Here is a 72,089-nt window from a genome sequence, read left to right as displayed (position 1 = left end):
CCATTTCCAGGGAGATTTAAGAAGCAACTAGTGGAAAAGGCAAGAGCTGTATTTGAGAAGGCACTCAAAGAGACACCACTCACAATGCCTCTCATTGATGCATTCTTAATGATGCCAAAGATGGGGAAGTTTTTGAAGGATGCTATTCTGAACAAGACAAAAGAGCTTCAAGGCATGGTAGTACTAAGTCATGAATGCAGTGCTATCATTCAGAGGAAGTCCATTCCAAGGAAGTTAACTGATCCAGGGAGCTTCACACTCCCTTGTGCCATTGGACCTCTTCTATTCTCTGGATGTCTTTGTGATTTAGGAGCATCAGTCAGCTTGATGCCATTCTCCATAGCACAGAAGCTGGGCTTTAGAGTTTTCAAACCTTCAAAGATTTCTCTTATCCTTGCAGATAGATCAGTTAGATTGCCTGTTGGTATGTTGGAAGATCTACCTGTCAAGATAGGTGGTTTTGAGGTTCCAACAGATTTTGTTGTGCTGGAGATGGATGAAGAGCCAGTAGATCCCCTTATCTTGGGCAGGCCATTCTTAGCCACTGCAGGAGCTATTATTGATGTGAGAGGTGGGATAATAGAGCTTCAACTTGGGTCTGAAAAGCTCAAGTTTGATGTGAATGAGATGATGAAGAAGCCCACCATTGAAGGTCAATGTTTCTATGTAGAGACAATGGATCAGTTGGCTGATGAGTTGCTTGAGGAGCTGAACACAGAGGATCCTCTTCAAGCTACTCTGACTCAAGAACAAGGAGACAATGGGCTCTTGGCTGAAGCAAGTGAAGGGTATAAGCTGTATCTGGACAATGCAAGAGAGCTGGGTCCTGAAACAAGGTTTGTGGAGCTGGAACAGAATGGCACTGAGGTTTTGGCAATCCAAGAATCAGTCACCAGCCAAAGCAGCTTGGACCAGGACTGGAATGAGGCTGATGCACCCTCTGTTGAGCTCAAACCTCTACCAACAGGGCTCAGGTATGCTTTCTTAGGACTAAACTCCACATATCCTGTCATCATCAATGATAGCCTATTAGAGGACCAAGAGAGTGCATTGCTGAATGAAATAAGAAAGTTCAGGAGAGCCATAGGGTATTCTTTGGCTGATATTAGAGGGATCTCTCCTGACATCTGCACCCATAGGATCCACCTAGAGGACCAATCTATGTCCTCTATTGAGCACCAACGTAGACTTAACCCCAACCTTAGGGAAGTGGTTAAGAAGGAGATACTAAAGCTTCTTGAGGCAGGGATAATTTACCCAATCTCTGACTCAAGATGGGTGTCTCCTGTTCATGTTGTACCCAAGAAAGGTGGGATCACAGTGGTGAAAAACGATAAGGATGAACTCATAGCTCAAAGAACAATAACTGGCCATCGCATGTGCATTGACTATAGGAAATTGAATTCTGCTTCTAGAAAAGATCATTTTCCTTTACCATTCATTGATCAAATGCTTGAAAGGTTAGCTAATCATCCTTATTTTTGTTTTCTCGATGGGTACTCTGGATTTTTTCAAATTCCCATAGATCCAAGAGATCAAGAGAAAACAACATTCACATGCCCTTATGGCACTTATGCTTATAGGAGAATGCCTTTCGGTTTATGTAATGCACCGGCAACTTTTCAAAGGTGTATGATGCACATTTTCTCTGACATTATTGAAGAGAAAGTTGAGGTGTTCATGGATGACTTTAGTGTCTACGGCTCCTCCTTCTCGGATTGTCTCTCTAATTTGACACAGGTGTTGGAGAGATGTGAGCAACACAGCTTGGTGCTGAACTGGGAGAAGTGTCATTTCATGGTGCAAGAAGGGATAGTTCTTGGGCACAAGATCTCTGAAAAGGGCATTGAGGTTGATAAGGCAAAGGTGGAGGTTATGGTGAATCTGCAAACCCCTACTTCAGTTAAAGGGATAAGGAGCTTCCTGGGTCATGCAGGGTTTTATAGAAGATTCATAAAGGACTTCTCAAGGATTGCCAGGCCCTTAACAAGACTGTTGTGCAAGGAGGTGGATTTCATCTTTGATGCTGAATGTGAAGAAGCCTTTAAGTTGATCAAGGAGGCATTGGTTAGTGCACCAATAGTTCAGGCACCAGACTGGTCCCTACCTTTTGAGGTCATGACAGATGCTTCTGACTTTGCTGTTGGAGCAGTACTTGGACAAAAGAAAGACAAGAAGCTGCATGTGATCTACTATGCCAGTAGAACACTTGACTCTGCCCAAGAGAAGTATGCTACAACAGAAAAGGAAATGCTGGCAATAGTTTTTGCCTTTGATAAGTTCAGAAGCTACCTGGTGGGATCAAAGGTCATTGTGTATACTGATCATGCAGCCCTCAGGTACTTGATGACCAAGAAAGATGCCAAGCCAAGGCTGTTGAGATGGGTTCTATTGCTCCAAGAGTTTGATATGGAGGTGCTTGATAAAAAGGGGATTGAGAATGGTGCTGCAGACCATCTCTCAAGGCTGAGGATTGAAGAAAAAGTCCCCATAGATGATGCTTTGCCTGAAGAGTCTCTGATGGTGCTCCATTCCTACTTGGAGTTTGAGGAAGTAGAAAGCATTCAAGAAAGGAGGATGCCTTGGTTTGCAGATATAGTGAACTATCTTGCATGTGGGGTGGAGCCTCCTGAATTGGATGCTTACAAGAGGAAAAAGTTTTTCAGAGATGTCCAGAGATACTATTGGGATGAGCCCTACCTCTATGTTCTGAACAAGGATCAGTTATACAGGAGATGTCTTGCTGAAGAGGAGATGCAACCTGTGTTGCAGGAATGTCATGGTTCTGCTTTTGGAGGTCACATGGGGGCATTCAAAACTGTAGCAAAGGTTCTTCAAAGTGGGTTCTGGTGGCCTACAATGTTCAAAGATGCCCAGTTGGTGGTTGCAGCTTGTGATGCCTGTCAGAGGCATGGGAATATATCTAAAAGAAGTGAGATGCCTCAGAACCCCATTCTAGAAGTGGAGATCTTTGATTGTTGGGGGATTGACTTTATGGGACCTTTCATTTCATCCTTTGGAAATCAAGCTGTTGACTATGTGTCCAAATGGGTTGAGGCCATTGCTTCCCCTACCAATGACTCCAAGGTTGTAGTCAAGCTGTTTAAGAGCATCATATTTCCAAGGTTTGGAGTTCCAAGGGTTGTCATTTCTGATGGAGGATCCCACTTTTTGAACAAGATTCTGGAAGGTTTATTGAGAAAGCATGGAGTTAAACACAAGATAGCTACTCCATATCATCCCCAAACTAGTGGCCAAGTGGAGGTATCTAATAGACAAATCAAGGCCATTCTGGAAAGGACTGTCAGCTCAACCAGAACAGATTGGAGCAAAAGGCTGGATGATGCATTATGGGCTTACAGGACTGCCTTTAAAACTCCAATTGGAACATCACCATTCAGTCTGCTATATGGGAAGAGCTGCCACCTTCCTGTGGAGTTGGAGTACAAAGCTATGTGGGCTGTGAAGTTTCTAAACTTTGATATCAAGACAGCTCAGGAGAAAAGAATCATGCAACTCCATGAGCTTGAGGAGATTAGGCTTGAGGCTTTTGAAAGCTCAAAGATCTATAAGGAGAAGACCAAAGTCCTGCATGACCAAAAGATTTTAAAGAGAGAGTTCAAGTGTGGTGATTTGGTCTTGCTTTTCAACTCCAGACTTAAGTTGTTTCCAGGAAAGCTTAAGTCTAGGTGGTCTGGACCTTTCAAAGTTCTTGAAGTGAGGCCTTATGGTGCCATTGTCTTGGAAGGAAAAAATGGTCAGGAATTTGTGGTGAATGGACAGAGAGTCAAGCATTACTTAGTTTCACAAGGGAAAGAGGAAGCTACATCAGTTCCTCTTCTTGATCCACCAGCCTGTTAACCAGGTTCTCAAAGTCAAACTTAGAGACTTTAAACAAAGTGCTCTTGGGAGACACCCCAAGCTTATCTTTGTACATAGTTCTTCTGATTTCTTCTCTTTTCTTTTATGTTTTAGAATTTTTTGATGGGTTTTGTGAGTTGGTCTCAGGTACTAAGTGATCTTTGGAGGACATAGCTCAGTGATGAATGGAAAGAAGCATGTGAGAGAGCTGAGAGAAGTGTTTAAGGCCAGAAAAACGTTTAAGTCCCAAAAGCTGCGGCCTAGGAGTGCGGGTCAGAAGAGAAGAGCCCAGGCCGCAGCAAGGTTCGGAATTTACTCCGGCCTGGGCGTGCGACCTGGAAAGAGGAAGGCCGAGCCGCACAGAAAGAAGAAGGCCCGAAACGTTTAAGTCCCATCTACTGCGGGATGGGTGCGCGGGTCAGAAGAGGGGGAGCTGGGCCGCACGACTATTCGGAATTTACTCCGGCCTGGGCGTGCGACCTAGGAGCGTAGACGCTGAGCCGCACCAAAAAGAAGAAGGCCGAGGGTTCTAAGTGTTAAACCGTGCGACCTGGTGCTGCGGCCTGAAACCCAAGGAGTCTAAGTCGCACGATCGTTCGGAATTTACTGCGGGATGGTTATGCGGCTCAGAAGAACGATGGCCAGGCCGCACAGAAAGAAGGGAAACCCAAAATGCCCAAGTCCCAGAAGCTGCGGGATAGGAGTGCGGGTCAGAAGAAAGATGGCCAGGCCGCAGAAAGACTCGGAATTTACTCCAAGATGGTTGTGCGGGTCAGAAGAACGATGGCCAGGCCGCACAGAAAGGAAGGAAACCCAAAGAGTTTAAGTCCCAAAACCTGCGGGATGGTTGTGCGGGTCAGAAGAAGGATGGCCAGGCCGCAGCAAGACTCGGAATTCACTCCGAGATGGTTGTGCGGGTCAGAAGAAAGGATGGCCAGGCCGCAGCAAAATTATTTCCGGTTCTACACCGAGACGGTCACACGGCTCGATCCCGACAGTTCCCAGGCGCATAAAAGAGAGAAAGGAAGCCGGTCAATGAGAAAAGGATGGCTCAAAGCCTTGACTGGTCAAAATAGATCTATTGACCACCAGTACAAAGGCTTGACCCTACCCCACACTCTCTCTTCCTCACTACAAACACGAGTTTGCAACTCTCTCTCTCATTTCTCTCCATTGTTTTCACCATATCTCTCTCATTTCTCCACCAAAATTGTTGATTCAAAGTGCTCTGAGCTCGTTTTTGAGTTGTTAACATCATCCTGATTGCATTTCGAACTTGTTGCATCTTAATCCCAAGGTATTTCGCCCTGTTGAAACTCATCTCTTTCCATGTTCTTCAATGGTGATTTTTGAACTTTAAGGTGTGGAATCGATTTTGATAGGTTGTTTTAGACCTTGGGATTATTTTTATAAATGCTAGGGTGATAGATAATCTTGGAAAACAGAGCACTTTGTTGGAAACTACTTGTTCTTGAGTTTTGAAAATTGTTGCAAGTAATTCATGAAGAAATCGATTTTTTTTTTTTTTTTAAAAAAATTGTTGCAAGAGCTTTGCACTCTTGTTTCTGCATTGCTATGAATTTATTTGATTGATTCTTGGCTTCAGAAACTTGTTCATGTGCTGTTGATATCGGTTTCTTGCAACAATTGTTTTCAAAATTTTGAAGACTTTTGTGAGACTTAACCTTGTACTAACAATATTTTTGAGAATCTCTTGGCAGATGACTGAAAGAACCAACTCTTTGGCCAAGAAGAAGGGCCCTGCATCAAAGGGCAAAGGTTTGGCCTCAGGAACTTCAAAGCCAAGAGACAAGGGTCAAGGTGCAAAGAATACCACAAAGCAAGGAAAGTGTGATCCAGCGCCAAAAAGGACAAGGCCTGAAGGAAGAGCTTTGGTGGTTGCTTCTGGCTCCAAGAAAAAGGGGAAACAGTTGGCTGTGGTATCTGAGAGTGAACAGACTGAAAGTGACTCCGGCAGCTCAGCTGGTGGTTCCCAAGGCACCAATGAAGAGGGATCAAAGAAGTTCAAGAAAACTGAACCAGAAACACCTGATTATCTGGCTAAGTTTCAGCAGATAGAGATCCAGCAAGGGAGATTCCCTGATTTGGACTTTCTGAAGAAGATTGGCCTCTATGAAGATGTCAAGACTTTGCTTGGGAACATGGGTGTTGAGTCACTTTTGGAGATGAGAGAAATCGCTTATGAGCAAGAGTCCCAAGAGTTCTTGGCCTCCTTTGAAGCTTTCATTTACTACCCAAGGGATTCAAGAATCATTCAAGGAGATGGGCTTGGACATGTGGAGTTTACTGTGAAAGGGAAGGAATATTCAGTGTCATTCAGAGAATTGAGTAAGATCTTTGAGTTTTCAACACCTAGAAATGAATTTCTCTCCAACTCGGTCAATCTCAGAAAAGATGAGATCCAACTTCTATGGAGATCAATTGCTTCTGGGAAGTACACAGCTGGAACAGCTAAGGCCTCTTGGATAAGGAATCCAGTTCTGAGATATGTACACAAGATTCTCTCTCACAGCTTCTACTTCAAGATTGATGTTGGAAGAGTTCACAAAGGAGATCTGCTGCTTCTGGGTGTAGGGCTGAGGCCGCTGATGCCAACACATGAAGATGGGGAACCCTATGTAGGGTATGAATACCCACTTTGCCTTGCATCTCAATTAGCAAGGTCTTTGATGTTCTACAAAAAGTGCATGTGGGATTCTACAAACAAAGATGCAAAGCTGACCCATGGATGGGTGGTAACAAAGATCTTGAAAGCCATGGGGTATAGATTCAAGGAGAACAAGGCAAAGTTTGATCTGATTAATGAAGCACATTTGTGTAGGATTGGCTTTCTCCAAGGAAGAGTGGGTACCAAGGCAGTCTACAACTTCAAGACACTCATCAGTGAGCCAGCCCAAGTTCTCCTACCCAATCCCTCCATCACCACAGTCCAAGTTAAAAGGAACATTCACTTCTTCTTGCTGAAGGAAGAGCTGTACAATGTCCAAACTGATCCACCAATCCTCACATACAGGCAAGCTTGCAGAGAAGAAGCCTCCAAGGGAAAGAAAGCAACCGCTGAAGATGCTACCACAAGTGCAGCTGGTGCTCACGATGCTGATCTGCCTCCACCTCAAAAACGTTTTGGTGGAAACAGATATCACTTTGATGATTACAACTGGGAGGAACCAGGCACTTCAGGGTTCAGAGCTCAACAGAAGATTGGTATTCTCCAACAATGGTGCAAGTACCAAGATAAAACCATCCACAAGATGGCCAAGTGCATCAAGGAGATGAAGAAGAGGATCAAGAAGCTTGAAAACCCTTGCAAAGGTGGGGCTCCAGCACCAGTTTCACCAAGGAACAGAGAGGAAGTTGGGGAGAGTTCCATGAACTGCACAGCCTTGGTCGCATATGGAACCACTTGGGTAGATCTTGACGACGGAAGTGATGAAGCCAGCCACCATTCTTGGGAAACACCGTCAGGCCACACATCGAACCCCTCCTACTCATTGGGGTCTGATTTCAACAGCCACTAGGTAACACTCAAAACCTTGTAAATAGCATGTAGACTTTCTTTTCCTTTTGCATTTTGCTTGTTTGCTTTGGTTTCACTTCTTTCTCATACTTTTATAACACAAGGGACTGTGTTATTTAAGTGTGGGGGAGGAGTTTCATCCTTTACTAACCATGTTTTCTATTTTCTCATTTTACACTTTGAGTCTTGAGTCACATTCTAGTTGCATAGTCATCTAAGTGCATATAAAAACCAAAAAAAAAAAAAATGGAAAAATCTGAAAAATTTTCACAAAAAAATGATCATGTAGTTGCATTCTCATTTTTAGGATTGAGTCTAGATTGCATTTGCATATAGGTTGCATCTTGCAAGGAGTAATGATAGGTTTTCTAGAGAGTACATCACTTTGAGAACTTGAATTGAATATGCTTGTGAATCTTTTTCTATGCTTGCAAAGTCTGAAATGATTTGAATCTGAGAAGCAAGTTTGAATTAAACTCAACTCTAATTAAGTGGAAACCTTGAACTTGACCTGAAAATATCTTGTGATGCATTGTTTGAAAAAGCTTGTGGATACCAATATACATACTTGAGCTAGAACCACTGTTTTTACCACTCTTTTCCTTAGCTCAAGTAGCTGAATCCACATCATGGATCAGTTCCCACACCTTGAACCCATCCTTCTTTTAAGCCAATGTTTGTGTGTGAATTGAAAGGCCACCTTGGATCAAACTTAGCAGAAAGTGTTAGGTTTAGAGCGACAAGGGCAGGTCTCATTGAGTGCTGTGTTCCAACATCAAGGAACTGAGAGTTTTGGCGAGGAATAAGTGTGGGGGAAAAGACTTTTTGGTGAGTGGAAAAAGGTGAGATGAGTGGAAAGATAGAGTGAAAATAACTAGGGGAATGAAAGAAAAAGAAGTCAGTCTTGGTGTTTTGAGAAAGTGAGCTCTGGTTTGTTGAAAAGAAAAATCTAGCCTCTAAGTGAAAAAGAAAGAAAAGAAGCCAAAAGCTCAAATGTTTTGATAAGAAAGAAAGAAGAGGCTAGAAGTTGTAAAAGAAAAAGAGCTGTGTAAAGTTTGAGTTCCAAGACTTGAGAGTGAAAGTGAAGAACAAATCCCCTAGTGAGAGAAAAATGAGTGTGAAAAGTGAGGTCTTTGAGCAAGAGAGGAAGCTTTGAGTAGAGGGTGGGGAGTGATGAGTCTTTGCCCTTGTATGCATAGGTTGCTTTTTACCTTTAGCATTCTGCCAAAGTTTGATCATTCATAGAGAGATCCCTTTGCTGCATTTAACCCACTTGAACACTGATGAGATCATTTTAATCTCATAGCCTCTCCCTAGCCAAGCCAGCTTGTTTAAACCTTGCATCATGAGATCCACCTGATAAAAGCTTAATGAATGTGAAAGAGTTGAGAGAGAGAAGAACTTGTGGAGATTCCTTGCTGAGTTGACATATATCTGAGTATGGCTTTGCATTGCATAATTGAGCATGAACTTGAATTCTCATTGTGATCACTTCTCTCAAAAAGAAAATGTGAACTCCCATTGCATACAACCTCTTTCTCTCATTTGCTCTTTTTGCTTGAGGACAAGCAAAGGACAAGTGTGGGGGAGTTGATATGTTCATAATTTGCATCATTTAGGTTGCATAAATCATTCCAAATCATGTTTTATTTCATGTATTTTAGGTCCTTAGGGTTTGTTTTAGAACTTAGGAGATGCATTAGGTCCCAATGAGTCTTTGCATGTTTTGAGTGTCTATCAGGTGATTATGGAGCTGAAAAGATGAATCCAGGAGGTGGAATGGTGAGCAGAGCTTGAAAAAGTGGAAAACTTGAGTCTATGGAGGTTATCGGCCATTCTCGCTGGCCAGGAAAGTTTTACCGGCCATTTTCATGTACCGCGGGAAGCTTTACCGGCCATTTTCACGTACCGCGAATTAAGTATATCGGCCAAAATCTCCGGGTGCGAACGAGTCTCAGAAATCACCTGTCCGGGGAGCCTTCCGGTCCGATTCAGATGGCGGGTCCTTCATAGAAGTTGGAGAGCATTGAAGCACGGTCTCATAGCAATTGGAATCGTAGAATTCGGACGCGTGAGCAGAGAGATAAGCTCGTCGGAAGAAACCCCTGTCTCGCAGGTATTCCGGACCGAGCAGATCAGTTCTGAAGGATGCGAAGGACGGTGCACTTCCAGGCCGATTCAGCTTCCGGGTCCTTCATGAGAATCAGAGACATTTGAGTCTTCTTTCCAGAACGTCCAAGAGCATTCAATTCGGATCTATGAGCAGGAAGATACGGCCTCCGGAATGGACACATGTCTAGACGCCTCTCTCTGGTCGTATACATGCACTGCAAAGATGTGCCCTCCAGGAAGCCTTCCACCTCCCAAGCACTGAAACTTCCTTCACAAAAGTTGGAGATAAATGAGTCCTATGTCTTCTGCAACCGAAATCATTCAATTCGGACAAGTATCACAGGAGTTACACTCTCCGGAATGCGAAGTGATCTAAGCTGCTCTGGATGCTGCGAGATGGTCTTGCGACTTGGTTAACCCGCAGGCCTGAAGATGAACGCCTGAATGCTGATGCTGCGAGTTGAAATGTGCGGGTAAACTATCACTGGAAGAGGTCTGGAGCTCCCGAGCAAGAGAAATGCTAAGTCCACAATCGTGCGACTTAGGCATGCGAGTCATCCGCGCCTGGATCTATGCCGCACGATCACTCGGAATTCACTCCGACTTGAGCCTGCGACCTAAGTGCAATAGAGACCAACCTGCACAGTTTCTACATCCCCCAGAAACCGGCTCAGCCCTGCGAGTTGGAGAGGAAGGAGACCATGCCGCAGAAACACTCGCAATTTACTCCTAGATAGGCGTGCGGCTCCGACAAGGCGATTCAAGCCTCACAAGACAAGTCTTCATCTACTGCGACTTAGGTGTGCGGCCTGGGACATACTGAACCGACCCGCAGCTTTTCCCACTTTATCCATTAAGGCCGGGTCAGGACCCGGTTTGTTCCGGGCTGACCCGGTTCGTTTTTAAGAAGGTATAAATACTTTTTAGGGTTTTTTTGGGGGAGAACTAAGTTTTATTCCCTTTGTCTCTTGCCTCTTTTGTGAAAAGACTCCATTAAGAAGAGAAATATCTATTTTTTTGAGTGTTTAATCAAGAGAGTTTTAAGAGATCTGGGTGTTTAAAGCTGTTTTCTTTTGAATCTATCATCTCCATCTCCATTTCTCATCATTAATCATGCTAATCTTCTCAATTTTCAAAGGTTTAAGAGAGATTAGTATGATTAGTGAGTAATCCCATATTAAGGTCTTAGATATGTAGATTAGGGTGCTTAAGTGGTAGATTAGTGAGCTTAGGGGTTAGATCATGCATATTCCATTCTCTACAACTTGTTCTCTATGCTAGATCCATACAAATCATATGTGGTCTAGATTCTGGGCATTTCATGCACCAAAAGTGTTTGATGAAATGTCTGAACCAAAGTTGTTAGAGGTTTAAGTGTTATTCATCATGGGAATGATTGTTTATATGCTTAAATGACAGATTAAACTGATTCTTAATGCTTGTTAACTCATGTTTCACTGATGATGATTGGGTTTGAAACTGATTTAGCATAGGAGTTATTGCCTTCATGAGAGGATTAGCTTAGTTAGAGATGTTTATGTTAAATGGCTTGCTTGATCATATGATTCATTAGCTCATTAGTTTATCACTGAAGGCACCCTAATCCACTATCATGTCTAAGACCTTTCTTATCATCATTCATACATTCTCATCATTTGTCATTGTTTAGTTCTTGTTTAAGCATTTCATTAATCCTTAATCCTGTTTAAGTTTGTAGTTGTCTCTAGATTAATCAAAACCCACTCTTGTTTGCTTGAATTAAGAACTTGATCATATAGCTTAGTGTCTAACACCACATCTGGATTGATAAACCTCTTTGTGCTACATTGACAAGGGGATTGATAGCCCTGAGACCATAAAAAGTCTTATCTATCACATACTTTATTGGATAATATCTATTTGTAATATTCTTAGGACTATGGGCGCAGAGACAGATAATTTCAAGTATACTGTCTTGGAAATATTGAAGAAGATGCTTGACAAAGTCAATCCATACATCAAGGTATTTAGACAAGCTAGAGATAGATATGAGGCTGATGGAGGGGTGACGTTCAAATTGAGGTTGATAGAAGGAAGATCTGCTGATGGAAGAATTAATAATATTCCTACTTTGGATGAAGTTGCAGCTTTGATACCAAGTGACTTTGTTTTGAATATGGAAACTAGACACATCATTATTGTGTCCAGTACGGACGGAGGATTCCAAAGGATTAGTGAATTAAATCCTGCATATCTTCATCTCCAATATCCTTTATTGTTCCCATATGGCGAGGATGGTTTCCATCTACAGATTCCAATTGCGTATGACGAATCCGAGGCTAGGAAACGTAAATCAGTAACAATGCGAGAGTTTTTTGCATTTCGGATTTGTGAGAGACGTGGTGAGGCTCCTACAATCAATCGATCAGGTAGACTTTTTCAGCAGTTTCTTGTGGATGTGTATACCATGATAGAGTCTAGTAGACTACGTTATCTGTGGTTCAACCAGAAAAAGATTCGTTGTAATAACTATACAACTATAAAGAACGCATCTGTGGTTCAACTGAAGCGGGTACCGAAAATCTTAGTTCAGAAGGTCCAAGAATTTATATGCCGGCGAGTTTTACCAATGGACCACGGTATATGAATCAGCACTATCTGGACGCTATGGCCATATGCAAATATTTTGGTTTTCCGGATTTGTTCATTACATTTATGTGCAATCCAAAATGGCCCGAAATTACACGGTATCTCGAGAAATATAACCTGATAACAGAGGATAGGCCAGACATTATGTGCCGTGTTTTTAAGATGAAGTTGGATAATCTGATGACTGATCTAACGAAGAAAAAAGGCGCTATCTTTGGTCCAACAGCTGCCAGTATGTTTTATTGCTATAGTAATCCATTGGTGAAATTATATCATTTAATTTATTCATCATAGTCATACCATGTTTTAACTTTACTATAATGTCTTTCAGCTATGTACATGATAGAGTTCCAGAAGATGGGTTTGCCACACGCCCATATTTTGTTATTCTTGAAAGATAAGAATAAATTTACGAACTACCGATGATATTGATAAGTACATCAGCGCTGAGATTCCCGACAAGACAACAGATCTAGACAACAGAGTGCAAAGTTAGTAAGATTTACTTTGCTGAATTAACATCAATGATACCTAATGTTTTAATGATCCTCATATGGAAAAATGATTAATATATAGGATTATATTTTGTTATAGGCGGCTTCTTCATCAGAAATGCTGGTGACCAATCTGAAGTAATTTTTAATCCACATATTAAAGAAGTTTCCGATTTTCTAGATTGGTATAACACTATTCTAAGTAAACCTCTATTCAGTTTACATTGTATTTCTGGTTTAGGTAACTGTATTCCTTCAATTTTTCAGGTTACCATTTACTGATATCCATGGAGATCCAAACTGGCCGTGAAATCCTACATCAACTCCGATTTTATTTCATCTTAAACTCTACTATATCTGTTTGAATTTCCATATATTTGGGGATAATGTTGAACCTTTTTTATTTTTTTTTGCTGAATCTTTAGAGATTTCGTCTGTTTATGGTTTTTATCTTATTTTTATGAACCTTGCTTATAATTATGCTTTTTGAACCTCTCATAATATTTATTAACATACGCTAACTATTTGCTATTAATTGTGTTATATCAATTTCTAAAGTTTGTGTAAACATGTACTTTTAATTTAGGTTCTTAATTTTTGGTTTATAAAGATAATAATAGTATAAATTATAATGTGTGTTAAATGGAAGATTACAATATCTTCCATTTAACAAACCTATTGTTACCATAAACAGAAATGCAATTATAGAAGTTGATATATTTTATATATTATGTCCATTGTAATTTACCGAACCCGATATTTTATGATATAATGACCCAATATACGTTTTATTTATAATTCATGGTTGGAAATATTTGGAACCCTAAATTATTGCCCTCTTGATAAGTTTCCAATATATATACAAACACTAACAACTTATTTAGTCTTCACATCTTATCGGAAAATGGAACCACTTGATTACATTGAAGACTTGAACAATAGGTCAACTGAATGGTGCATCCGTTTGAAACTCGTGAGAAAGTGGTTTGAATATATACCACATCAGGGCGTAACATTAGAATTGGTTTTTGCTGATGCGAAGGTAAAATTTATCTTTTATGGTATCACTAATAACTACATTAATTCACATATATTCCTTTCTCTACCAAAATATTCAAATTCTTTCATTTGTAAAGGACCATACAATACGCGCTCGGGTTAGACGACAATTTCATGATTTATTCGAACCTCTGCTAACGGAAGGTTCATGGTTTGATATTGAAGATTTTGTTGTCAAGAGGTAATGCAGAAATGAAAGCAGAGATTCAAACTGTTTTTTAATCCAATTTATAATATCCACCTCCGTCAAGAAAATTCCATTTGTTCAAGGTTTGTTGTTTGTATTATTTATATCGATTATAGAGAATTACATATTTGATATTAAATTTTACTCTACATTTTTTTTGCAGTTATCAGAACAGCAGTTAATGGATTACGATGCTCCTACAAATAATTCATGTTTCTGTGTTTTTAATTTATTTGCATCTTTGATTTTTCCCTTATAAACCAATAATAAATTTCCTTTTTAATGTCATTTCTCGATTCTCAGTTAATTGACCTAATGATTACAAGAACTATGACATGTTCTTTATACCGAATTATCACAATTTTTCAAACAAGATACATCGTCACAATTATGGGTTCTTTCGGTACTATATGTGATCTTCATAATTTTTTATTTTTCATAAAACAGAAATAGGATATATACAACACTGAGCTTAAAATATAGGTACATCATACCACCCACTATAAACTATCAATATTGTACAATTCGACCAAATACAATTAACACTATATCCAATAACATTACTAATTTATAAAACTGTTCGATCTTCTAGCAATTAACACTATCTGCGATTTTTGGTTATTTTAGATAATTGCTGCGATGAGAAATAATAAATCTAACAATCCTACAAAATTGGAAAATCGTTGTAGTTCAAATTAAAAAATTCCAATTAAAATGTTTTTATTTCTTACACAATATTCGTTCTCATTCGAGTTAAATAACAATTTTCAACATAATTAGAGTTTTCCTAAAAATTCCAAAACATATTAAAAAATCAGCAATAGTAAAAACTTATGGAAAACGATATACATTTCTTATTACCCTCCCAAGCAAATTACTTGTATCTCACTCTACAATAAGTATACTGTCAATACTCTATCCATATTTTGTTATAAAGTACTAACAGTATACTTCTTGTCGAAAGTGAGCATTCACAAGTAATATAATTATAATAAATCTCTGGCGACACAATGAATATAACAACGTTTATGTGATTCTCGATAGATGCACAAAAAATATTATGTAGGAAAAAGTGTATATTTCTTTCATATAAACATATTTTTTGTACGTCTATCTGAGGATCACATGAGAAGAATAATTGTAGTATGGGTTGTGTTTGAGTGACTAATTGTTTGCTTGGTTAGTTGATCAAAATTCGCTTATGGTGTGTATATATAGAATTCTTAGAGAGTGTCTCCTCATTTTTTTTGCTCTGTTTCATATTCCCCTAAAGTCGTTTATAATTACAACATATTAAATAGCATTTGACTGATTTATCACCATTTCCAATGAATCAACATTTCAAAATAAATGAATACGTCTTTGAATATAATCAATAAAATATGTTCATATATGTCACATTTCAATGAATAACTTATGATTTACGAACATAAAATTAATGTATGTATTCATAATTACATATATTCTTCATCTACATACCTATTCATTATACATACCTAATTATAATTACTTAATCAGTTATACATCACTGATTGTTTATATTTACATCAAAAAAGTATAGCCAATTGTAAGACACAATCCAATTCTTATACTAATAACATACCATTCGGCCCAAACGTAGTAACATTGTACCCACACAAACTGTCAATTATCAATATAACAAAATTTGACCTAATAAACTTAAAAATATACCCAATACAATTAAATTTTTTAAAAACATTCAAGCCCACACATGCGTGCGGGCCAATATCCTTAGTAGAATTAAAATTTAATGGCATATAACTTCAATTTTTTCCATATATATATATATATATATATATATAATGTTAACAATACAATTTGAAGATTTGGAAACTTTTTTAATTTGAAATATTAGTAATAGATTAAGAATTTACAATTGTATTGTAAAAGATTAGTAGCCCTAGGAATTTTATCGTGTATCCTTTTTACAATGGTACCTTACGGATGTGTACATTATTTCATTCCCCCCTTTTCTGGCGGGTCTACACCGTTTCCTTTATGAATTTGTGAAATTTTTAAATTAAAAATTTTCTCTATATTTATTTTGATATTAACACTACAATTTTACAGTTTGGAAACTTTCTTAATTTTAAACATTGATGTGGACCAATAGAATTGAAAATTTTAATACAACTTCAATTTTTTTGATATAGACCAATAAAATTAAATGTTAAATGCTGATTTGGATGCCTTGAAAAGCATATAGCTTTAACTATTATTAGTAATTTAAGATATTAAATTAATAATTTCTTTTTGTTTTTGTTTTAACAATACAATTTGAAAATTTGAAAAAAATTCTATATTTTAAACATTGACGTGGACCGTTAGAATTGATTTTTTAAATCCTATGTGGACACGCTTAAAAGCATATAAATTCAATTTTTATTACTATAGACTAGATTTTTCACCCACGCTACGCGTAATTTAAAATATTATTTTGATAAAAATATATACAATTTATTATATTTACTATTCTTGCTTTTAGATTCATGTCAATTTTTGTCTTGTATCATAATATTTATGGTATCTTTTGAATGATATTAAATGATTATACCTTATTTCTTCCAACCAAAGTGAATTAGATTTTTATTTTATTTAATTTCATTCTCATTATATATGTTTTCTGTTTAGGAGATTTTTAGCCCTCTTGTGGGGGCAAGTCTCCTGCAAAACCGAGAAACATGTGAAGGCCCGGAAAATACGATGGGATATGTTTTCTGAAAGCTCTCCAACGCTCAAGTCATAAACCAACCAGAAAGACCATTAAGTGACTAATCAGAGCAGAAAGAGATCAGAAACTAAAGAAAGAAAGTATACCAAGAGATTTTGAAAAGGGTGGAGTCAACTTAGGCCTTTAGCGGTGATGGACTTTTTGAGGTGAAAGGAGAAGAAAATAAGAGTTTGTTGGTGGAAAAGCTCCACGGCTTAGGGACCACCATGGAAAGGAAGTGAAGAGATGATCGGAATAGTGACCAGAGAGTACGAGATGGTAGCTTCTAAGACCAACAAGTATCTAGAGAGATATTATAAATTTTAGGGTAACTAGGATAGTGTACGTGTCCCCCTTTCTTGTTCGAAAGGATAAAGTATTTATAGGTTTTACCTGATCCGAGTTAGTATACCGGGTAGGTCCACGAATAATGAATCGGGTGTGTCAGTCCATGACCCAACTTGACTGGATTCGAATCTTGTGCTTGTGTCATGCTTCTGACAGTCTCACCAACTTTCCTTAGCATGTTCTGTCTACATCTAGACCATTCTCGGGCGCGACCCATTCCTCCTTAGTATACGGGTTAGTTCGGCGGTTCAGGCGCGGTATGAACCTCTGCTTTTCCCTCTGACTCGTGCGCAAGGTCACTATCGCCTGACACGTGTAAGAAAGGTGCATTAAATGGCAACCTCGTGGGTTTGTAAGGGTATGGGTAATCAAATATGATTAAGGCATATTCCTATTGTCGTATGGAAGGAAATTTGAATAGTGTTTACCGATGGATTTACTCATATATGGCTCGGACCCCTCGATACTGGGACCGGGCTGCCGAGGTTACTCGAATGAACGGCTCCACTCTCCGGTTACCTCTGTGGGCTACCCTTCCTTATATCACGATCTTTTCGGATCACCGACCTTAGGTCTAGGACATTGGGAAGGTGACATCTCCTCCTCCTGACCCCTCAGTTTCCGACCTCCTTGTCCCTGACAGCATGAACAACGCTGTAAGATACGAGGAACCTGAGAACAGGTGGCGTATCGTGCGGGTGCTATATGCTTAGGTCATATTAGGCCGTAAATCCAATATGAGTCCTAATTTGGCCCAGAGGGCTGTACCTGCAAAAAAGCCATGGACGCCACGTGCAAGCACATAATTCGTCCACATAGGAATGATAAAATTTATCCCCAACATTTTCTATGGAATATGAAAGAGCAAGATAGTTAAAATCTATTCTTCTTCCTTAACTACTTTAATCGATACAAATTTTCATTTTAATTTACAAATGAAAAAGCAAACTAATAAGCACAAATCTTTCTTATCTAAGAAAAAAATAGTTTTGAAAGAAATGAATTTTTTTTAAAAAAAAAAGCTGATAAAGTAAATATGTTTTTTGTTTACTTGAAATATATAGAAGCCGAAATTTTGTATGGTGACATATATTGGTTGTGGTAAATTTTTAAAAGTTCTTCGATGAGGTCATACACCTAAGTGATGATGATTCAATCATCATACTTAGGGATTTGCAAAGAATATTGGAAGTAACAAAAATTATTTTATATATGAGAAAACTTGTTTTTACAAATTATTTTTTGCCTTCATTGTAATAATCTTTTTTAATCTATGAATAAATTCATTCTGTTCTTTTTTTTTTAATTTAGCATTGTTTTGATAAAAAAAGACAAATAAGTAGTCAAAATTAATCCGACATACAAAAAAAATTCAGTAAATGAATCACATGAAACAACTCAAAAAAAATATTATATTAATCTATGACAATCATAAGCTGAATATAAACTGTAATTTGTTTTATCTTTCTCGCATTATTAATTCATGCGATCATGTGAAAAGTTTTTATGGACATGGCAAAAAAAAATTTTATTTTCTTGACTGATTTGGCCAATATAAATATCTGATTTAATATAATACATTGAAAGACAAACTAATAATCACAATTCTTATTTTCAGATTCATGAAAACTTTTGTCTTGTATCATATTATTTATGATAATTTTTAAATAATTTTTAATGATTATACCTCATTCTTTCTAACCAAAGTAAATAAAGTTTTTTATTTTATTTAATTTGATTCTCATTATATTTTTTTCTACGAAATACAAAAAATCAAGATAGGTAAAATCTGCTCTCCTTCCTTAGCTACTTTAATCAAGAATAAACTTTGAAACATATTAATAATAACAAAAATCGACAAAGTAGATATGCTTTTCGTTTACCTCAAACATATAGAAACCATAATTTTCCGGTGACATATATTAAACGCACTTACGATCTTATGTAACATCAATTAAGTGATTTCAACTTTTCTATAACTTTCAGGCCTGTATATGGTAGAAATCAAAGCTGGAAGATCCTACACAGGCCCCTTTGCGGTAAGTGATCGCGTACTCTTCTCCTTATTTTGAGACTTACTGAATGTATTCGAATGCTGCTTGGTCAGCTAATTGTTACCTTTGTGGTTTAGGTTGGATTGTTAAACTTCCGTCAGATGCCATGTTATTCCATGGATCTTCCTCAGATATTTTGATCTCCTTCGCCTTAATGACATAACCTCTATCTCTATTCATAGCGCTTCGTTTATCAAAAGTGTTAGGCATCAATCAGTTGACATGTTTCTCAAAATTGACTGGAATTTATTATTCTTCTCAAATTCGGTGGCCAAGCTTTGGAGATTTACTGTCTCCTTTTCGACATTAAAGCGGCTTGTAGTGGTTTTGTCTATATCTCCTTCATCATATTCTATGTTTAGCTAATAGTTGAACAGGTAGTTTAGCCAAGTTAGTTCTTTTACATTGTAATGATTCTTTCTTTAATAAAAACTAACTTTATTCTTTTATTTTTTTTAATTGAAATGGTTGCACACACATAAAAAAAAATTATCATAGTTATTGAATGCTAATATTAGAATTTGAAAGCTTTCTTAATTTTGAATGTTGATGTGGACCAATAAAATTGCTCTTTTAAATCCTAAGTGGACACTCTGAAAAGCATTTAGCTTCAACTTTTATTAGTAATAGATTTTCAGTAACTTGGATCGAAGAGTTCATTGTGGAGAAAAAGTAAGTTTTTGGATAAACTTGGACCATCAGGAAGTCTTACAATGAAAATAAGATTTTTCTCACCGTCTGATCATCCCCAAATTTGGACACATGTAGATGAGACTATCAGCTTTCAAATGCATTTGGTTTGGAGATATTTCAACGGTTTAATTTCCGGATATTCAAACATTGAAGACATATGATAAGCCTTGGAGCAAACATAGGCCAGACCAAAGAGGCCTGACTCGCGGCGGAAGAAGTCGCACCCGCGGCCAAGAGAGGTGCACCAGCAGCCAAGTTTGTGAGGGCCTAATAGACCCATTTTGATCCCAAACCGTTACACCAGCCATTTTCTCCAAACCCTAAATGCCTACAAGAGAATAAAGATTATAAATGCATGTTCTTGGGTATTTTTTAGGTGTCTCTTTTCACATCTTAGAACAGAGAACATTTTCTGCTTTACTCTTTAGATTTATTTGTCTTTGTAGAGAAGCATTCTTGCCACCCTTGTTCTTCAATAAAAGAAGATTTTCTTTATCCTTATTCTTTTACTTTACTGCTTTCTTTTAAACCAATAATGATGTTAAGCTCAGCTATGTCTGGGTAGTTTCTTTGTTGGGTATAGGGGATTTCGAAAAGAGGCTCTCATGGATCGATTAACATCTAAATTTTTATACTAAGGATTTCGATATTAGATGGTTCTTCATTCATTTTTATTATTAATACATGTTTTTTTGATTGATTACCTTGCATATGTTTTTAGGTTTAAATAGAGCCACGAGAGTGTTGTATCAACTTACTAGATCTAAAATTGAATGGGCGAAATCATTATATGAGACAAAAGCTACCTATAAAGTATCATGAACATATATGAATCTCGATTTGGAACTACATTATCTTCTGCGCGGCCAGAGAAAGATACTGGTCGAATTGACATGCAATAATTGATTAGGGACAATAGACTAAACGGTTAAATATATTGGTTAAATATTTTTGACTAATTTTTTACCGATTCAATAATACTCCCTCCGTTTCACAAAGAGTGTCGTTCTGACACTTTTTTTTTGTTTCAAAAAGAATGTCGTTTTAGAATTCTAATGTAATTTTTAACATAAAATACCATTTTTAACCTCAATAAATTCAGAAAATTAATTATAAATATAATTACAAGAGTCATTTTCTGCAAATAAATAAGGGTATAAGAGACCTTTTATTTTATTTCTTAATTTGTGTGAAGAATGTCAAAACGACATTCTTTGTGAAACGGAGGGAGTAGTTATTTATTGGTCAAAATTTGGACATGTTTTGTTTTTTTTGTAGTGATACTATTTTTCCAATTTGTTGGTTACTTTATATTATTCTGGAAGATTTTCTCTCTAAATATTTTATATATTATCTGCATAACACGTAGAACCTAATCTAATGAGTTATACATTAATTTCTCCTAGATGAATGTAAATGAATAAAGGTTCGACGTAGTAAGGTAAGGTAATTGACAATTCCAATTAAATGTCGTTTTTATTGAATTTTTTTTTTTTGTTATTTCCAATGACATTTACACTTATATTTCAAGAATCTCGGGTATACCGTGGGAGATAAGATATCATTCTGAACCTATCCATTATCTTAGTAATAGTATTATAATCTATAGGCTATATCTGAAACTTTGATTTCTCCGAGATGAATCCACGTGCTTATAAATGAATAAATGTTGAACTTGGTAGGTAATTGAAAATTCCATTGACATTTCAGTTTGTTAATGATAGTCTTTTCTACGCTCGTATATTAAAATCTCGCGTATGTCATTCTGAACTAATCCACTAATTTACTAAAAAATATTATAATATATAGGCCATAAAATCGGTAGTCATGGATGGAAAAGCATAAGATGTACAACAGACTTTTCTCAAACCAAACAGAAACAAAATATTTTCCTCTGCGAAGATCAACGAGCGAATCCATGTCGATGTCTCACGTCCAGCCTCTTCTTCTTCTACTCGCATCACTCTTATTTTTACCTGTATTGTGCGCTGTCGATTTTGAATATTGCAACAGTAAGTATGATAAGATTCTAATAGGCACAAAGACTTTTCTGTTTGCTATTCAAAGATATCGATCTAACATTTCATACTACTAGAAAACAATCTAACTTCCTAATCTTAAAGATCACAAGAGATATACATGTAATTGCCCACTGATTTTGTGACGCATTTATAATAATTTCTTAGATTGGTATCTTTAGTATCCTCCCTCAAGTTGAAGCATGCAAGTTTTGTATACCCTACTTAGGCTTAGAGTCATTAGAAGTCATCGTATGGAGAGAGTGTTCATCGGACTTTCACCATTATCGTTGTCGTGTTCTTATTTGTCATCGTCGTTGTTTCTTGATTGAGATTCATCGGAGTGGTAGTCAGGTTCATCGGCTTGTGACCTCAAATCTCCCTTTGCCTTTATCTGGACTTCGTCAACTTTGCTGGGTTTTCACCAGAAATTATTTGGATTCTATATTACTGGTTCACTTTTTCTCCCAACATAAACGTATATATCTATTTGTTCGTCTTAATTTTGAGATGTTTTTATTTATAACTATAAAATACCTATACATACAACACCTAGTCGTCTTAGTTGATAAATGATAAGTCAAATTAATAATACTAAGAGGCTCTAATTGCGACCAATAAGGTTTTTGTTCTGACTCATATGACTCATATCTCGTTTTCGTCTTGTTGCTTTGTTCAAGTGGTTTTTGTTTTGGCCATCATATATGTAAAACACCGTTTCCTAATTTTTTGAAATATCAATTCTCCTAAGAAAGATTTGTACATCCACGTTTTTGACCTGTGCGAGTGTTGTAGAAATTGGATACAAAAGCGGTAATGTCACTCTTGTCAAGGCCTATCCCCGCACCGGGGTAGCCGTTGAGATATTCAGCATCGCAAGCAGGAAAAGTACGTAATAGTTTTAACGTAACTCTTTTCATTTTTTCATTTTCTTTTCTCTTTTAGTTTCCTTTTTTTTCTTAATAAAATCGCTTGTGTTTACAGGCGGAGATCTACTCAACCGACTGGGATTTGTAGCGGTCGGTGTTATATTGCCTAACAATAGGACTAAAACTCTAAAAACGTTTAACAAACGTTACGTGGCGAGTCCATTCCCTATTATACCTGGCGCCAACTTTAAGTTAACAATTCTCGATCTTACTGGGGTAATTATTCTTACACTCCATGCGTAGGGAAAAAAATAAACCAGTATGATATTTATCTGTAGAGCCAGAATTTTTTTTTTCAGAAATAGATATGATTTTATAAGTAGGAGCATTAATATTGGGCTTTACTAAGTTACACTAATTTTTATAAATTTGTTGGGGCGAATGACCCTATCTTATTACATGTGGCTCCCCCACTTCCCTAGGACATATTAGTTTCATTTAACACATGTTTTTAATTAGTTACATTCTCCATCCAGTTTAAGATTGCTAAACCCAACTGGACAATATCAGACCCAATAGATCTTACTTTGAAATTTTTCTTTAACCTGACACCATAGCAAACCTACACCCAAACGAGCAGTTTCTGTTTCAGCTCTACTTTGTTTTGCCTCTCTGACTGTCATTATTTTTTCTTTCTTGTGAAAGGGACGCAAGTATTACGTAGCTATTACTGGTATATTTATGGAACCAGTGGATAATCAGGTGCGGACAACACTGTGTGTCAAATTCCGATTGCCACATCAGTATTCAGCTCCCACATTGGTCTCTGTTTAGTCATGTTGGCTGGTCCATAAGAGTATCTTTCGCTACTTGCATCTTTTCCCCCTTTTTCTGTGTGTTTCGTCCTAGAAAAATAAAAGATAACTCTTGAACGGGTTTCGATGTTTCTTTATTGTAATGTTTGTTTGGTTTTTATGAACTGGGATGTCATTTGTTTTTCATATCCAACCAGCTGCATGCTTTAATATCAAATGTACATTTCTCTCAGGATAAGTGACTGGAAAGATAAATTCACATGTAACATCACATTTTTTATAAACTTTTCCGCATACGTTGCCTCTTTTGGCCTACAACCAGGTTCTTTTCCAGTTAGATATCTTGGGGTTCCTATGACATCTCAGAAGATGAGACAACAAGATTACCAACCATTCTTGGAGAAGATCTCCAAGGCTTCACCTCATGGACAGTAACACACTTATCATTCGGAGGTCGTCTTCAGTTATACCAATCCGTTATATACTCTACCATCAGCTTTTGGGCATGATTATTTGTGTTGCCAAACAATGTATAGAAGCTCAGGAGAGGATGTGTTATGGTTTCTTATGGAAGGGAGTTCCTAACTGAGCAAGATGCACAAAGTTTAGTTAGGATTTAGTATGTTCTCCTAAGCCGAGTGGCGGGCTTGGGCTTCGGAGACTTTCAGCCTGGAACAAAGTGTTGGGGCTGAAACTGATCTGACTTATCTTTACTGCCGGTGGTTCACTGTGGGTGTCTCAGGTCAGGCACAATTTCCTTGGATCGGAAAAATTTGGTTTCTGGATCCTGGTAACTCGGCTAGCTGGATTTGGAAAAACCTTTGCAAACTATGGCTGATAACACTGTATTTTGACAATTTTTATGGATAATTTTAAGATTTTATTCAGGTTTTTAATTTAGTTTTCAATTTTGTAAGCGATTTCTATATTTTAAAGTTTGAAAAAAGTTTTCAGGATATTTGGACAAAATGAATGCATTTTGTTACAAAAGTTCAATTTTGGATAAATTCAGGCCGTCAGAAATTTGAAAACAAATGGAGACCTTGCCACCGTCTGATAGTCCCAAAATTTGGACACAAGAGTCAACCCGATTTCCAGTGAACTTGAAGTCAAAGCAATCCAACAGTTAGATCTCCAGATATGTTCGTTGTACTTAAGGCGAATCAACACAGTCCAAAAACCAAAATTGAAGCCAAAATTGTTCCCACCTGCGGCCGGAAGAGCTTCCACCATGGCCACAACTTTATCAACCGCAGGGAGCTTATTTCCAAACCTCAGAAGCCCATTTTAAGGTCCAAGTCATTCCCGTCATTATTCCTGCAAACTCTAGACATGTCTGAAGACTCCAGACACTATATATACCTCTTTTAGGTCATTCAGATAGGGTGTGCCCAATAGAGTCCGAGTTTCACCTAGAGTCTTATACAGTAGCCGCCTTCGAAGAGGAGCCACCGAGAGGGGCACCATCGAATCTCCTTCCTCACCTCGTTTTTCATTTGTTTACTTTTCCCCATTTAAATTTACAGCAACTTAAATACTTTTGTGATGTTGAACTCAGCTATGTCTGAGTATTTTCCTAGTTGGGTTAGAGATATTTTTCAAAGAGAATTTCATGTCTTGATTTGATGAATTTTAAGATTTAGGATTTATAATCTTCTAGGAGTCCTTCGTTCACTCTTATTCTTTATGCATGTTTTCTTTGCTGGCCACTTAGAAACTGATCTTAGGTTTAATTGGAGCCACGAGAGTGTCGTATCGGATTACCTGACCTAGAAGTGATACGAGCGAAATCACTATAGGAGTGGAAAGCTAGCTATAGAGAATTGTGAGCATATATGAATTCTGTTAGTAATGAATGATCACATTCGCGGCAAGCGACGAAAGCTACTTTTCGAGTTTGAGTAATTAGTTAATTAGGGTGACGAGAGTTGGCTAATAATATATGTGTCTATTCGATTCCGGGAACCTCTCTAGTTCATTACCTTTATCGATTTATTTGTCTATCATTGAATCGATTCATGAACCCTTCGAATACCCTTAAGCCCAACATTTAGTTTTTATTGGTTAACAACCTTTTAATTTTGTCTTGCATCTTAGATTTAGTGACACCAAAACCCCAGACCCTCATTTCGTTTGTTCTATTAGTTGTTCTTGATTGATTCGGACTGAAAACTCAAAATCTCTGTGGTTCGACCCCTAAGTACTACAATGCACATCTATGCACTTGCATCCTAACAAATTAAGAACTGCCTTGCCAGGGGCCGTTGATGCTACAGGATGCAAGGGTTACTTCTAACTTGATGTTTAAAATTTATAACCCCTAAATGTCTGCAAGTGCACAGATGTTTGCTGTAGTACTTAAAGTATCGATCCACATAGAATTAGTTGTTTCAGTACAAATTCACGCTAATGCTTAAATCAGACTAGAACAAAATAATTTGAGTTTTGGTTTTAGGTGTCACTAATTCTAAACTAGAAGCAAAGCAAGTATAAAAAGCAAATAAAATCGAGGTTGTAAGATATTAAAAACAAACGTTGGGCTTAAGGATATTTGCAGGGATTCATGGACTAAACCAATGACAAAAATTAATGATAAAGATAATCAAATACGGATGTTCTAGAACTCGAGCACAGATGTATGACTACGTCACTCTCGTGATCATAATCAACTGTCACTGACCAGTAGCTTCCGACTCTGGCCCCAACCACAAGTGTACGCAATCTTTCACTATACTTATCTACATTCACAACTCACCCATAGGTAGCTTTCATCTCCTATGGCAGAATTGCTATTTTCACCCTAGATCCGACAGATAATGAAATTTTTTGCAACACTAAGTATCTAGATCGAATTCTAAGTGGCTAACAGAGAATCATGCAATAAGAATAAGAGTAAACGAAGAAAACCTGGAAGATTATGAATCCTTGATAACACTGTAATTTGACCACTTTTATGGATCAATTTGAGATAGTTTTTCTATGTTTTTTACTACTTTCAAATTTTTTTTATTATGTTTTTCTAGTACTTGTAGTTTCAAAACTCTTTTCAGGAAACTTAGGAAAAAACTTAACAAAATGGATAGAAGACAAGATTTCAGCTCAAAGTCAAACCATCATAAGTTCACCCTCAAATGAAGACCTTCTTACTGTCTGATCCAGCTCAAAGTTGGAGACCTTAAAGATAGAACTACCAGCTTTCAAGCACACATTACAGCATGGCAATCCAACAGTTCAATCAAAAGTTACATGAAGAGCAAGATGTCCCATAAACCAGCCGGCAAGCATTCCTACCCGTGGCCAACACCCAATTTGCACTGGTCCCGTCCTTCCTGACCCCGAATATTGGTCTGTCCGGCCTAGAAGCCTATTTTTAAGCCCAAACTGATTTCCTCATTTGGAGAAATTTTAAGTGACGCCCAAAAATGACTTGAACACTATAAATACATGCTTTGGGAACCCTATACAAAGGGAGACTGATGAGGACATCTACCTAGAAGATGAAGAGCACAAAGAGGACACAGAGCACGACATCACAATACCGGCCATGAGAGAGGCTCCTCAGACACGTTCAAGAACAAGGGCAGCTCGAGAAGCATTTGACAAGGCAGTCCGGAGCTTGTTCCAAGAAATGGAGTCCTACGGCCATGCATCAATAGATTCAAGGATCTATGCTGAGAGTGATCATAGCTTCGTGTTTCATCCACCAATCTTGTCCCTCAAGAAGATAGAATCGGAGCAAACACGAAAAGACCTAGAAGTTAACATAGCCGAGCCTCAAGAATCAACTAGCACAAGCCCAACAACAAGCCAATCCTTAGTAAGCGTGGGATTCAACAAAGACAACTCCAAGGACCCATCAAGAGCCCAAGACAGCCTCAAGATTCCACACCCTCCGCATTGGCCCTACGTCACACCAAATAAGGAAACTTGTGTCTTCATAATATCTCCAGCTTAAGGGATGCACCGAGACACTTTTAAAAGCAAGGTGAGTATTTCAATTTTAATTTCTAACGAGTTTCCTTGTCTGTTTTTCAGGTTTTTCCCTTTAGTCCTTTTACTTAGTCTTTTCTAAACATTTGTCTTAGAGTAAGGAAATTGTCTTTTGTTTGTTTTCTTTTAGAGTCTATTGTTTTGTTTCTTTTCCTTTGTGTTTTGAGTCCAACCCTAGAAGGTTCACACATGACGCACTATTAATAAAGTCCCACATGCAGCTTTGTAAAACCAACCTTTTTCATATCAATAAAGATCGAACTTTTTTCAAGAACTTGTCTCTTGAGCTTTACCGAGATAGTTAAGCTTGTGTGGTTTCCCCTTGCTTAGTGTTTCACCAGACTTATCACGGTATTACCATCCCCGTGTGGCGTGTACTCACTCCATCTCTTGTTACAAACACCATATTATCACTTTGTAAAGATAAGGAGAGCCCTTCGACCAATTATCTTTACCCCATCTTGATCCATCATCATCTCTTAGTGCTCACAAGCAAGCCCTTCGGCCGATTGTTGCACACCATCTCACTACCCTTGTAGCATCATCCCTTGGTGCCTACATCAGAGACACATATGCGACTTCTCTTTTAGCAGCTTTTAAGTATTTATCTTTCATTTTCTTAGTTTTAGGTTTAGGGAGATAGAGATCTATCTCTTGAACCCTTTTTGTTCCTTTACAATATCGATTTCAATACAGCTTTTTAATACAATGTTTTTGCTATCTCTAATCATGTCTGAGTAGTTTTATTATTGGGTTTAAGAATTTTCGATGGGGGCTATACATGTTCGATGAGGATTCCATTAGCTATTGATGCCTAATCCTATAACTTTTTCTTCTAAACTTATTTTTAATGCATAGGAGTAGCGTCATGAACTACAATCTGATCTAGGTCCTTGGTGTTGCGAAACTATTCATCCGGGGCTAGATCTAGTTTGAGAAGAGCAGATCAACCGTAGGAGTGGAAACCTACGTTTGGGCAAACTGTGAATGTTGATGAGTCTTAAGCAAGCTTGCATCTTTTCCCTTCCAGGGCCAGAGTGGAAACCTACTGGTCAGGGTTGCGAGAGATAATTGGTTATGATCAGGACAGTGGTGTATTCATACGTTCGTGACTTGAATTTTAAAAGTTTTAGCTAGGATCTTTTAATTTACTTGTTAGCAATGTTTTGAATCGTTCATCCCCAGAGATAATTTCCCTGAAAATCCAGTGTCTCTTCTTTATAAGTTTTTCACCGATTTTCATACAAGCTTTAGTCATTAGGTTATTTTCTTTATTCCAGCCGATTTTATTCAAGTAATTTAGGTCTAGTCGTTTTCGTCGTTTTTAGTCGATTTTATTAGATTTAGTATTATGTCATTTTGATTTCCATATTTTCCCGTTTAGACTAGTTTTTACATTTTAAAGAAACCACCAAAACCCCTTAAAATATCGCTTAAATCTAGACTTCTTTACTTTATACTTCTGTCAAAGGCTTTTGCAGAAAAAAAGCCTCATTCCCTGTGGATTCGACCCCTAAGTACTACAATCGATCAGCTGTGCACTTGCGGCTGATAACACCTGATTTTGACCATTTTTATGGATCACTTTCAGTATCTTATGCAGGTGTTTTCAATAAGTTTTGAAGTTTTTATAAGTGTTTTCCATGTTTTGGAGTTTTAAAAAAAATTTCAGGTTAGTTAGGCAAAAGCAATGACAATTGGAGAAAAATCTACTTTTGGCCAATTTCGGACCGTCAGAAGTTTCACATATAATGAAGACCTTCTCACCGTCTGATCAAGCTCAAAGTTGGATACCATGTTGAAAATATTTGAGTTTTTATTATAAAAAAATAAGAATTTAAAATGTTGAATATACTAAATACTTTTAACATAAAGTAACAAACCAAAACTACAAATAATTTTAACCTAACAAATAATTAGTACCCACAAACTACTAAATATTTTTAACATAAAGTAACAAACCAAAAGCACAAGTAATTTTAACATAACAAATAATTAGTAACCACAAACTACAAAGTATTTTTAACATAACAAATTATTAGTGCTCACAAACTACAAATTTATTTGAGAAAATCCATCACATCATGCTTCTTCTTCTTCCTCGTCAACAAACTCGATCTCATCACCTACAAAATTGAAAAATAATTAAGTAAGAACTCATCACCTAAAATATGAAAAAAAAATGTGAAATTCTTACCAATTTTTTCAAAGCCACGAAACCAGTTCCTTGCACATATCAACACTTGAACATTTCTAGGTAGAAGGCAACTTCCTATGCTACACGTTGATTCAGACGCCATTGTTGTGATCGGAATGCTTAGCACATCACAAGTCATACTTGACAACTCTATAAAGCGACTTGCATTGTCTTTCCAATAGTCCAAGACATTCATACTCCTAAAAGAAACTAGATCTAACACTAGCTCATCCAAGTATGTGTCTAATGGTGACTTTCCACTACCACCAGTTTTTTGAGAAAAGTATGAATAAAAACCCTGAAATATAATCAATACAAAAACTAGATATGATCACCTCATATTTCCAAGAACCAGAGCTACTATACAGAGATTAAGAATTAAAATGAGACTAAAAACACTTATAGAAAACTCTTACATCGTATCCTGATGGAATATCTCGTGAAGTATGTGAAGTGGTGGTAGTAATGCTGCTTGTGTTTCTCTTGTAAGCTCCAAAAAGCTTAACCATTTTTCTGCGCACATGAGCCAACTTCAACTGAGTAGTGGCTGGATCCAAAGTGTTGTAGCAATATTCTAGAAATGCAAACTTCAGCTTCGGATCAAGTACAGCAGCTATTGCAAGTATATCGCTTAATTCTTCCCAATATTTATCAAATTTCTCCTTCATAGGAATCACCATTTCATGAATATCAAAGTCATCATAGTCTTCATGATCTATCAACCACTTTTTATACTCCAAACTTGCAGAAAATAAAAGTTTGCTGTGGGATATGATGAACCCGAAATCAACTTTGTTATTTCAGCAAACGGTTTCAAGAGCTTACATATCATATCTCCTCTTTCCCACTCCACATCTGATGGAAAACACTGATAACTCTTCTCTACTTCTGCCAGATTACGCAAGACATCTTTATACTTCAATGCTCTCTCTAGCATCTGATATGTAGAATTCCAACGAGTTGAAACATCTAAAGCTAGACCCGCAGACTCATGACATCCAACTGTTTCCATACAGTTTTGGAATATGTTTTCCCTAGACTCTTATCCCTTCACAAACTTATCGCTCTCTCTGATATTCTCCAATGCTCCACTTATCACATCTAATCCATCTTGTACAATTAAGTTCAAGATATCTGGTGAGCATCTAACATGAAAGAATTCACCATTGCACGCAAGATCTTTTTGTAGCTTTCTCTTAAGAATACCTTGCATCCTATCATTAGCTGAAGCATTGTCTACGGTTAGGGAAAACACCTTCTTCTCTAATCCCCAATCTTTCAACAATTCAATAAGCTTCATTGCTATGGCAATACCAGTGTGAGGAGGGAAAAAAATGAAAGACAGTATCTTCGTTTTCAAAACCCAATTAACATCGATGTAGTGTGCTGTGAGACAGATATAACCTTCAAAAGTGATAGCTCTCCAGAAATCAGTTGTCAAACAAACCCTTCCTGAAATGTTAGTCAAAATTTCCTTGAGCTTCCTTTTTTCCTTCTCAAAAATCTTGAATACATCTGCTGCTGCTATATTTCTACTCCAGAACTCAATATCAGGATTAGCATAAGCAAAAGCTTCCCTAATCTTTTCATACTCAACAAAAGAGTACGAGAGATTATGCTGAATCAAAGCCACTGCAATCATCTCTCTAAACACCATCATATCCAGCTTTCTTACACTAGGTCTAGGAGTGCTTCCAGGAGTTTAGAACAACTTCTCATATGACGAGTCAAAGTATTAGTTCCATTTCTATGCAGATCCAAGAAATAGGTTTTATTACAGTGCTTGCACGTAATATCATTTTTATCATCATCATATCTATCTCCTATTGTGAAGTTTTTCCAGCACTTAGAGCGTCGTCGACTAGAACTACTCTGTACTTTTTTGTTTCTCAGCCATCTCTGAAGAAGCAGTCTCTTGATGTACCCTCTCATCCTTAGGATCCATATCTTCAAGACTAAAGTTGTCTTCATCCATCAAATTTGTAATACCAAAGTCCATTTTTCTGCAACAATTAGAAAAGAACTACGTAAGTGTTATAACAATTAGACTTTCTATTATGTACACACTTTAACAAGAAGCTATCAGATTTCCTCTACGAAAAAAAGTATCTACTAAGGATTTTACAATACAAGGGTCTGCCAAGTTTCTTTCCACTTTCACGTAACAATACAAGGATCTTCATATAAAAATTGTAAAAGGCAAGGTTTCTAAGAACTTAAAAAGTCAAAGGTCTGCCAAGTTTCTTTCCACTTTAACGTAACTAAGCTGAGTTGAAGAAGAGTTGCTATAATTATAACTAATCATTGACTTGTTGATTCCACTATCTTGCCATGGAAACCACCGAAGTTACTTAGTCAAATCCAAGACAAAACAAAACATAAAAGCCTTTAACACTATATCTCAACCTTAACACCACAAGAATAACCTCAAAACCACACTAGTAGACCTAAGAGAATGAGAATCAAGCTACAGAACCTGAAAGAAATTAGGACTAATCTACGGTTATGAAGTGAAACAATGGGTCAAAGTGAATACCTGAGTAGCTAATGAATCTGATGAAAAAAGAACTTGATGCTTCAGAAAAACGAATTCTCTAATTCTCTCTGTATCGAAACTAGGAGAATGAAGTAAACCTGCAGAAAACCAAACAGTAATCAGAATGGATGTTGTAAACCTTCACAAACCGCAACAATGGAGTTCTTGTGTGCAACGGTGTAGACAATGTAGCTAAATCCAGTTTGATATCTTAGAATGACGAAACAGAAGAACAATCTTTTGCTCAGATCCAGAGAAAACGATGAGAGCTCTTCCTTTGTTAGCTGAATCAATGGAAAAGGGAAGGGATAAGAGGGATGAAAGTGACCAACGAAATGAGCAATAAAGTGACCAACAAAACCATATGAAGCAGACCCAGAAAGAGAAACAATCTCTAAAGTAAACCCAATCTCCCGATTTTTAAAATTGAGCACATCGGAACTGAGAGAAAGAGCAGATCGCAGTTACCAGGATGAGCGAAGCAGTGGAGTCGAGAGATATAGAAGAAATGAAGATTGGGTTCTTAAAGAATCAATGCGAAGAAGAAGAGATCCGAAAAAGAGCAATGAAACACCATCGCAAGTTGGCGAGATTCGGAGTGACTGAGTGTAGTTTCCAAAAAAATCTTAATTCTACCCTAAATCAATTTTGACCTAGAATTTTAAGTGTTTGGACATGTCCACTGTCCGTATGGGCTTACCCGTATTTGTTGCGGACAAAGTTGGTTGTAGCCTATTTCATCCATTTAAATTATGGGCGTCATCATCGCCCGTCCGTACTAATATGGACCGGAGCTTGTCCACGGACAGACCGCCCAATTGACAGCTCTACTTACTCACCCCGGACGCAGTCGAAACCTTCATCAAAGTTGAAGCTGCGTGAGTTACCAGTCTCATGGAGTTGGAGAATCAGGTATTGGACCATTGAGAAAGAAGTAATGCAAGTTTTTGTGCAAGTGGTCTCAACTGATATCTCTTCAAGGAGATTCATGAAGACCAACAATGACATCTCTTTTTGTCAACATCCAGGTAAGTCCTTAAAAACTTTTAAAATACATTTTTCTTAGGAAAGATAATTTTTTAAAAGAAAAAGAGGATTTCAAAGACCAGAATGTCTTCTTCATCATCTTCTCCAACAAGTTTGGAGATTTTGAAGAAAGACCAGATTTCAAACTTGACAAATTCCTTTCAAATTTTCGAACCTGTCTCATTTTTTTTCAAAAGAGATTCCAAATCTGTCATCACATCACACTTTCATTAAAGGTATGGTACCAAATTTCTCACTTTTCTTTAAGAACTTAAATTTAAGGTTTTCTTAGAATAAGTAAATATTTACCTTAGGATGATTGAAAATTATCTTTGACCTCAAGACTAGACTTTTAGGTTGTTTAATTGCATGATTGAACACTTAGACCATGGAGATTTGAAATTTTCGAAAATCTGAGATTTGAGACTTTGAGAAAATCGAAATTTGAAGAACTGTTTGATTCAGCTTAGCAAGTCTGGATTGTTTGGTCTTTGTTGATAGAAAACCAGATTGGATTACATATGAGTGAGCATTAACATCATCTTGATTCAGAAATCTCATGTGTTGGACATCAATATATCGATCTTGAGCAGTAACTCTCAGATTTTGCAAAGTTTGATGCATTTACAACTTGTTTGTCATATGAATGTGTTTGTGATAACTCTATAAACACCTTGCTCATAAAAATCGAAACAAAAGCAGCTTCAGTTACTCTCTATCTTGAGAATTTCGTTTCGCAGGTCATGGATCTCTCTCAGGTACAACTCATTCGAACCAAGAGGAGTGCTCATGCGAAAAAGCCCTGTTCGCAGGAGACATATGACCTTTAAACGAGACGATGAACCCTTCTCCACCTTCTTTGCTTTGCTTGTATCATTGCAAGGAACCTATTGAAGGTTAAGCATGAGATGCTTACATCTGATTGTCAGAACTATCACCAGGGCCAAGATGGACCCAATTGGATTTGCTTACAAGTTCTGCACCAGTTCCACCAAGTACAAGGTCCTTCTACCATCGGATTCAATGCCCCGTCTCCGAGATGGTTCAGACCTAGGATGGAAACCAGAGACTAGCAACTTCCTACCATCTTTGCCACTCCTCCCTCTGACCATGAAAAAATTTATGGCTGCAAAAGCCAAGAGAGAGGTAGCTGCAAACCGTAGGAGACTTCAGCCTGCACCATCTTCATCCCGAGCCAGTTTCTTCTCAGATTAGAGCATCCGCTAGGAATGATGCAGACTTTGCAGCTTTGAAAAAGAAGCGTGACCAGCAAGAGAAGATCAACAGGCACATGAAGAAGTTTTTGAAGAAGAACCACATGTATGATGACGATTCCTCTGCCACAGAGATAGACAGCAGCAATGAGACCAGGCGCCCATCCATCACCTCATCATACCCACGGTTCTACATCATTTCCTTTTCTTTTCTTTAAATTATTTCGTTTTTATTTACCATCTTCTCACCAACTTTTTCACACTAGGGACAGTGTGATTTAAGTCTGGGGGAGGATGTTCATCTGTTACTAACGAAAGTTTGTTTGTTTCGAGTTTTTATTTCATAAAGGGTCTTTTATAAAAGGTTTTCAAAAGTTTTTCAAAAACAGGAACATTGATTTCATAAACAGGAACACTAAAAAACAAACTATGATGAATACGACCCATGTGCTTCTAGACTTTACATGCTAGTTTCTTTTGTGGTTAGTACTAGATTAGGCAGTAGCTAGAGTACTTGCACTAAGAACTCCCACCAGAGGACTTCTATTCATGGAGATCTTTTTTGCCAGGATATATTAGCTCATTTCAATTGAACATAATCTTGACATCTAATTTTCTCATCATTGGTTTTAGCAGGCATCATGATACACATCTAGGACATCTTCACCTTGTTGTTACCACTCTTTGTTGTCCTAGATGGCCAGTTCATTTTTAGCTGGTACCACACCCTTTACCCAAACCTTTATGTTCAAACCTCATGCAATCTCTCTTTAGTTTATATCGACAGATATGTGCAAAAATGCCGGAGAGGGAGGAACAACATGGTTTTCAGTCACTCAAAAGAAAGACTGAAGAAATTTGGGAAAGAGGAGTATCAGCAATCATATCAAGCTTAATGGTGCCTCAAAAAGCTCATTCATAAAGGTAAATTTCGTGCTCATAAGACTCTATGTCAAAAAGCGGTTTCCCCTTTGAAAAAAGAAAAAAAAATATCGAAAAAGAAAAAAATATATAGGAAAAAAACGAAAAAAAAATGAAAGGAAAGGAAAAAAAATGAAAGAAGGAAACCAAAAGCCTAAAGAGTCTAGGACAGCCGAAATCATTGGAAGCAAATGCTACAAGTATTCATCTGTGAGGAATGGTTTTAAAACCTGAACAAAAATCTAAGTCTGGGGGAGTCATGAGGAGAACCTGAAGAAAGGAGATCAAGAATCTTAAAGCAAGAAGAATGTGACTGGAAACTGTGGATATCAACAGCTCCATCCTCTCTTGCTGTTTTGAATACCTAGCCATGATTGCTTAACTAAAGTCCTTTGATGAGAACCACTAAACACTAAGAACCTCACCCCTAAAAGAGCCATTATGAATACCTAGCCTTGATTGCTTAACTAAAGTCCTTTAATGAGAACCACTTGAACTGTTGAATGAATATTAAGAGCTAGTTGACTGGAAGATAGGTTTAAGTGTCTAGACTTTCGCATGACGAATCAATGGACTAGTTATCCTTGTATTTTGGTGAGAATTTTCTAGACTATACCCGATCTGAGCATAAATGACTAACTTTGGTTTAGAAGCATGGTCTCTGAGATTTTGTTAGTTCCTGCGATTTTGTTAGTTCCTGCAATGTTCAGATCTTTTGTTTTGTTTGAGGACAAACAAAGGTTTAAGTCTGGGCGAGTTAATAATACCTGATTTTGACCATTTTTATGGATCACTTACAGTATTTTATGCAGGTATTTTCAATCAGTTTTTAAGGTTTTATAAGTTTTTTCCATGTTTTGGAGTTTTAAAAGACTTTTCAGGTTACTTAGGCAAAAGCAATGCAAATTGGAGAAAAATCCACTTTTGGCCAATTTCGGACCGTCAGAAGTTTCACATCCGATGAAGACCTTCTCACCGTATGATCAAGCTCAAATTTGGAGAAAAAAGAGAGAAGCCAACCAGCTTTCTACTGCAATTGGATTGGACGCAATCCAACAGTTGGATCATAAGTTATTTCCAATTTACTGAAGACATCTTCTGCCGTCTCGCGAATGAAGCAAGAGGAAGAATGAAGTTTGGAGATCATAGACCAACCACCGCGGTCCAGGAGCTCGTGACCACGGTGAACAACATCCTGGCCCACCGCTTGAGAGCCTCCATACACGGTGGACCATCATTTACCAGACTTGGAGAAGCCCAATTCTGCGACAAGCCCATAAACGGCCCAATAGCCAGTTTTAAAGCCCAACTCATTCTCTCTGCAAAAGAAGCCCTAAGGACGACCAGAAACACTTGGAGACCTATAAATATGTATTTTAGAAACCCTATTTCGTGTGTGCTCCTTTCCCCTTGATAGGGAGGCACCAAACTTTTGTTTCTTAGGTTTAGGTTAGGGAGATAGAGATTCTTTTCTTGAACCCTTGTTGTTTCTTTTCATCTATTCACTTTATGCTATCTATTTCTTTGCTTATGCTTTCTTTAATCATGTCAGAGTAATTTAGTTGTTGGGTTTAAGGGATCCATCGAAGGGGACTCCATATTCGATTAGGATTGCTGTTGTTTTCTTAGCCATATTCTAGATCTCATTTCTTCTAAGTTGTTCCAAATGCATGTAGTTAAACTCGCAATCTAACTACTGAATCTAGGAATCAGAGCCACAAGAGTGTTGTATCAGATTGCCAGAACAAAGCTTCAGAAGAACATAGTCGCTACAGGAGTCGAAAGCTACATGTAGAGAAGATGTGAGCAGACGAATTCAATGCCTAATGCATGATCTTATTCACGGCATGAGAGTGAGAGTTAATTGCGAAGGTAAGTGATTAGTTGATTAAGGTGAAGATGGTTGGTTAATCATATATATGTCTGTTCTAGTTCCATGCAGATCTCAGAAACAGATGAAGATAAATCGCCTGGAAGCTAATTGGAAATGTCACCATACATCGATTAGAGCAAACCGGAGAAGTCTAAATCACCACCTATGAGCTTTAGAACCCTAGCTTGAATCGAATATCCCCTAACATATCCCTGTCAGCCCAACATTCGTTTTAGTAGAGTCTTAGTCTAGTTTTATTTTGCGTTTTCAGTGTCATCAAAACCCAAAAAAAAAACCCATTGGTCTTTGAATTCGATTACTAATCCAGTTTGAAGTTTTTGCAAAAAAGACAACTCTCCCAGTGGATCGACACCCTAAGTACTACAACGCACGACTCTTCACTTGCAGACACTAGGGTTTATAAATTTAAAACTATTTTGCGACAGGAACCCTAGCTCGCATCTGCGGCTTATTGATTTCATTAGGGTAAAATTTGACACCCGCACACCACACCACATCAAGTTTTTGGTGTCGTTGTCGGGGAAGACATGTGTTTCCATTTTCGCAAAACCCTAAGAAAAGTTGGTAAATCGACTCTAGAACTTTTTTTCTACTTATTTTTTTTTGGTTCTCTTTGTTTCAGGTTAGAAGCAATGAACCTTATGGATCGAAATCACTACTATGAGGAAGGTTTCAAAAACACTCCTCGAGCCACTCGATGCCGAGAAGCACAATATTTGTGATCTCTGCTCAATGGATCAGAATTCGATTCCTAACCACCACACAGTAGGCCTTCGCAGCCACAACAAATCAATTGCTGAAGTTTTAGAGGAACAAGATATCTATAAGGACCACGACCCTTATTCAACTTACAATGCCCACAGAGATATCCATGATACTCTCTATGATGAAGAGATGTCTTTTGTCTCCCCAACTGAGATGGACGATAGGCCTCAAGAGCTCAATGAATCTACAGATGATGGGTTTTGGGTAGCATATTGAAGTAGATGGAGAACCCTTCATAAAATTTGTTAGAAAGAGGCCATCAAATGAAAGTCCTTTGGATCATTGATAACACCTATTTTTGACCATATTTATGGATAATTTTCAGTATCTTAAGCAGGTTTTTTCAATCAGTTTTAAAGGTTTTATAAGTGTTTTCCATGTTTTGGAGTTTTAAAAGACTTTTCAGGTTACTTAGGCGAAAACAATGCAAATTGGAAGAAAAATCCATTTTTGGCCAATTTCGGACCGTAAGAAGTTTCATATCCGATGAAGACCTTTTTACCGTTCGATCAAGCTCACATTTGGACACAAAATATAAACCAGATTTCTAATGCAATTAGATTGGAAGCAATCCAACGGTTGGATCATAAGTTACTTCCAATTTACTGAAGACATGTTATCCAGTCTCGCCAAAGAAGCAAGAGAAGGAATGAAGCTTGGACATCATAGACCAACCACATCGGTCCAGGAGCTCGTGAACGCGGTGTACACTCTCCTGGCCATGCCTCAGAACCTCCACCCACGGTTAACCCATATTTACCAGCCTTGGAGAGCCCAATTCTGCGACAAGCCTATTTTTGGCCCAATGGCCCGTTTTCAAGCCCAACTCTTTCTCTCTTCAAAGAAAGCTCTAAGGACGACCATAAATACTTGGAGACCTATAAATATGAATTTTAAAAGACCTAATTTTTGTGTGTGCTCTTTTGCCCTTGTTAGGGAGGCACCCAACATTTGTTTTCTTAGGTTTAGGTTAGGGAGATAGAGATTCTTCTCTTGAACCCTTATTGTTTCTTTTCATTTATTCAATTTATGCTATCTATTTCTATGCTTATGCTTTCTTTAATCATGTCAGATTAGTTTAGTTGTTGGTGATATATTCATAAATTGCATCATTTAATGTACATATTCTAGTCCAAATTATGTCTCATTTGCATACATTTTAGGTCTTTAGGCATTGTTTTAGGACTTAGGAGATTGCATTAGGTCCAAGAGAGTTTTGCATGGTTTGGAGTGTTAAACAGTTGCTTTTGGAGCTTATTTGGAGTGGAGGATGTGATTCAGATGAAGAAATGGAGTTGAAATGATCAAAAATGGTGAAAAGGAGCAATTTTGGGTTTCTAGGCAAAATTATGTACTGATGGCCGAAGATTCTCGGCCAAAATCCTTCCCGCGGGTAGCTTTCTCGGCCAAAAACACGTACCGCGGTCAAGTCTCTCGGCCAAAAATCCCGGGTGCAGATACATTTCCAAAATCGCGTCACCGGAAGCTCTTGACGGCCGATTCAGCTTACAGGGTCTTCAGAAACGCTGGAGATAATTGAGTCAAGAACCCAGGACAGGTTGAATCAGGGCATTTGGAGCATTGAGCTGAAAGATACCGTCACTGGAAGACAGACCTCTCTCGCATCCATTCCGGAGCAATCCGATACTCCTGAATGATCGCCTGTCTGGGGAACCTTCCGGTCCGATTCAGTTGTCGGGGGCTTCATAAAATTTGGAGTAGATTAGATCGTGGTTCCAGAACAAGTGTAATAATGGAATTCGGACGCGTGAGCAGAAAGTTAAGTTCGTTGGAAGAAACTCCTGTCTCGCTGCCGTTTTGGACCAAGCCGATGATCTCCGAAGAATGCGAAGGACGGTGCACTTCCAGACCGATTCGGTTTCCGGGGCCTTCTTGAGAATCAGAGATATTTGAGTCCGATTTCTAGAACATCCAAGATCATTCAATGCGGATCTATGATCAGGAAGATACGGTCTCCGGAATGGACACATGTCTAGACGCCTCTCTCTGATGGTGTAAATGAACTGCGAAGATGAGCCCTCCGGGAACCCTTCCACTTCCCAAGCACCGAAGCTTCCTTCACAAAAGTTGTAGATATATGAGGCCGCTCGCCTCTGCAACCGGAATCACTCAATTCGGACAAGTATCGTATGAGTTACACGCTCTGGAATGCGAAGTGCTCCAGACAGCCCTGAATGATGCAAGCTAAGTGAAACATGACACGGTTTGAATGCCACGGTCTGGGACTTGACCGTGGCAACTTTTACACACCTTTGGCGATTGACACGATCTTCATGCAACGGTCTACACTTGACCGTGGCAAACAAACACTAGGCTGGGAGGAACTTTACAAGCATTCGGGTTTTGACACGGTTTGAATGCCACGGTCTAGGACTTGACCATGGCAAATTTTGCACACCTTCGGCTTTTGACACGACCACTTGCCACGGGGCTTGACCAAGAGCTACTAGACCGTGGCAATCCAAGAAGTTCATCACCCAAACCCAGAAAAGAAGAGACACGGCCACTAGACATGGTGTAAATCAAGCCATGGCAACCTTGATCATGAAGAATCTGTCCAAGAACTTTGACACTATCAGTTTGCCACGGTCTGTCCAAGCATCATCTGACCGTGGCAAACCACACCACTATCCATCAAAGCCGGGTCAGGACCCAGTTTGTCCTGGGCTGACCCGGTCCGCAAGAGACACTATATATGCTTTTTAGGGTTTTTTTTCCAAGACTTAAGCTTTGTTTTTCTCTTGTTTCTCTTTCCTTTTTAGTGTAAAAACGAGTTTGATTAAGAGATATCTAAGGGATTTGATCATTCCAAAGCTGTTTCTTATCATCTCATCATCTTATTTCTGCTTCTAATCATGATTAACATCATCTCTTGCAAAAGATTAGATGTGTTCTTCATGATTAGTGAGTAGTCATCTTTTAAACTTCTAGGTGTGTAGATTAGGGTGCTTAGATGTTTGATTTGTGATGTTTAGGGTCTAGATTCTCATTTCATTTCCTTAGTTAGCTGCTCTTAATGCTAGATCTCTCATTATAAGCTTGATCTAGAACTTAGGCATTTCTCCACCCACAAGGTGTTTGATGAAATGTCTGAATGAGCTAACTTAAGGGTTTAAGCCTTTTTCATCATGGGAATGATTTGTTATATGCATGAATGACATATTAGAACTGTTTCTTAATGCTCACTGATTCATATTTCACAAATGATGATTTGGTTTGAAAGTGGATTAGTGTAGAGATTAATGCCCTCATGAGAGGATTAGTCTAGATTAGAGTTCTAAGTTGAAATGTTTGAGATCATGTGATTGCTTGTTATGTCTTTCTGTATAAGATTCAGTCTTCTTGGTTGAGAGATTGTTTGGTCACTTATTAGGCTTGATGCATTATGCTTGCTGATTGCTTGATTATATCTAATGGTTGTTAGACTTGATTAAGTGATTTGCAAAGGGATTATTGTCATGGGAATGAATTAATCTGATTAAGAAGCCTAGACTAACGAGTAGCAAGTATTGCATTATGTTCTTAGCATCATGATTCAATATCTAAAGCACCCTAATCAATGATCACATCTAGAGGTTTAGCTTTTATCATTTGCTTAATCACCATCATCTTGTTTTGTTTGCTTGCTTAGTTCATTAATCATAGCTTGTTTGTTTCTTGTTTTATGCTTTCTTGTTACTTTGTTCACACCAAAACTCATCTTTGATCACTGACTTAAGAACTTATCACATAAACTAGTGCCTAACTACCACACATATGGATTGACACCCCTTATACTACTTTGACAAGGGGATTGATAACCCTTCTTAAGGCCTTAAAAACCTAAGTTATCAGTTGGGTTTAAGTGATCCATCAAAGGGGGTTCCATATTCGATTAGGAGTGCTGCTTTCTTAGCCATATTCTATATCTCATCTCTTCTAAGCTGTTCTTAATGCATGTGTTTAAATTCGCGATCTAACTACTGAAAATAGGATTGATCAGAGCCACAAGAATGTTGTATCATATCATCCGTACCTAGCTTCAGAAGAACATACTCGCTACAAGAGTCGAGAGCTACCTGTAGAGAATATGTGAGCAAACGAATTCAGTAGTTAATGCATGATCTTATTACTGGCATGAGAGCAAGAGTTAATTGTCAAATTTAAGTGATTAGTTTGTTAAGATGACGAGAGTTGGTTAATCATACATATGTCTATTCCAGTTTCATGCAGATCGCAGAAACAGATAAGGATAAATCGCCCGGAAGCTTATTGGAAATGCTTCGACATCGATTAGCGTAAACCGGAGAAGTATAACTCGCCCCCTATGAGCTTTAGAGCCCTAGCATGAATCAAATATCCCCTGAGATATCCCTGTCAGCCCAACATTCGTTTTATTGGAGCTTTTAGTCTTGATTATTTTGCGTTCTTACTATTTCAGTGACACACAAACCCCACAAAAACCCCTATTGGTCTTTGACTTCGATTACTAATCCAGTTTGAATTTTTTTGCAGAAAAGACAACTTTCCCTGTGGATCGACACCCTAAGTACTACAATGCACGGCTGTGCACTTGCAGACACTAAGGTTTACAAATTAAAAACTTCATCTGTGACCCCTTCAACCCTAAACTCGCATCAGTCATCATGTCATGGAAGCTAGGCATCAAGAAAAAGAAGAACCTATTTCTATCCCTAGTGACGATCTCATCCCTACCAATTCGTTAGAGTATTTTGGAAACGACAAACAAAATCAAAAGTCACCTCCTCTTGACGAACCAAAGCTTTGTTCTCCTTCAGCCCCTCACCGCCTTGAGTATAAGACAAACCACGTGAAAAATATGACACAAATGGTGACATACCTACCACCGTTGAAGACACTTTGTAAGATGAAGGATCCTGAGAAGTTTGATGCCCCATTCTCAATCAAGGGAGTGAAATTTTGTGATTCTCATTGCAATACGGGACCTGGTGTGAATCTCATACTAAAGACCATTGCAGAGAGTATACGTATTTCGATTTTTCATCCCTATAAGATTTATATTTACTACGGATATTTTTCTGGTGCAGCTCCACTTGGTTCCAAACACGAACTGCCTTTTCAAGGGGAAGGTTGTTTTGTTTCTACTGATTCCCATGCTATAGAGATGAGAAAGGATGCAGCAAAACCCTTGATACTTGGTACTTCGTTCCTAGCATATGTTAGAACACTCATCAACTACCCGAATCACCATATGAGTTTCTTGAAGATCGACAAGAAAACCCCATATCGGGCAATTACTACAAGGAACTCTAATTGTCTGATCATAGGCAGCCTAGATGATCCAATATTTGACTCTGGAGGAGCTACAAAGGATGTTGGAATTGTTTTAGAAAGAAGTGCACACGTTACACTTGAAGAAAATGCCGAAATGACAAGTTTGACGAACAAAGGGATTTCCTTATGTACACCTTCAACCAATGCTCATATAAGAGGTAGTAAAGACTTGATTAAAGAAAGAGTGAAGCTTAAATGGCCCTCAAGGGTCTTTTCCCAAGACTATTTACAAGGAAAAAGAATTGGAGACAAGAAGCAAGACGATCTGAACATCTCTTCTCGGACAGCTGCACCACGGTCGCGAGTGCACTACCCGCGGCCAACCCATGTTTCACCGCGGTTGTGTCACTTGCACCCGCGGGCAAACCCCCTTTCACCACGGTCGCGAGACTTTCACCTGCGACCAATGTTCTTTTTACTAACCCTCCGAATATTCAAGCCATGGCGACACCTCTCCAAGCAAACTGTCCTCACCTTGGATGCTTAACCTTCTCCACCACTTCAGATCATAAATAATCATTTGTCCGTGTATCTTGCAACATGGTTCAATGTTATGACGTGAGAGAGACCTTATTCACCTCATCATGCAAGCATCCAAGATGTTTTCCTACCATAAATGGTGCTGAAGACTCATACCTCAAAGAAGTTCCAAGACTGATTTTTGATCCTGGAGGAGGCTACCATCTCGAACCTAAGGACAAAATTTCTAATTGGGAATGGCGTTACAATGGATATACAAAGGAAAGACAAGGAGAAGCAAAGAGGACTGACATGTTCATAATTTGCATCATTTAGGTTGTATAATTCATTCCAAATCATGTTTTATTTCATTCATTTTAGGCCTTTATGTGTTGTTTTAGGGATTAGGGGTTGCATTAGGTCCCAATGAGTCTTTGCATTGTTTGGAGTGTTTATCAGGTGTATTTGGAGCTATTTGGAACAGAAAAGGTGAAACTAGGAAAAGAAATGGTGATCAGAGCTTTAAAAATGGTGAAAACAACCTTTTGAAGGTTCTTGACGATAGCCTGTACCGCAGGAAGCTTTTTCTCGGCGATTTTCATGTACTGCGGGTGGATTTCTCGGCCAAAACGCGTACCGGCTATTCAAGGTTCTCGTCCAAAATTCCCGGGTGTAGATACATCTCCGAAATCGCGTTACCGGAAGGTCTTGCCGGCCGATTCAGCCTACAGTGTCTAGATTTCAGTAAAGATCAAGATAATTTAGTATAGATTTCAGAACAGTTGGAATCGATGAATTTGGAGTAGCAAGCTGAAAGATACGGCCACCGGAAGACAGACCTTTCTCGCATCCATTCCGAAGCAATTCGATAGGACTGGAAAGATCGCCTGTCCGGGGAGTATTAACTTCCGATTTCAGATTACAGGGTCTTCATAAAAGTTGGAGATTATCAAGGCATGGATCAGGAACAGGTAGAATAATTGGATTTGGAGTCGTGAGCAGAGAGTTAAGGTCACCGGAAGACACACCTGTCTCGCAACAGTTTCAAGACCGATCCGATGAGTCACAAAGAATGTGTGGGACGATGCCTTTCCAATCAGTTTCAGTTGCCTGGCCTTCATCAAGATTCAAGGTCTTTGAGTGATCTTTATAGAACGTCTGAGATCATCCAGTTTTGAGCTGTGTGCTGAAAGATACCGTCTCCGGAGTGAACAATGGTCCAAGAGATTCTTTTTGATCGTTTCAATGCACTGCAGAGATGAGCCGTCCAGGGATCCTTCCACTTTCCAAGCTCTGAAGGTGTCTTCATCAAAGTTTAAGATATTTGAGTTCTCTTTTCACTGAAGTTAGAATCATGCCATTTGGATCCATATCCTGGAGGTTTAGCTTCCCGGAATGCGAAGTGGTCCGAGTGCGACTTAGGCATGCGAGTTGGCCGAGCAGCGAACTGAACCGCAGAAAGACTCGCGGTTCACACCGACTTGGACCTGCGACTTGGGACTAAAGGAGGAACAACTCGCACACATATTATCTCCAAAATGTGTCCTGGTTGTGCGAGTTGAAGCCTGAACAGCACAAACACTCGCTGTTTAAACCTAGATAGGCATGCGGCTGGGGCTGAAGGATTTAAGGTGCACAAGGCTATTTCTATGGCTGTGCGACTTGGGCATGCGACTTGGTGATAACACCGTATTTTGACCACTTTTATGGATCATAATTGTATCTTATGCAGGTGTTTTAACTCTGTTTTCAATGTTTTTAAAGTGTTTTCAATGTTTTAGAGTTTCAAAAGACTTTACAGGAAACTTGGGCAAAAGATATGCAATTTGGAACAAAAGAGCAATTTTGGATAAATGCAGACCGTCCGAAGTATGACAAGAGATGAAGACCTTCTCACCGTCTGATCACCCCCAAAATTTGAGACCACATAGAGGATCCAACCAGATTTCTAATGCACTTGGTTTAAAGACAATCCAACGGTTAGATATTCAGATACTTCCGATGCAAAAATGACAGAAAATGCAGTTCCGGAAGAGAGCAGGTGCCGGGACCGCGGCCAACACCCATTTTCCCGCGGGTAGAGCCACCGCGACCGCGGACTTTGGTCGTTCACTTTCCCGACGACTTAATTAAAGCCCAGATCAATTCCTTTCGTTATTTTTGAAGCCCTAAGTGTCCAGGACCACTCCAGAAGCTATAAATACCCCCTTTAGGTCATTCTAAAGGGTGTGTTCTTTTCTGTACTTAAATTTTCGTGTGAGACTCAAACCCTAGAGAGGGAGGCCGCCGGTTTTGAAGGAGGAGCCGCCGCCGAGGAGAGCATCATCACGCCTCCGTTGTCGCTTCCGTTCTTCGTTCTTCTTCCTTATTTTCTTTAATTTCCTGCAACTTTCAATACTCTGTGATGATTGTTTACAATATGTTTGAGTAGTTACCCAGTTGGGTTTAAAGGGATTGTTCAAAGGGAATTTCATGTGTCTTTGATTATGAATCGATAGATTTAGGATTTATAATCTTCTAGATGTTCTTCGTTTGCCTTTAATCTTACTGCGTGATTCTTTGCTGGCCACTTAGAAGCCGATCTGATATGATATGTTGCGAAAGCTTTCATTGATTGTCTGAACTAGGGTGAAACGAGAAATTCTTCTATAAGAGTGGAAACCTACCTGTAGTTGAGTTGTGAATGTTGATGAGTCTTGTCCTGCTATTGCATCTTCTCCCTTCTAGAATCAGAGTGGAAACCTACTGATTAGGGTTGCGATAGATAGTTGTTTAGTGCTACGAAAGTAGGCTATTCATATTTCTGTGCCTCGAGTTCTAGAACATACGTAGTTGATTACCTTTATCATTTGTTTAAAATCAACATATCTTTATCCATGAACCCCTGCGAATTACCCTTGAGCCCCAACGTTTGTTTTTCATTGCTTACAACCTTAGATTTCCATTCTGCTTTTATTTACTTGTTACCTGTTTTCATTCATAATCGATTTTTACTTGCTTTTGTTTGCCTTCGTTTTATTTGCTTTTACTTGTTTAGCCTTCTAGTTTAGATTTAGTGACAACCAAAAACCCAAAACCAAAACCAAAACCTTTTTTAGTTCTAATCTGATTTAAGCGTTGCAGTGAATTCGTACTGAAACAACTAAGTCTCTGTGGATCGATACCCTAAGTACTACAGCGCACATCTGTGCACTTGCAGACATTTAGGGGTTATAAATTTAAAACCCGAAGCTTAGTAAAACGAAAACAACCAACCCCGCGCTTTTGCTCGCATCAAGTTTTTGGCGCCGTTGCCGGGAACTTAAATTTGTTTCGTTGCGAATCCCAGCTTAAATCCATTAGAACACTTGTTTATTTTTACTTTTTTTTTTGAATTTTTCAGGTTTCTCTGAGATGAGAGACCGGGAACATGTTCCCGGAACTCTTGGTGATCCACCAATTCGTGTGGATGGTGATCCAAGCGATGATGACCTGAGTGATGATGAGTTTGAAGAACCCTTTTATGATGACAATGAGCTAATCGGATCGGTCAAACATAAAGATGATGATGAACTGATTGGAAGTTTCGGTTCACTCGAAAAGTTCATGGGAGATCGAAGAGCTATTCAACCAGCCTTACCTGAGGATGGCAAAACCGAAATTAAGGTACCCCATATCCATTTAGTTCAACAAAATCAATTCTCTGGTTATTCATTCGAAAACCTGATAGACCATATCGAGACGTTCAAAAAATTATGTGCAACCATTACAGCAAATGGGGATTACCACAAGTGTAGTCTTTTCCCATTCTCTCTTAGAGATAAGGCCAGAAAATGGCTAAAATCTTTGCCACCTGCTTCACTAAAAACGTGGGCAGCGTGTAAAACTGCTGTCCTAAATCGTTTTTACACTAGAAATAGTTCAAATCTCTTAAGAAAGAAGATAAGAACTTTTAAACAAAAAGAAGATGAAGATCTTTTAGATACTTGGGAAAGATTTAGGGAATACCAAAGAGATTGTCCACACCATGGACATGCCAAGGAATACCTGCTAAGTATCTTCTATCGCGGTATAACTCCAGAGTTACGACACTCTTTTGATATAGCAAGTAATGGAGATTTCACAACTAGATCTGTAGAAGATGCTCACGTTTTCATTAAAAATTTAGGAAACAGCATCCGAAATCAAGTAACCTTTGGTAATTCTGCACTTCCTGAGAAGAAAGAAGAAATTTCGGAAGTTATAAAGTGTCTCCGTCACATAATGAGTCATCTTGGATTGCAACAACCAAATAAGGTACACAATACGTGTAACTTTGATGGCTGGGACAACCCAATGGATTCTTATGATCAAGGGATGATGAACACTGCAGAAGTCTATCAAATTCAAGATTTTCCATTCGTTTCTGATCACCGCGGGTCCATTCGTCCGGACCGCGGCCAAGCAAGCTTTCACCGCGGTCGTGCTGGTTCTGACCGCGGCCAAGACATGATTCACCGCGGTCGTGAGCCACCTGACCGCGAGAAAACGTCTTCTGAGCTTGCCTGGACACCACCTTCCGAACCAATCTCGGCTATTCAATCTAATCCTGTTCCATATCCAAGTTTTCCCTCTTCTGAAGCTGAAAACCTAAACAAAAAGAATTTAGAGCTTGAAAAATCTATGTCTAAAGAGATTAGTGATCTTAGATCTGAACTAAAAGAGATGCAGAAGGATTTCGATGAAAGATTATCCACCCTCCTTAGCATAATGGCCAAAACTAATTCTAAAAACTTAGAAAAATCTGAAGAGGAGCCAAGTGAAAATTATTTCGAAAGCTCAAGTGAAGCAGATCCCTCCGATGATGTGAAAGCTATCACACTTAGGAGTGGATTAGCTTACAAAGAGCCTGAATTTCCTAAAGATCCCGAAGATGAGGAAAAGGGTAAGGAAAAGGAGAAAGAAAAAGAAAGAATCACGAATGAAGATGTTGAAAAAGAAGTGGTAGGAGAGAAGGATGGAGAAGAAGTAAGAGAAGATTCATCCCGGGAAATCCTTGGAGAAGCCCCGATTCCTCCTCCACCAACTCGTGTCTACAAACCTAAACCTCCATATCCTAGAGCCTTAAGAGCCCCTAAGAAAGAAAAAGAAAAATCTAAGCTTAAAGAGCTAATCGATCAGTTAAATGTGAGATTACCTTTTGTAGAAGCTTGTGCTATGATTCCTGCTTTAAGAAAATACATGAAGGGTATTCTAACAAATTCTTTAACTCTTGAAGAAGGCGTTATGATGATAACCCATGAATGTAGTTCTATCCTGCAAAGCCGAATCCCTGAAAAGAAAAACGATCCTGGAAGCTTTGTACTTTCATGCACCATCAATGATGTAGCTTTTGAACGTGCTCTCTGTGATTTAGGATCTAGCATAAACATGATGCCTCTTTCAGTAGCAAAACGTTTAAGACATCACACTTTCAAGCCCACTAAGATTTCTTTAGTACTAGCTGATCGTTCCGTTAGACAACCTGTAGGTATCTTAGTAGATGTTCCTGTCGAAATCGAAAAATGTTCCATACCAACTGATTTCGTAGTTCTAGAACTAGAAAAAGAACCTAAGGATCCAATTATTCTTGGACGGCCATTCCTATCTACAGCCGGGGCCATAATCAATGTTCCTGAAGGAAAAATCGACCTTCATCTAGCTGGCCTAGTTATGCAGTTTGACATGAACAAAAGTTTCGATAAACCGACTTTGGATGGCAAAATTTGTTGGGTTGATGAGTTAGATGGAATTATTGAGGAACTCTATGAACATCTGCTTCTAGACGACGCTTTAAGTGTCACGCTTTCACCCGCAAAAGATGAACGCAATTTCCTTGAAGAAATTTCAAGTGAGTGCACACGTATGCTTGATAAATCCGAAACTTATAGGAAACCTCTACACTATCTAGATCTTAAGGACCAAACAAACCTTCCTACACCTCCTAAAGACACTGCTGCAGCAATTAACAATCCTTGGAGCGAGCTTAAAGCCCCTAAAGTCGAGCTTAAACCTCTTCCCATCGGACTTAAGTACGCTTTCCTTAGACCAAATTCTACTAATCCTGTCAAAATAAACTCTGGTTTGACGGAAGAAGAAACCACAATGCTGTTGACTGAGCTGAGAAAGCATAGAAAAGCCTTAGGATATTCACTTGATGACATACCTGGAATCTCTCCAGATCTTTGTATGCACAAGATTAATCTAGAGGATAATGCTAAAAACTCAATCGATAGTCAAAGGAGACTGAACCCCAATCTCATGGATGTTGTCAAGAAGGAGATTATGAAGCTTTTAGAAGCTGGAATAATCTTTCCTATCTCAGATAGCACTTGGGTTAGCCCAGTTCATGTTGTTCCGAAGAAAGGAGGAGTCACTGTCATTAAGAATGATAAAGATGAAATGATCGCTACAAGAACAGTAACTGGACATCGTATGTGCATCGATTACCAGAAACTGAATGCAGCAACTAGGAAAGATCATTTTCCACTTCCCTTCATAGATCAAATGCTAGAAAGATTAGCTAATCACCCCTACTATTGCTTCCTTGATGGATACTCCAGATTTTTCCAAATTCCTATTCGCCCGGAGGATCAAGAAAAAACGACATTTACTTGTCCATATGGCACGTTCGCTTACAGACGTATGCCTTTTGGATTATGTAATGCACCTGCTACCTTCCAGCGGTGCATGATGTCGATCTTCACAGACTTTATTGAGGATTTCATGGAAGTATTCATGGACGATTTCTCTGTCTATGGATCTTCTTTTGAAAAATGCTTAGGCAACCTTGGTAAAGTTCTGCAAAGATGTGAAGATAAACATTTAGTATTAAATTGGGAAAAATGTCACTTCATGGTACGAGACAGAATAGTGCTTGGGCACAGAATTTCCGGAAAAGGTATTGAAGTTGACAAAGCTAAAATCGAGGTCATGACCAGCCTACAACCCCCCCACAAACGTAAAAGGCATCCGTAGTTTCTTAGGACACGCAGGATTCTATAGGCGATTCATAAAAGATTTTTCACAAATAGCTAGACCTCTTACGTGTTTGCTTTGCAAGGAAACGAACATTGAGTTTGATGATGAGTGCTTAGCCGCGTTTCATAAGATCAAACAACCTCTTGTCTCCGCGCCTGTCGTGCAAGCACCTGATTGGGAACTCCCATTCGAAATCATGTGCGATACAAGTGACTATGCAGTCGGAGCAGTGCTTGGCCAACGAAAAGATAAGAAACTGCACGTAATCTACTACGCAAGCAGAACTCTTGACGGGGATCAATGCAATTATGCTACAACAGAGAAAGAACTTCTAGCTGTCGTATTTGCATTTGAGAAATTCCGTTCTTATCTCGTAGGATCTAAGGTCATAGTTCATACTGATCATGCTGCAATCAAGTATTTAATGTCTAAGAAAGACGCTAAACCTCGGTTGATAAGATGGATCCTCCTACTGCAAGAATTCGATATCAAAATTTGAGATCGAAAAGGCGCAGATAATGGAGTTGCAGACCATCTTTCACGAATTCGAGTTGAAGAAAGTTTGCCTTTAAATGACAGTTTGCCTGAAGAAAACATCTATGCGATAGATACTACCGCACCACCACGTCCTCTCATGCGACGGGCAGATGCTTTCAACACCCCATGGTTTAGGCACATAGCAAATTACTTAGCAGCCGATGTAGAACCACCACAATTCTTTGGTTATAGGAAGAAAAAGTTCCTGAAAGACATAAGACATTATTTTTGGGATGAACCCTATCTCTATAAGAGATGTGCTGATGGGTTATTCCAAAGATGCGTGGCTTAAGAAGAGATCAAAGGAATTTTATTCGGATACCATAGCTCGTCTTATGCAGGACACTTCGCAACTTTCAAAACCGCTTCAAAGATCTTACAAGCTGGTTTTTGGTGGCCTACTTTGTTCAAAGATACTCAAGCTTATATATCGCGATGCGATAAATGCCAAAGGATGGGCAACATAAGCAAAAGGAATGAGATGCCTCAAAATTTTATTCTCGAAGTCAAAATTTTTGATGTCTGGGGAATAGATCTTATGGGACCCTTTCCTACTTCTTTTGGGAACCAATACATCTTAGTAGCAGTAGACTACGTCTCTAAGTGGGTAGAAGCAGTCGCTAGCCCCACCAATGATGCAAAAGTTGTCATGAAGCTGTTTAAATCTGTTATATTCCCGCGTTTTGGAGTTCCTAGAATTGTGATAAGCGACGGAGGATCACACTTCATCAACAGAGTTTTCGAAAATCTTCTTAGAAAGAATGGAGTTACACATAAAGTTGCTTCGCCATACCATCCCCAAACCAGCGGTCAAGTGGAGAGCTCAAATAGAGAAATCAAGTCGATTTTGCCGAAAACAACTGCAGTTCATCGCAAGGATATGTCTACAAAGCTTGACGACGCATTATGGGCATATCGAACAGCATTCAAGACACCATTAGGAACAACACCATTCAATCTAGTTTATGGAAAAGCATGTCACCTTCCAGTAGAACTCGAGTATAAGGCGCAATGGGCTATCAAGGAGATGAACATGAATCTGAAAACAGCTGGAGAAAGAAGGCTACTTCAACTTCATGAGTTAGAAGAAATCCGACACAATGCTTACGAAAACTCGAAGATCTACAAGGAGAAGACTAAAGCATATCATGATAAGAAGATTATTCATAGAACTTTTGCTCCTATAGATGAGGTACTTCTTTTCAATTCTCGTCTTAAGCTTTTTCCAGGAAAATTATGTTCAAGATGGTCAGGACCATTCACGATAAAGGAAGTCTAGCCATACGGAGCCATTGTCCTGTGGGACAAAACCGGAAACTCATTCACAGTGAATGGACAGCGTGTAAAGCCATATCTGGCTGAAGAAACAGAAGACGAAAGAGAAGTGATGTTTTAGATTGATCCATAATCGGCCAATGATGAGATCAAGGAGAGTCACGACCCCGGTTAAGTCTAATCGAGCAACAATGTCAAGCTAATGACTTGAAACAAGCGCTTAGTGCGAGGCAACCCACATGGTATTTTATCTATTTCCCTTTGACCTTTATTTTCTATTTCCATTGCTTTGTTACTAATGAAATTTGATTTGTTTTGAGTTTGTTTTGGACACATAAATTTTTTTTAAAAAAAATTTTTTTTTCAAAATGTTTTTCAAAAATTGTTTTCAAAAATGTTTTTCAAAACGTTTTCAAACCAGGAACACAATAAACAATACTATGATGATTTAGACCAGTGTGCTTCTACGCTATTTCTTCGTTTTTTGCTCTTTTTGTGATTTAGACCTAGACTAGGCGGTAGCTAAGTACTTGCATTACGAAATCCCACCAGAGGACTTCTATTCATGGAGATTCTTTCTGACAGGATATACTAGCTCATTTTATCTGGACTTAAATTTTGACATAATTTTCTCATTAAAGCGTTAGATCAGGGAAACGAATCATACATTCATGACTCCTTATCCCTTTTACCACTCTTTGTTGATCATGAATGGCTAGTTAATCTTTAGCTAGTTCCCCACCGAACCTAACCTCTTTCAAACCACATGCATTCTTATTTTTCATTGTCCAATATGCAGATATGTGCAAAAACGTCGGAGAGAAAGAGGATCAACGCGGTTTTCAGTCACTGAAGACGGAGGCCTGCGATTTCATTGGAATTATTCAACAAAATGAGAAAACTCAGTTTGCCTTGGAAAAACTTCAAAATCTTGGTACAATTTCGTCCCTTAGACTTACTCTCTATTAAAGGTTGCTTCTTCTTTTCAAAAAAAAAAAAAAAAAACGAAAGAAAAAAAAAAAAAATATGAAGGGAGAGGAAATTTAAAACCTTAGAGAGTCTAGGAGGATCGAATTTTATACTTGAGGCAAGCTAGAGTTCGATTATATGGAGATTTGGAGATCATCTTTATGATTCCCGGAAAAGATCTAAGTCTGGGGGAATAGCTGTTTACAACAAAGGAGGAAGATTATGCAACAACAATTGGCAAAGGAGAAGTGACTGAAAATCTGCGGTCATCAGCAGGTCCTTCTCTCTCTTGCGGTTTTGCATAATATCTTGCATCCTCCATATTCTTCAGGTAACCCTAAACACCTAAGCTCCACCACTTAAATAGCCTTAATGCCAAACGCCGTCTACCCTGAATAATGTCTTTGATGAGAACTCACAATATATTTAATGAATGTAGAGAGCTAGTTGACTGGAAGTTAGATCTAAGTGTGTAGATTTTCGCATGACGGATTAACGGACTAGTTTGCTTGTATTTTGGTGAGAATTTTGTAGACTAGATCCAAATAGATGTTTCACGATAAGTTATGGTTTAGAAGGGCGGTCACTGAGATATTGAATAGTTCCTGCGATTTTTCAAAAAAAATTTTCCTGACTTAAGTTTGTTTGAGGACAAACAAAAAGGTAAGTCTGGGGGAGTTGATAACACCGTATTTTGACCACTTTTATGGATCATAATTGTATCTTATGCAGGTGTTTTAACTCTGTTTACAATGTTTTTAAAGTGATTTCAATGTTTTAGAGTTTCAAAAGACTTTACAGGAAACTTGGGCAAATGATATGCAATTTGGAACAAATGAGCAATTTTGGATAAATGCAGATCGTCCAAAGTATGACAAGCGATGAAGACCTTCTCACCGTCTGATCACCCCCAAAATTTGAGACAACATAGAGGATCCAACCAGCTTTCTAATGCACTTGATTTGGAGACAATCCAACGGTTAGATCTTCAGATACTCCCGATGCAAGAATGACAGAAAATGCAGTTCCGGAAGAGAGCAGGTGCCGGGACCGCGGCCAACACCCATTTTCCCGCGGGTAGAGCCACCGCGACCGCGGACTTTGGTCGTTCACTTTCCCGACGACTTAATTAAAGCCCAGATCAATTCATTTCGTTATTTTTGAAGCCCTAAGTGTCCAGGACCACTCCAGAAGCTATAAATACCCCCTTTAGGTCATTCTAAAGGGTGTGTTCTTTTCTGTACTTAAATTTTCGTGTGAGACTCAAACACTGGATAGGGAGGCCGCCGGTTTTGAAGGAGGAGCCGCCGCCGAGGAGAGCATCATCGCGCCTCCGTCGTCGCTTCCGTTCTTCGTTCTTCTTCCTTATTTTCTTTAATTTCCTGCAACTTTCAATACTCTGTGATGATTGTTTACAATATGTTTGAGTAGTTAACCCAGTTGGGTTTAAAGGGATTGTTCAAAGGGAATTTCATGTGTCTTTGCTTATGAATCGATAGATTTAGGATTTATAATCTTCTAGATGTTCTTCGTTTGCCTTTAATCTTACTGCGTGATTCTTTGCTGGCCACTTAGAAGCCGATCTGATATGATATGTTGCGAAAGCTTTCATTGATTGTCTGAACTAGGGTGAAACGAGAAATTCTTCTATAAGAGTGGAAACCTACCTGTAGTTGAGTTGTGAATGTTGATGAGTCTTGTCCTGCTATTGCATCTTCTCCCTTCTAGAATCAGAGTGGAAACCTACTGATTAGGGTTGCGATAGATAGTTGTTTAGTGCTGCGAAAGTAGGCTATTCATATTTCTGTGCCTCGAGTTCTAGAACATACGTAGTTGATTACCTTTATCATTTGTTTAAAATCAACATATCTTTATCCATGAACCCCTGCGAATTACCCTTGAGCCCCAACGTTTGTTTTTCATTGCTTACAACCTTAGATTTCCATTCTGCTTTTATTTACTTGTTACCTGTTTTCATTCATAATCGATTTTTACTTGCTTTTGTTTGCCTTCGTTTTATTTGCTTTTACTTGTTTAGCCTTCTAGTTTAGATTTAGTGACAACCAAAAACCCAAAACCAAAACCAAAACTTTTTTTAGTTCTAATCTGATTTAAGCGTTGCAGTGAATTCGTACTGAAACAACTAAGTCTCTGTGGATCGATACCCTAAGTACTACAGCGCACATCTGTGCACTTGCAGACATATATGGGTTATAAATTTAAAACCTGAAGCTTAGTAAAACGAAAACAACCAACCCCGCGCTTTTGCTCGCATCACTTGGGACTAAAGGAGGACCAACTCGCACACATATTATCTCCATAATGCGTCCTGGTTGTGCGAGTTGAAGAGAGGGAAGCCTGAACAGCACAAATACTCGCTGTTTACACCTAGATAGGCATGCGGCTGAGGCTGAGGGATTTATGGCGCACAAGGCTGTTTCTATGGCTGTGCGACTTGGGCATGCGACTTGGGAAGCATCTGAACATGTCGCACACTTGAGACATGACCCATTTGAAGCCGGATCATTACCCAATTTGTCCTGGGCTGACCCGGTCCGCAAAAGACACTATATATGTTTTTTAGGGTTTTTTTCCAAGACTGAAGCTTTATTCTCTCTTGTTTTCTTTGCCTCTTTAGTGTAAAAACGAGTTTGATCAAGAGATATCTAGCAGATTTAATCATCTTAAAGCTGTTTCTTATCATTTCTTCATCTCATCTTAACTTCTAACCATGATCAACATCACCTCTTGCAAAGGAAATGGTGTGTTCATCATGATTAGTGAGTAGTCTTCTTTTAAGCTTCTAGGTGTGTAGATTAAGGTGCTTAGATGTAGATTAATGATTGTTTAAGCTTAGATTCTCTTCTCCCTTCCTTAGTTAGCTGATCCTAATGCTAGATCTCTCATTATAAGCTTGATCCAGAACTTAGGCATTTCTCGACCCACAAGGTGTTTGATGAAATGCCTGAATAAGCTAACTTATGGGTTTATGCCTTTTTCATCATGGGAATGATTGTTAAATGCATGAATGACATATTGGAACTGTTTCTTAATGCTCATTGATTCATATTTCACAAATGATGATTTGGTTTGAAAATAGATTAGTGTAGAGGTTAATGCCTTCATGAGAGGATTAATCTAGATTAAAGTTCTAAGTTAATTGGAATTTGAGAGATGCTTGCTTTATCTTTCTGTATAAGATTCAGTCTTTCTTAACTCTTATTTTGATGCACAAAGAGGCTGTCTGGTCATTTTAGACTTGGAACCTTATGCTTGTTGATTGCTTATTCATCTAATGGGAATTAGTCTTGTTTTGGTAATTAACAAAGGGATTTTTGTCATGAGAATGAATTAATCTGATTTGGAAGTCTAGACTAAAGAATTGCAAGTGTTGCATTGTTTGCTTAGCATCATGAATTCACATTTAAAGCACCCTAATCAATGATCACATCTAGAGGTTTAGCTTTATCCTTATTTGAATTTGAGTCTTTGTTTTGTTTGTCTTGTTTGCTTGATTACTAATTACTACTTAATTAGTAATTAACTCTTAATTACTGCTTGTTATTGTTTGCTTTATGTTTTTAGATCACTTAATCACCAACCTTTTTCATTAGACTTGGGTTAAGATAGTTCCATATAGTCCTAGTGCCTAGATAATCTCCATTTGGATTGACCCTCAAGTGCTTCAACACAAGAGGTTAATTGACCTTAGTAGGCTAAAAATCCTACTATCAATTTGGCGCCGTTTCCGGGGATCGAACCTTGGTAACTTGCATGACAGGCGGGAATACTTACCACTATACTATAACGACATCTCGAACCTAAGGACAAAATTTCTAATTGGGAATGGAGTTACAATGGATATACAAAGGAAAGACAAGGAGAATGAGGACTTGTCCTAAGACATTGACTTTTGAGGACAAAGCCAGTTTCTTTAACAAGTCGAGCTAAACAACTTAAAACTGAAGCGCTTAATGGGAGGCAACCCATTTGGGTATTATTTTCTTTAGGATTTTTCTTTATTTTTCTATTTATCCTTTTATTTTTCTTAGTTTCAGGTGTTTCTAAAAAAAAAAAAATCTAAAAAAATCAAAAAACCAAAAAGCCGAAAAGAAGGATTGGTCCCAGACTACTCGGCCCAGCAGGAACCAAGGAGCAGCACGAACATGACGCATTTAAGCCCCTGCTGTCACGTGAGTTCAGACTGCAGCCAACCCTACATCGACCGCGGTCGCGTACTTGTGACCGCGGCCAAGCATGCCCCACCTGTGGTCGCGTGAGTTTGGACCGCATACAATGGTCGTTCATACGACCTCCAACCCATTTTCATCCATTCCACCTCGCCATGACTCATTCCACCTCATCCACTACTCCCCACCACTTCTCACCTCATCCACCATTTATCACCTTCCAGCATCTTCCCGAATGGATCCGGCTCATTCCCGTCAGCATCCCAGATCCAAGTAAGTTCCCTTTAGCTTACGTTTTTTGATATGCAATTTTCTCATCCAACCTCGACTTCTTTCACACTGAGGACAGTGTGATTTAAGTTTGGGAGAGGATTTCATCCGTTTCTAACCATTTTTCTTTCATTAGTCTTGCATTATCTACACTTTTTGCATTTTCTTTAAAGTTTTTCAAAAATGGTTTTCAAAACAAAATACGTTTTAAAGGGAATGGTGAACATGAATCAATGATAGTTGACTGTGTGATTTTAGACTGTTCCTATTGACATGCTCATTCATGATTTAAGACTAGACTAGGCGGTAGCTTAGCACATTGGAAACAAAGTACCCTAGAGGAATTTGAATGATTTTGATTTAGATGAATGAGTACACTAGCTCTGTTTTATCTGGACCTAACATGGACTTAATTTTCTCATTGAAGCATTAGATTTGGGAAATGAATCAAATATTCAGGACTCCTTTTTTTTTTTTATCAGTCTCCGTTGATCTTGAATGGATAGATCATCTTTAGCTAGTTCCCTGATAACACCATATTTGTACCCATTTTCACCACTGATTTCAGATGCTTTTTCAAAGGTTTTAAACAGTTTTAGGAACTTTTATTATTACTTTTCTATATTTGTAGTTTCAATGTTATTTTCAGGAAACTTAGGGAAAAATTTGGCATGCGGCTGAGGCTGAGGGATTTATGGCGCACAAGGCTGTTTCTATGGCTGTGCGACTTGGGCATGCGACTTGGGCATGCGACTTGGGAAGCATCTGAACATGTCGCACACTTGAGACATGACCCATTTGAAGCCGGATCATTACCCAATTTGTCCTGGGCTGACCCGGTCCGCAAAAGACACTATATATGTTTTTTAGGGTTTTTTTCCAAGACTGAAGCTTTATTCTCTCTTGTTTTCTTTGCCTCTTTAGTGTAAAAACGAGTTTGATCAAGAGATATCTAGCAGATTTAATCATCTTAAAGCTGTTTCTCATCATTTCTTCATCTCATCTTAACTTTTGACCATGATCAACATCACCTCTTGCAAAGGAAATGGTGTGTTCATCATGATTAGTGAGTAGTCTTCTTTTAAGCTTCTAGGTGTGTAGATTAAGGTGCTTAGATGTAGATTAATGATTGTTTAAGCTTAGATTCTCTTCTCCCTTCCTTAGTTAGCTGATCCTAATGCTAGATCTCTCATTATAAGCTTGATCCAGAACTTAGGCATTTCTCGACCCACAAGGTGTTTGATGAAATGCCTGAATAAGCTAACTTATGGGTTTATGCCTTTTTCATCATGGGAATGATTGTTAAATGCATGAATGACATATTGGAACTGTTTCTTAATGCTCATTGATTCATATTTCACAAATGATGATTTGGTTTGAAAATGGATTAGTGTAGAGGTTAATGCCTTCATGAGAGGATTAATCTAGATTAAAGTTCTAAGTTAATTGGAATTTGAGAGATCCTTGCTTTATCTTTCTGTATAAGATTCAGTCTTTCTTAACTCTTATTTTGATGCACAAAGAGGCTGTCTGGTCATTTTAGACTTGGAACCTTATGCTTGTTGATTGCTTATTCATCTAATGGGAATTAGTCTTGTTTTGGTAATTAACAAAGGGATTTTTGTCATGAGAATGAATTAATCTGATTTGGAAGTCTAGACTAAAGAATTGCAAGTGTTGCATTGTTTGCTTAGCATCATGAATTCACATTTAAAACACCCTAATCAATGATCACATCTAGAGGTTTAGCTTTATCCTTATTTGAATTTGAGTCTTTGTTTTGTTTGTCTTGTTTGCTTGATTACTAATTACTACTTAATTAGTAATTAATTCTTAATTATTGCTTGTTATTGTTTGCTTTATGTTTTTAGATCACTTAATCACCAACCTTTTTCATTAAACTTGGATTAAGATAGTTCCATATAGTCTTAGTGCCTAGATAATCTCCATTTGGATTGACCCTCAAGTGGTTCAACACAAGAGGTTAATTGACCTTAGTAGGCTAAAACTCCTACTATCAATTTGGCGCCGTTTCCGGGGATCGAACCTTGGTAACTTGCGTGACAGGCGGGAATACTTACCACTATACTATAACGACATCTCGAACCTAAGGACAAAATTTCTAATTGGGAATGGAGTTACAATGGATATACAAAGGAAAGACAAGGAGAAGCAAAGAGGACTTGTCCTAAGACATTGACTTTTGAGGACAAAGCCAGTTTCTTTAACAAGTCGAGCTAAACGACTTAAAAGTGAAGCGCTTAATGGGAGGCAACCCATTTGGGTATTATTTTCTTTAGGATTTTTCTTTATTTTTCTATTTATCCTTTTATTTTTCTTAGTTTCAGGTGTTTCTAAAAAAAAAAAAAATCCAAAAAAATCAAAAAACCAAAAAGCCGAAAAGAAGGATTGGTCCCAGACTACTCGGCCCAGCAGGAACCAAGGAGCAGCACGAACATGCCGCATTTAAGCCCCTGCGGTCACTTGAGTTCAGACTGCAGCCAACCCTACATCGACCGCGGTCGCGTACTTGTGACCACGGCCAAGCATGCCCCACCTGTGGTCGCGTGAGTTTGGACCGCGTACAATGGTCGTTCATACGACCTCCAACCCATTTTCATCCATTCCACCTCGCCATGACTCATTCCACCTCATCCACTACTCCCCACCACTTCTCACCTCATCCACCATTTATCACCTTCCAGCATCTTCCTGAATGGATCCGGCTCATTCCCGTCAGCATCCCAAATCCAAATAAGTTCCCTTTAGCTTACGTTTTTTGATATATATATATATGCAATTTTCTCATCCAACCTCGACTTCTTTAGTGTGATTTGAGTTTGGGAGAGGATTTCATACGTTTCTAACCATTTTTCTTTCATTAGTCTTGCATTATCTACACTTTTTGCATTTTCTTTAAAGTTTTTCAAAAATGGTTTTCAAAACAAAATACGTTTTAAAGGGAATGGTGAACATGAATCAATGATAGTTAACTGTGTAATTTTAGACTGTTCCTAGTGACATGCTCATTCATGATTTAAGACTAGACTAGGCGGTAGCTTAGCACATTGGAAACAAAGTACCCTAGAGGAATTTGAATGATTTTGATTTAGATGAATGAGTACACTAGCTCTGTTTTATCTGGACCTAACATGGACTTAATTTTCTCATTGAAGCATTAGATTTGGGAAACGAATCACATATTCAGGACTCCTTTTTTTTTATCACTCTCCGTTGATCTTGAATGGATAGATCATCTTTAGCTAGTTCCCTGATAACACCATATTTGTACCCATTTTCACCATTGATTTCAAATGCTTTTTCAAAGGTTTTAAACAGTTTTAGGAACTTTTATTATTACTATTCTATATTTGTAGTTTCAAGGTTCTTTTCAGGAAACTTAGGGAAAAATTTGGCAAAGTGGAAAAAATCTACATTTTTAACTCATAGTCAGACCGTCAGAATTTTAGCCTCAAATGAAGAATTTCTCACCGTCTGATACAGTTAAAATTTGGAGACATTCAAGAGGAGACAACCAGCTTTTCATATCACTTTACATCAGGAATATCCAATGGTTCAATTAACAGATACATGGAGAACAAGTTGACCAAATTCACCAGTCCCGGAAGACTCTCACCCGCGGCAAACAACTATTTTACCTACCTTGGAAGACTCTCACCCCCGGTGGACCTATGTGGAGCCACAAGGCCCAACATCAAAGCTCATTTCACCATTCTTCTTCATAGAAGCCCTAAATGAGACCTGGAAGAGCTTAGGACCTATAAATACATTTCTTAGCAACCCTAAACGGGTGTGTGCTCCTGTAATGAGATTTTGAGCCACCAAACTTTGTTTTTCTAGTGTTAGGAGATGGAGAAGGAGAGTCTTCCCTGGATCCATTGTTATTTATCCTTTCTATCTAATTAACCTTTCAGTTTCATCATATGAATTATTTCATGTCTTTTGTCATTCCTTGCATCATATAGATTTGTCCCAGAGAGTCAAGTTTCTAAAAATTCATCGATAGGCATACATGTTCGATTAGGATTTCTAAGTTTCTAAACCATATTCTGGATGTCATCTCTTCTAAGTTGTTCATATTGCATGAGGGTATATTCATGACCTATTCTCTGAGCCTAGGATCGATCAGAGCCACGAGAGTGCTGTATCAGATCATTCATACCTAGCTTTAGAAGAACATAGTCGCTACATGAGTCGAGAGCTACCTGTAGAGAAGATGTGAGCAAAAAAATTCAATAGTTAATGCATGATCTTACTTCTGGCATGAGAGCAAGAGTTAATTGTCAGATTTGAGTGATTAGTTGATTAAGATGGCAAGAGTTTGTTAGCCATACATATGCCTATTCCATTTCCATGCAGCTCCCTGAAAAAGATAAGGATGAAGAGCCCGGAAGCAAATTGGAAATGCTTAGACATCAATTAGAGTAAACCGGAGAAGTTTAAATCGCCCACTATAAGTCTAGAGTCTATAGTTTGAGTCGAACACCCTTGAGATATTCTTTTAGCAACTCATTTACATTGCATTTTATTTCATGTAAATATTAGAATAGGTTTAGTTTAGGATCTGCAACCAAAAATCCCAAACACCCATGAGTTTATGACTTTTCTTATTCTCCCATTTTGGTGTTTCTTGCAGATTAGACATCTTCCCTGTGGATCGACACCCTTAGTCCTACACGTACATTTGTGCACTTTCAGACATTAGGGTTTTATAAATTTAAAACTCTGGACCAATGGGTTGCATAAGATGAGCAACCCTGAGGCCCATCATTCGCCACCTTAACCCAAGCTCTTTCAAACTACATGCATTCTTGTTTTTCATTGTCTGATATGCAGATGTGTGCAAAAAAGTCGGAGAGAAAGAGGAACAACACAGTTTTCAGTCAACAAAGACAGAGACCTGCAATTTTGCCGGAAACCTTACCGGAAGGATTCAACACCTGCAGAAAACTCAGTTTGCCTTGGAAAAATCAAAAATCTTAGTATAACCTCATCCTTTAGACTAACTATCTCTTAAAAAAGGCATTTCCCCTTTCAAACAAAAAAATTCCAAAAAATAAGAAAAGAAAGGAAATAAAAGCCTTAGAGAGTCTAAAAGGATCGAATTTTATCCTTGAGGCAAACTAGAGTCTGATTATATGGAGTTTTGGAGATCATCTTTCTGATTCCCGGAAAAGATCTAAGACTGGGGGAAGTAGCTGTTCACAACAAAGGAGGAAGGATTATGCAACAACATTTGGCAAGAAGAAGTGACTGAAAATTGCGGACAACAGGTCCACTATCTCTTGCGGTTTTGCATAATATATTGCATCCTCCAGATTCATCAGGTAACCCGAAACACTTCAACTCCACCACGTAAACAGCCCTTAAATGCCAAACGCCGTCTTCTCTGGATGATGTCTTTGATGAGAATTCACAATTGCACTTAATGAATGTAGAGAGATAATTGACTGGAATCGAGATTTAGATTGTTTAAGTTCTGCATGATGGAAAAAGTGGACTAATATCTTTTGTGTCTTGGTGAGAATTTTCTAGACTAAGTTGTGAATTGATGTACGATCTATGCTCCTAGTTTAGGAGTTCATGTCTCTGAGATTTGTGCATTTCCTAATTTTTTTTTCACTTCACCAGATTGGATCTCTGCTTTGTTTGAGGAAAAACAAAGGTTTAAGTCTGGAGGAGTTGATAACACCGTATTTTGACCACTTTTATGGATCGATTTGAGATACTTTTTTCTATGTTTTTTATTGTTTTCAAATGTTTTTATGATGTTTTTCTAGTACTTCTAGTTTCAAGACTCTTTTCAGGAAACTTAGGAAAAAGCTTAACAAAATGGATAGAAGAGTAGATTTCAGCTCAGAGTCAAACCGTCAGAAGTTCACCCTCAAATGAAGACCTTCTCACCGTCTGATCCAGCTCAAATTTGGAGACCTTAAAGATATAACTACCAACTTTCCAGCACACTTTACAGCATGACAATCAAATGGTTCAATCAAAAGTTACATGAAGAGCAAGATGTCCTGTAAACCTGCCGGCAAGTATTCTTACCTGCAGCCATCACCCAATTGGCACCGGTCCCGTCCTTCCCGACCTCAGAGATTGGTCTGTCCGGCCTAGAAGCCCATTTTCAAGCCCAAAATGGTTCCCTCATTTGGAGAAACCCTAAGTCACGCCCATAAATGATTTGAACACTATAAAAACATACTTTAGGAACCCTAGATGAAGGAAGACACATATGCGACTTCTCTTTTAGCAGCTTTTATTTTTTATCTTTTATTTTCTTAGTTTTAGGTTTAGGGAGATAGAGATCTATCTCTTGAACTCTTTTTGTTCCTTTACCATATCGATTTCAATACAGCTTTTTAATACAATATTTGTGCTTTCTCTAATCATGATTGAGAAGTTTTATTGTTGGGTTTAAGGGATTTTCGATGGGGATATACATGTTCCATGAGGATTCCATTAGCTATTGAAACCGATTCCTATAACTTTTTCTTCTAAACTTATTTTTAATGCATGGGAGTAGCATCATGAACTACAATCTGATCTAGGTCTTTGGTGTTGCGAAAGTATTCATCCGGGGCCATATCTCGTTTAAGAAGAGCAGATCAACCATAGGAGTGGAAACCTACCTATGGGCGAACTGTGAATGTTGATTAGTCTTAAGCAAGCTTGCATCTTTTGCCCTTCAATAGCCAGAGTGGAAACCTACTGGTTACGTTGCGAGAGATAGTTGGTTATCATCAAGACAGTGGCGTATTCATACGTTCGTGACTCGAGTTCCTTTACCATACCGATTTTCATACAAGCTTTAGTCATTTGGTTATTTTTTTTATTCCAGCCAATTTCATTCAAGTAATTTAGGTTTAGTCGTTTTTGCACTGTCTTTAGTCGATTTTATTAGGTTTAGTATTAGGTCAATTTGATTTCTGTATTTTCCCGTTTAGAATAGTTTTTACGTTTTAAAGACACCACCAAAACCCCTTAAAATATTGTATGGTTCTAGACTTCCTTACTTTATATTTCTTTCGAAAGCTTTTGCAAAAACGAACCTCCTTCCCTGTGGATTTGATCCCTACGTACTACAATCAATCAGCTATGCACTTGCGGTTTATTGATTTCATTAGAATAACTTGTTCCCTCACCACAAGCACATCAATCCTAAATCTAACAATTCATAGAAAAAGACACAAGAAATTCCCTTTGAAAAATCTTTTTAAACCCAACTGGGAAACTACTTAAACATATTGTAACAAAACATCATAAGTATTAAAAGTTGCTGGAAATTGAACAGGGGAGAAGAACGAAAAACAGAGGTGAAGATGGAGGATCAATGGTGCTCTCCTCGGTGGCTCCTCTCCAAAGACGTCTTTACAGGGTTTTTATAAAAACTGAGCACACTCTTTTAGAATAACCTAAAAGAGGTTCTTATGGCTTATGGGGTTGTCTTAGACGCTTCAGGCTTCAAAAAAATAACGGGAATGACTTGGGCTTGACTTAGGTCGCTTGAGACATAAATGATGCCTGGCCGCGGCCATGGTACTCGCACCCGCGGTGAATCATGGTTTGGCTGCGTTTGCGGCTCATGTTCTCCTTCGAGACTGCATTGTCTGTCTTTAGTGCATTGGGAATATCTCACGATCTAACTGTTAGATTGTCTCCAAACCAATTGAAAGCTGGTTGTCTCCTTTATGTATTCTAAAAATTTTGGGGATGATCACACGGTGAGAAGGTCTTCATTGCTTGTCATACTTCTGACGGCTTTAGTTTATCTAAAATTGTTCATTTGTTCTAAATTGCACATCTTTAGTCCAAGTTTTCTGAAAAGTCTTTTGAAACTCCAAAACATTGAAATCACTTAAAAACCACTGAAAACAAAATTAAAACACCTACATAAGATATTAAAACAATCCATAAATAATTCATAAAAGTGGTCAAAATCTGGTGTTATCATTAAATTGGATGAAGGACACTCTTTTGATATAGCAAGTATTGGAGATTTCACAACTAGATCTGTAGAAGATGCTCACGTTTTCATTAAAAATTTAGGAAACAGCATCCGAAATCAAGTAACCTTTGGTAATTCTGCACTTCCTGAGAAGAAAGAAGAAATTTCGGAAGTTATAAAGTGTCTCCGTCACATAATGAGTCATCTTGGATTGCAACAACCAAATAAGGTACACAATACGTGTAACTTTGATGGCTGGGACAACCCAATGGATTCTTATGATCAAGGGATGATGAACACTGCAGAAGTCTATCAAATTCAAGATTTTCCATTCGTTTCTGATCACCGCGGGTCCATTCGTCCGGACCGCGGCCAAGCAAGCTTTCACCGCGGTCGTGCTGGTTCTGACCGCGGCCAAGACATGATTCACCGCGGTCGTGAGCCACCTGACCGCGGGAAAACGTCTTCTGAGCTTGCCTGGACACCACCTTCCGAACCAATCTCGGCTATTCAATCTAATCCTGTTCCATATCCAAGTTTTCCCTCTTCTGAAGCTGAAAACCTAAACAAAAAGAATTTAGAGCTTGAAAAATCTATGTCTAAAGAGATTAGTGATCTTAGATCTGAACTAAAAGAGATGCAGAAGGATTTCGATGAAAGATTATCCACCCTCCTTAGCATAATGGCCAAAACTAATTCTAAAAACTTAGAAAAATCTGAAGAGGAGCCAAGTGAAAATTATTTCGAAAGCTCAAGTGAAGCAGATCCCTCCGATGATGTGAAAGCTATCACACTTAGGAGTGGATTAGCTTACAAAGAGCCTGAATTTCCTAAAGATCCCGAAGATGAGGAAAAGGGTAAGGAAAAGGAGAAAAAAAGAAAGAATCACGAATGAAGATGTTGAAAAAGAAGTGGTAGGAGAGAAGGATGGAGAAGAAGTAAGAGAAGATTCATCCCGGGAAATCCTTGGAGAAGATCCGATTCCTCCTCCACCAACTCGTGTCTACAAACCTAAACCTCCATATCCTAGAGCCTTAAGAGCCCCTAAGAAAGAAAAAGAAAAATCTAAGCTTAAAGAGCTAATCGATCAGTTAAATGTGAGATTACCTTTTGTAGAAGCTTGTGCTATGATTCCTGCTTTAAGAAAATACATGAAGGGTATTCTAACAAATTCTTTAACTCTTGAAGAAGGCGTTATGATGATAACCCATGAATGTAGTTCTATCCTGCAAAGCCGAATCCCTGAAAAGAAAAACGATCCTGGAAGCTTTGTACTTTCATGCACCATCAATGATGTAGCTTTTGAGCATGCTCTCTGTGATTTAGGATCTAGCATAAACATTATGCCTCTTTCAGTAGCAAAACGTTTATGACATCACACTTTCAAGCCCACTAAGATTTCTTTAGTACTAGCTGATCGTTCCGTTAGACAACCTGTAGGTATCTTAGTAGATGTTCCTGTCGAAATCGAAAAATGTTCCATACCAACCGATTTCGTAGTTCTAGAACTAGAAAAAGAACCTAAGGATCCACTTATTCTTGGACGGCCATTTCTATCTACAGCCGGGGCCATAATCAATGTTCCTGAAGGAAAAATCGACCTTCATCTAGCTGGCCTAGTTATGCAGTTTGACATGAACAAAAGTTTCGATAAACCGACTTTGGATGGCAAAATTTATTGGGTTGATGAGTTAGATGGAATTATTGAGGAAGTCTATGAAGATCTGCTTCTAGACGACCCTTTAAGTGTCACGCTTTCACCCACAAAAGATGAACGCAATTTCCTTGAAGAAATTTCAAGTGAGTGCACACGTATGCTTGATAAATCCGAAACTTATAGGAAACCTCTACACTATCTAGATCTTAAGGACCAAACAAACCTTCCTACACCTCCTAAAGACACTGCTGCAGCAATTAACGATCCTTGGAGCGAGCTTAAAGCCCCTAAAGTCGAGCTTAAACCTCTTCCCGTCGGACTTAAGTACGCTTTCCTTGGACCAAATTCCACTTATCCTGTCAAAATAAACTCTGGTTTGACGGAAGAAGAAACCACAATGCTGTTGACTGAGCTGAGAAAGCATAGAAAAGCCTTAGGATATTCACTTGATGACATACCTGGAATCTCTCCAGATCTTTGTATGCACAAGATTAATCTAGAGGATAATGCTAAAAACTCAATCGATAGTCAAAGGAGACTGAACCCCAATCTCATGGATGTTGTCAAGAAGGAGATTATGAAGCTTTTAGAAGCTGGAATAATCTTTCCTATCTCAGATAGCACTTGGGTTAGCCCAATTCATGTTGTTCCGAAGAAAGGAGGAGTCACTGTCATTAAGAATGATAAAGATGAAATGATCGCTACAAGAACAGTAGCTGGACATCGTATGTGCATCGATTACCGGAAACTGAATGCAACAACTAGGAAAGATCATTTTCCACTTCCCTTCATAGATCAAATGCTAGAAAGATTAGCTAATCACCCCTACTATTGCTTCCTTGATGGATACTCCAGATTTTTCCAAATTCCTATTCGCCCGGAGGATCAAGAAAAAACGACATTTACTTGTCCATATGGCACGTTCGCTTACAGACGTATGCCTTTTGGATTATGTAATGCACCTGCTACCTTCCAGCGGTGCATGATGTCGATCTTCACAGACTTTATTGAGGATTTCATGGAAGTATTCATGGACGATTTCTCTGTCTATGGATCTTCTTTTGAAAAATGCTTAGGCAACCTTGGTAAAGTTCTGCAAAGATGTGAAGATAAGCATTTAGTATTAAATTGGGAAAAATGTCACTTCATGGTACGAGACGGAATAGTGCTTGGGCACAGAATTTCCGGAAAAGGTATTGAAGTTGACAAAGCTAAAATCGAGGTCATGACCAGCCTACAACCCCCCACAAACGTAAAAGGCATCCGTAGTTTCTTAGGACACGCAGGATTCTATAGGCGATTCATAAAAGATTTTTCTCAAATAGCTAGACCTCTTACGCGTTTGCTTTGCAAGGAAACGAACTTTCAGTTTGATGATGAGTGCTTAGCCGCGTTTCATAAGATCAAACAAGCTCTTGTCTCCCCGCCTGTCGTGCAAGCACCTGATTGGGAACTCCCATTCGAAATCATGTGCGATACAAGTGACTATGCAGTCGGAGCAGTGCTTGGCCAACGAAAAGATAAGAAACTGCACGTAATCTACTACGCAAGCAGAACTCTTGACGAGGCTCAATGCAATTATGCTACAATAGAGAAAGAACTTCTAGCTGTCGTATTTGCATTTGAGAAATTCTGTTCTTATCTCGTAGGATCTAAGGTCATAGTTCATACTGATCATGCTGCAATCAAGTATTTAATGTCTAAGAAAGACGCTAAACCTCGGTTGATAAGATGGATCCTCCTACTGCAAGAATTCGATATCAAAATTCGAGATCGAAAAGGCGCAAATAATGGAGTTGCAGACCATCTTTCACGAATTCGAGTTGAAGAAAGATTGCCTTTAAATGACAGTTTGCCTGAAGAAAACATCTATGCGATAGATACTATCCCCAATGCCAATACCGCACCACCACGTCCTCTCATGCGACGAGCAGATGCTTTCAACACCCCATGGTTTAGGCACATAGCAAATTACTTAGCAGCCGATGTAGAACCACCACAATTGTTTGGTTATAGGAAGAAAAAGTTCCTGAAAGACATAAGACATTATTTTTGGGATGAACCCTATCTCTATAAGAGATGTGCTGATGGGTTATTCCGAAGATGCGTGGCTGAAGAAGAGATGGAAGGAATTTTATTCGGATGCCATAGCTCGTCTTATGCAGGACACTTCGCAACTTTCAAAACCGCTTCAAAGATCTTACAAGCTGGTTTTTGGTGGCCTACTTTGTTCAAAGATACTCAAGCTTATATATCGCGATGCGATAAATGCCAAAGGATGGGCAACATAAGCAAAAGGAATGAGATGCCTCAAAATTTTATTCTCGAAGTCGAAATTTTTGATGTTTGGGGAATAGATTTTATGGGACCCTTTCCTACTTCTTTTGGGAACCAATACATCTTAGTAGCAGTAGACTACGTCTCTAAGTGGGTAGAAGCAGTCGCTAGCCCCACCAACGATGCAAAAGTTGTCATGAAGCTGTTTAAATCTGTTATATTCCCGCGTTTTGGAGTTCCTAGAATTGTGATAAGCGACGGAGGATCGCACTTCATCAACAGAGTTTTCGAAAATCTTCTTAGAAAGAATGGAGTTACACATAAAGTTGCTTCGCCATACCATCCCCGAACCAGCGGTCAAGTGGAGATCTCAAATAGAGAAATCAAGTCGATTTTGCAGAAAACAACTGCAGTTCATCACAAGGATTGGTCTACAAAGCTTGACGACGCATTATGGGCATATCGAACAGCATTCAAGACACCATTAGGAACAACACCATTCAATCTAGTCTATGGAAAAGCATGTCACCTTCCAGTAGAACTCGAGTATAAGGCGCAATGGGCTATCAAGGATATGAACATGAATCTGAAAACAGCTGGAGAAAGAAGGCTACTTCAACTTCATGAGTTAGAAGAAATCCGACACAATGCTTACGAAAACTCGAAGATCTACAAGGAGAAGACTAAAGCATATCATGATAAGAAGATTATTCATAGAACTTTTGCTCCTATAGATAAGGTACTTCTTTTCAATTCTCGTCTTAAGCTTTTTCCAGGAAAATTACGTTCAAGATGGTCAGGACCCTTCACGATAAAGGAAGTCAAGCCATACGGAGCCATTGTCCTGTGGGACAGAACCGAAAACTCATTCACAGTGAATGGACAGCGTGTAAAGCCATATCTGGCTGAAGAAGCAGAAGACGAAAGAGAAGTGATGTTTTTGATTGATCCATCATCGGCCAATGATGAGATCAAGGAGAGTCACGACCCCGGTTAAGTCTAATCGAGCAACAATGTCAAACTAATGACTTGAAACAAGCGCTTAGTGGTATTTTATCTATTTCCCTTTCACCTTTATTTTCTATTTCCATTGCTTTGTTTCTGTTTCATTAAGGCTCTGATTGGTAACCTGCGGAATGGCGGAATTGCGTTTTTAAACACAATTCCGCAGGTGTTTTGCCAATCAACAAAAATCCGTGTAATGGAAAAATACACACAAACTGCGTTTTTGCTTAACAAAAATACAAAGGAAAAGTCATTCCGCAGAAAAGCGACTTATAAGTCGCTTAATCTATCCCGCAAGATTTTTTCCGCAATTCCGCAATTCCGCAAAGTTACCAATCAAAGCCTAAATTTCAGGTTTTCAATAAGGAAGAACAAATTGAAAAGACAAGCAGCACTCTCCACCACGATAAGTTCACTTAAACATTTCAACTTTTCTATTTTCTTTACCATTCTTTCCAAGATATATCACACTGAGGACAGTGTGAAATAAGTCTGGGGGAGGATGTTCATCCGTTACTAATGAAATTTGATTTGTTTTGAGTTTGTTTTGGACACATTAATTTTTTTTAAAAAAATGTTTTTTTTTTCAAAATGTTTTTCAAAAATTGTTTTCAAAAATGTTTTTCAAAAAGTTTTCAAACCAGGAACACAATAAACAATACTATGATGATTTAGACCAGTGTGCTTCTACGCTATTTCTTCGTTTTTTGCTCTTTTTGTGATTTAGACCTAGACTAGGCGGTAGCTAAGTACTTGCATTACGAAATCCCACCAGAGGACATCTATTCATGGAGATTCTTTCTGACAGGATATACTAGCTCATTTTATCTGGACTTAATTTTGACATAATTTTCTCATTAAAGCGTTAGATCAGGGAAACGAATCATACATTCAGGACTCCTTATCCCTTTTACCACTCTTTGTTGATCCTGAATGGCTAGTTTATCTTTAGCTAGTTCCCCACCGAACCTAACCTCTTTCAAACCACATGCATTCTTGTTTTTAATTGTCCAATATGCAGATATGTGCAAAAACGTCGGAGAGAAAGAGGATCAACGCGGTTTTCAGTCACTGAAGACGGAGGCCTGCGATTTCATTGGAATTATTCAACAAAATGAGAAAACTCAGTTTGCCTTGGAAAAACTTCAAAATCTTGATACAATTTCGTCCCTTAGACTTTCTCTCTATAAAAGGTTGCTTCCTCTTTTCAAAAAAAAAAAAAAAAAACGAAAAAAAA

General features: G+C 38.4%; 2 protein-coding genes and 1 non-coding gene across 3 annotated transcripts; 1 reads left to right on the top strand and 2 right to left on the bottom strand.

Annotated features, from left to right (window-relative positions):
- The first annotated feature begins 21,539 nt into the window (after window positions 1-21,539).
- On the top strand, window positions 21,540-23,694 carry LOC18014475 (MD-2-related lipid-recognition protein 3). The gene is made up of 4 exons (XM_006397144.2): window positions 21,540-21,717; window positions 22,519-22,611; window positions 22,708-22,868; window positions 23,298-23,694. Exons 1-4 carry the CDS (start codon window positions 21,552-21,554, stop codon window positions 23,424-23,426), a joined length of 549 nt encoding a protein of 182 aa, XP_006397207.1. The 5' UTR covers window positions 21,540-21,551; the 3' UTR covers window positions 23,427-23,694.
- A 5,675-nt stretch (window positions 23,695-29,369) lies between these two features.
- LOC112085512 (zinc finger BED domain-containing protein DAYSLEEPER-like) lies at window positions 29,370-32,819 on the bottom strand. The gene is made up of 5 exons (XM_024154758.1): window positions 32,599-32,819; window positions 32,131-32,414; window positions 30,011-31,597; window positions 29,595-29,892; window positions 29,370-29,523 (listed from the first exon to the last, which is right to left on the bottom strand). Exons 3-5 carry the CDS (start codon window positions 30,272-30,274, stop codon window positions 29,480-29,482), a joined length of 606 nt encoding a protein of 201 aa, XP_024010526.1. The 5' UTR covers window positions 30,275-31,597; window positions 32,131-32,414; window positions 32,599-32,819; the 3' UTR covers window positions 29,370-29,479.
- A 14,811-nt stretch (window positions 32,820-47,630) lies between these two features.
- LOC112085839 lies at window positions 47,631-47,738 on the bottom strand. The gene has a single exon (XR_002899127.1). It is a non-coding gene; the product is annotated as a small nucleolar RNA R71 (small nucleolar RNA).
- Window positions 47,739-72,089: the final 24,351 nt, after the last annotated feature.

This window comes from Eutrema salsugineum, unplaced genomic scaffold (genome assembly GCF_000478725.1).
Source record: "Eutrema salsugineum unplaced genomic scaffold, Eutsalg1_0 scaffold_3, whole genome shotgun sequence".
Taxonomy (NCBI): Eukaryota; Viridiplantae; Streptophyta; class Magnoliopsida; order Brassicales; family Brassicaceae; genus Eutrema; species Eutrema salsugineum.
Note: the sequence above shows the minus strand (reverse complement) of the source record. Positions and strands in the feature narration are given on the sequence as shown.

What these genes read in the sequence shown, in the direction of transcription:
- LOC18014475 (XM_006397144.2), top strand. Translation starts at nt 21,552, where the DNA reads ATGTACAACAGACTTTTCTCAAACCAAACAGAAACAAAATATTTTCCT. An exon ending in CAGCATCGCAAGCAGGAAAA is followed by an intron (nt 22,612 to 22,707) that starts GTACGTAATAGT and finishes TTGTGTTTACAG; the next exon opens with GCGGAGATCTACTCAACCGA. An exon ending in CAATTCTCGATCTTACTGGG is followed by an intron (nt 22,869 to 23,297) that starts GTAATTATTCTT and finishes TTCTTGTGAAAG; the next exon opens with GGACGCAAGTATTACGTAGC.
- LOC112085512 (XM_024154758.1), bottom strand. Translation starts at nt 30,274, where the DNA reads ATGGTGATTCCTATGAAGGAGAAATTTGATAAATATTGGGAAGAATTA. An exon ending in ATATTCCATCAGGATACGAT is followed by an intron (nt 29,893 to 30,010) that starts GTAAGAGTTTTC and finishes ATTATATTTCAG; the next exon opens with GGTTTTTATTCATACTTTTC. An exon ending in TCGTGGCTTTGAAAAAATTG is followed by an intron (nt 29,524 to 29,594) that starts GTAAGAATTTCA and finishes TCAATTTTGTAG; the next exon opens with GTGATGAGATCGAGTTTGTT.